The sequence below is a fragment of the Gigantopelta aegis genome, unplaced genomic scaffold (assembly GCF_016097555.1).
Source record: "Gigantopelta aegis isolate Gae_Host unplaced genomic scaffold, Gae_host_genome ctg2771_pilon_pilon:::debris, whole genome shotgun sequence".
Classification (NCBI taxonomy): domain Eukaryota; kingdom Metazoa; phylum Mollusca; class Gastropoda; order Neomphalida; family Peltospiridae; genus Gigantopelta; species Gigantopelta aegis.
In genome coordinates, this window is record NW_024533030.1 from 1 (window position 1) to 61,558 (window position 61,558).

General features: G+C 37.2%; 2 protein-coding genes across 2 annotated transcripts; both read left to right on the plus strand.

The window, feature by feature from the left end:
* The first annotated feature begins 6,700 nt into the window (after positions 1 to 6,700).
* On the plus strand, positions 6,701 to 13,303 carry LOC121391653 (epidermal growth factor-like protein 6). The gene is made up of 3 exons (XM_041523207.1): positions 6,701 to 6,836; positions 12,020 to 12,122; positions 12,415 to 13,303. The coding sequence occupies exons 1-3, from the start codon at positions 6,752 to 6,754 to the stop codon at positions 12,695 to 12,697; spliced, it is 471 nt and encodes a 156-aa protein (XP_041379141.1). The 5' UTR covers positions 6,701 to 6,751; the 3' UTR covers positions 12,698 to 13,303.
* Positions 13,304 to 35,693: 22,390 nt separating this feature from the next.
* Positions 35,694 to 48,050, plus strand: LOC121391652. The gene is made up of 4 exons (XM_041523206.1): positions 35,694 to 35,915; positions 42,904 to 43,104; positions 47,570 to 47,797; positions 48,043 to 48,050. The coding sequence occupies exons 1-4, from the start codon at positions 35,837 to 35,839 to the stop codon at positions 48,048 to 48,050; spliced, it is 516 nt and encodes a 171-aa protein (XP_041379140.1). The 5' UTR covers positions 35,694 to 35,836.
* The last annotated feature ends 13,508 nt before the right edge of the window (positions 48,051 to 61,558 follow it).

Here is a 61,558-nt window from a genome sequence, read left to right on the forward strand (position 1 = left end):
GGACGGGCCCCCCAATTTTCTACTCCTGTCACGGGGATTCTATAATTCCCGTAACTGAATAAAACACGATTATGCAAATATCTCTCCTAACTGTATATCTATTAGATCTCTCTGTAACAGGCGGTTAACCACCCTAGTATGGCTCGTCTCTAGGTATGATCAGAGATACGATCTTATATAAAGTATATATTATTATAGCACGTTTAGCTCACTAGAAACACAACAAAACACAATACACTTTGGAATCTGTATTAATCTACGCTGACAAATGTACAGCCGTAGTAGTTAATTAATAACAACAATAATAACAACCCAGAACTGATCACTTAATTAGTTAATTTCTAGGTGTCTAGTTACACAATATGCGAATCACTTCACCGTTACACCACACCCACACGTGTGATAATTGAGAAACGCTTCCAGGAGAAGTCAATTAATAAAGGAATTACAACACCATTCCTAACTGGTTAATTTTTAATTAACCCTTACTACTCGTTCAGTAACGTGTGATAATTTAGGAACGCTTCCAGGGGAACTTAATTAATAAAGGAATTACAGCTCTATTCCTAACGGGTTAATTTTTAATTACCCCTAACTACTCATTCAGTAACCTTGTAACACAGAATTAATACTGGTACCTATCACAATAAAGACAATAACCTACAGTTTACCTAGGTCCGCTAGGATGACTGGCTAAGCTTTATATTACCAAATACTCGTATAATGTTAGAACAAAAAGTCTACGATTTACTTCGTCAGATGACCGAAGACACTGTCTAAAGAATATTGGTATAATACAGTATTAAAATATTTAAAGTCACATCAATCACATCAAGGTTATACACAGAGCAGAAATGATATTTACCAAAGTCCAAACGGACTAACGTTCCCAGGAAGCTTCCTTTTCCGTTCTCCCCGATATCTCTAAAAACTAGCTATTTATTATAAAATCAGAATTGGCCTGGGGGTACAAGGCGGAACCTCCCCCTATCATCTGATATTCCACCTCTACTAGAGTCGGTATATTTCTCTCTGATCGTCAGACTTACTGACGCCATCGTCGCCAAATCACGGTCGTCGAAACCGCACTCGCAGGGGTATTACGTAACTACTCGCCACATGGCCTCCACAGCTGGACTAAGTGCATATTGGAATGCCCGATCGCGCGAAGTATTACGTAACAAGTTGCCCACCTGGGCTACGGGCAATGAAACTGCACACGGCCCTCTAACACAATTAAAATCGCCACAGGCGAAACAAATTTAAGAGCATGTTCCGTCACACACCCCCACCTCAAAAAGGATATTTCCTCTACTCTAGGAATAGGGAAATATACTACATTAAAACAAAAAGGTGCGTTAACCGACGCATACGGGCATTTATAACACATGTAATAATAAGGTGACTACCAGTAATCACACTGAGTCTCTGAGTCCCTGGTATACAAATAAAATATATATAAACAAAACAGAAATAAAGAATGTCAACACATTATCATAACGTTCAACTTCGGGACAGGGCATCAGCGATTACATTGGATGTGCCCTTGATATGTTCAATGGTAATTGGGTATTCTTGCAGAAGAAGACTCCATCTCAAAACTCTCTGGTTGGAGGCTTTCATTAGGATGGTCCAGTCCGTCTTCGTCTTCTTGGAACAGCACAGCTCCAGCACCCACGTCACTGGCACCCACAGCTAGCTTGAAAGGCACTCGGTAGTCTGGTGCTACCATCACGGGAGACGAGTAGCGCCTCTGCTTGAGACGGTTGAATGACTTCTCGCATTCACCTGACCAATGGAACTTCGTTTCCTTCTTTCTCAGCGTCGCACGTTTTCCAGGTTTTCTCCGATAAGCATGCTGTCGACGCGGTGTAGCGTTGGGTTCCAAGCGCACATCTTTGCTTAAGGTGTTGGTAACCGTTGGAAGGTTCTGACAAATGGAAACATTGTCTTGTTTCGACGTAGTCAACGTTGCTCGCTGGGGGTTCAAGTCTGCTAGAATCTGGCCGTTGGCCAACTTGACCTCTGCAGTCTTGACGTCATCACAGGAAATTGAGTGTCTCTCAATTTGGACCGGTCTCTCTGGAACTATCGGCAGTCTGTCAAAATAACCTTTCAGCAAATTGATGTGACAATACCTACTTTTCCTAACCCTATCAGGAGTGTTTATCACATACCCTGTCTCATTAACCCGTTTGTGCACAACATAGGGCCCGAAATACCTGTTCTGCACAGAACCCCGTTTAATGGGAAGGTACAACAGCACCTTATCCCCTGGTTTAAATTCCCGACTCTTAGCCTTCCTATCAACCACTGATTTTATTTTGCTCTGAGCATGGCTCAGTTGCTTCCTAGCTAGTTCGGTCGCCGGCAACCTCCCATCTCTAACTCTCTTATTTATTAATACTCCCTTGTCCACAGTTAACAAGGTAGTGCGAGCTGCCAACAAATTTGGATCAGTCCCCTGCTCTAGAATTAACTCTTGTCTATTACAAGGTAAATCCCCTCTATCAAAGACAACTGGTTCAATTCCCCTCTGCGGGAGAACAACAGGTTCCACCACATTTAATTTGTCAGTTGACTTATCTACCATTTTACTGATAACCTCATCCGCTCCAATTTCATGGCTCACACACGTATCAGACAAATCACAAATATCCTCTAGGTCCCGTGCTAACCTACTGGCCATAGCCCTAGTCTTTACACACGCAGGATATTTAATCTCATCAACCTCACACTCTTCTATTGGTAACGTGCTGTCTTTAATTAACAGTTGGTCACATTTCGGCTGACAATACTGACTAGTCAAATCATTTCCCAACAAAACTCCTATGTTTTCAACAGGCAAGTCCTTCACAACACCCATAATGACTGGTCCCGTCACAAACTTCGAACACAAGAAAACCTTATGTAACCTGACAACCATATTTTCTCCAGTAACCGAGGTTAAAACCAAACTACGTCCTATGTCTGAATTTTCAATACCAGCTAAACACTCTTGCGTGATCAAACTCTGACTACACCCGGTATCTCTATAGATTGATATAGCCTTAGGACTCAATTCTTGTTTCACATCACAAACCATACCAGTGGATACATACGGGTTTACTTTCTCTGCCATGGGGGACTAACCATTAACTCTCTCGCTAACGGAGCTGACCTCACTAAACCGACCACTTGCGCATTATCGCGTTTCCTTTTAAAACAGTCCCCGATAAGATGGTTATCCTTTTTACAGTAACTGCAATGTGGACGAAAAGTTCGTGCATTGGCTGATAATGCAGACCTATCCTTGCTTTGCCCACCAGGTGCATTCCTTGCCTGACTAGCTGACCAACTAGATGACTCTCCCCGATAGTTACTTTCCCGGGAAAAACCTGGCTGAAATTTCTTCTTATCACCCTGTTGTAAGGAGCTACCCTGTACTGCATGAGCTTTGTGTATTAACACGTAATCATCTGCCACTATGCCTGCCTCCTCTATCTTTTTGACATCACGATCCTCTAAATGAAAACGTAAGCTAACTGGTAATCCATTTTTAATGTCCTGTAAGATCAACAACTCCCGTAACTCGGAATATGACTCTACCTGATGAGACACAACCCATTTATCAAACATCCCTGCCTTCTTAGCCACAAACTCACTATAAGACTGACCCTGCGTTTTTCTCAACTCGCTATACCGTAAACGATAATCCTCAGGTCGTAATTCATAAGCCCTCAACACTGCAGCCTTAACTAGGTCATACTGACTTGCTCGCTCATCACTCATTGAATTATAAGCTATACTAGCCTTCCCCTTAAACTTAGACACGGCTAACAATGTCCACTTAGACTGCGGCCAATTTAGCTGCTTAGCGGCCCGTTCAAAAAGTTGAAAGAACATGTCTACCTCCTGATCGTCAAACACAGGCACTGATCTATAAGCCTCCGACATGTTAAAACCATTTCCTGCCTCACGTCTAACTTCTTCAGTATTCAACTTTAACTCATGTTCCACTTTTAATTTTTCTAACTGGAATTCTCTATCCCTCTCTTCTCTTTTCTCTCTCTCTCTCTATCCCTCTCTCTATCTTCTCTATCCCTATCTTCTTTCTCTCTATCTCTATGTCTATCTTCTCTATCTCTCTCTTCTCTTTCTCTCTCTCTCTCTCTCTCTCTCTCTCTCTCTCTCTCTCTCTCTCTGTCCCTATCTTCTTTTTCTCTATCTCTATCTTCTCTTTCTCTCTCCCTCTCTCTATCCCTCTCTTCTCTCTCTCTCTCTCTCTCTCTCTCTCTCTCTCTCTCTCTCTCTCTCTCTCTCTCTCTCTCTCTCTCTCTCTCTCTCTCTCTCTCTCTCTCTCTAATGCACGTTCTTCTCTTTCGTACTCAAACTTTTTAAAAGCTAACTGTTGTTCCATACTCAAGTCACTTATCTCTATCTCTGGAACAATCTCACTGTCTTCCATAACAGGCCTATCAACAAAAACTTCCTGGATAATAATTGTCTTTATATCAGCTAAGGTTTTAGCTGATGTTAAATCAATTTCTCGCTCACCCGCGATTTCAACTAACTCGGCCTTACGTGCTCGCTTAATCTCCACTACACTGAGCGTAGGCCTATCCAGCAAATTCTTATCCATGTTTAGATATGACGCACTTATTATTAATTAATTTTCTAGTGAACAACGTGCTACTTCGAGTAAATTGTAAAAATTAATTTATAAAGCCCCCATTTACAAACAATACTTTTTTAAATATGCATGTCCCGTTTCAGATCCCGGACGAGCCCCCAATTTTCTACTCCTGTCACGGGGATTCTATAATTCCCGTAACTGAATAAAACACGATTATCAAAATATCTCTCCTAACTGTATATCTATTAGATCTCTCTGTAACAGGCGGTTAAACCCTAGTATGGCTCGTCTCTAGGTATGATCAGAGATACGATCTTATATAAAGTATATATTATTATAGCACGTTTAGCTCACTAGAAACACAACAAAACACAATACACTTTGGAATCTGTATTAATCTACGCTGACAAATGTACAGCCGTAGTAGTTAATTAATAACAACAATAATAACAACCCAGAACTGATCACTTAATTAGTTCATTTCTAGGTGTCTAGTTACACAATATGCGAATCACTTCACCGTTACACCACACCCACACGTGTGATAATTGAGAAACGCTTCCAGGAGAAGTCAATCAATAAAGGAATTACAACACCATTCCTAACTGGTTAATTTTTAATTAACCATTACTACTCGTTCAGTAACGTGTGATAATTTAGGAACGCTTCCAGGGGAACTTAATTAATAAAGGAATTACAGCTCTATTCCTAACGGGTTAATTTTTAATTACCCCTAACTACTCATTCAGTAACCTTGTAACACAGAATTAATACTGGTACCTATCACAATAAAGACAATAACCTACAGTTTACCTAGGTCCGCTAGGATGACTGGCTAAGCTTTATATTACCAAATACTCGTATAATGTTAGAACAAAAAGTCTACGATTTACTTCGTCAGATGACCGAAGACACTGTCTAAAGAATATTGGTATAATACAGTATTAAAATATTTAAAGTCACATCAATCACATCAAGGTTATACACAGAGCAGAAATGATATTTACCAAAGTCCAAACGGACTAACGTTCCCGGGAAGCTTCCTTTTCCGTTCTCCCCGATATCTCTAAAAACTAGCTATTTATTATAAAATCAGAATTGGCCTGGGGGTACAAGGCGGAACCTCCCCCTATCATCTGATATTCCACCTCTACTAGAGTCGGTATATTTCTCTCTGATCGTCAGACTTACTGACGCCATCGTCGCCAAATCACGGTCGTCGAAACCGCACTCGCAGGGGTATTACATAACTACTCGCCACATGGCCTCCACAGCTGGACTAAGTGCATATTGGAATGCCCGATCGCGCGAAGTATTACGTAACAAGTTGCCCACCTGGGCTACGGGCAATAAAACTGCACACGGCCCTCTAACACAATTAAAATCGCCACAGGCGAAACAAATTTAAGAGCATGTTCCGTCACACATTTGTATACGATATGCACACAATACAATGATTATACAAGTTGAAACATTACTAAGAGTGGTATTATATATTTATTTTATTTACACAAGTACCACAACGTAGCAATATACGCGTTTGTTTCGTTTTGCAAAAATAATTACGTACTCTGTGACAATTTGTAGCGTTCTTTCTGTTTCAAAAATAGACTATAATAAAGTGAACTATATTTATGATAGTTAGATTGACGAAAGTCTCTGTTAGTATAGTTTAAAAAAAATAAAAATCTACCACAAAAAAGAGAAAGAAAAAACGCAAAACAGAAACAAACAAAACAATAAACAAACAAACCAAAAACCCCAAAACAACCCTCAACTCTCCCCCCCCCCCCCCACCACCACCACTATGACAACTAAAACATGTAAGCATGATTTGTTTGATATTACATAGTACGTTACTTTCCAGGAACCATTTTAAAACGTCACCACATTAATAGAAACACGCACTAAAAATACTATTTCATGAAATGTGATCATAATATCAATGTTCGATGTGTGAAAAATTAACAAAAACACTATAAGTGCATTCATATATTTTCACCGTCATATGTGACTCTTAAAATATGAAATGTATGCTACTACATGTATACCAAAAACAAGCAGTCCTAATTCCAATAAATTAATTTGCTTTTGCATTTAGATGTAAATGAGTGTACTGAACAGAATCTATGTGATATGAAAGCGAATTGTAGCAACACAGACGGGTCATATATATGCGTTTGTCACAATGGATATTCCGGAGACGGAAAAACATGTACAGGTAACATATGTGTATAACTTAGCGTCGATTTATTTACATTTTAAAAAAGTATTTCATGAATTGTCACATTTACAGATCACTGTGTCCATGTGGGTTAATAATTACATGGGATACAATTTTTATCCTGTAACTTACTCATAATATCTATGTCATCAACACATTTGATATTTCGATGTACTTGTATTGACCCTGTTAGTATTTTGTTTCCATTGTCAGTTGATCATTTGTTTACAAACCAACAAGACATATACACCTGACGTAGCTCGATGCGCGGTCGGTGTGGGATCGATCCCCGTCAGTGGGCCAATTGGGCTATTTCTCGTTCCAGCCAGTGCACCACGACTGGTATATCAAAATCCGTGGTATGTACTACCCTGTCTGTGGGATGGTGCATACAAAAGATCCCTTGCTGCTAATCGAAAAGAGTAGTCCATGAAGTGACCTCAGCGGGTTTCCTCACTCAATATATGTGTACTCCTTAATCATATGTCTGACGCCATATAACCGTAAATACAATGTGTTGAGTGCATCGTTAAATAAAACATTTCTTTGTTTAGATAGGTAGGTAACTAGTTTAACGTGCTCATATACCACTAGTGTTTTGAACACGACGTAGAAAACTTGGTTTGCAAAAGGGGAAAAACGCCTTTAAATGTATAATTTGTAATTACCCACATTTGCTTTTGAACTGGTTTTCTTTCCCTGATAATATAAGTTTTCAATGTTTCTGTGATGGTTATTTATATTTACAAGTTCAGTACGATTTAGAGTATGATTAGCATAGTTACAACTATAGATGTACCGTTTCACTATTTAAACATAGATAATTTAATGAAGTGCCTAAATGTGGACCTCCATGTAGTATAACACAAATTCACGGTAGTAGCTGTTTTGATCTCAAACCAGTTTTTAAAATTTCTCTCTATCCATTTCTCTTCTGAAACTACTTTCCCATTCATTCTTATATACAATTGATACAATAGTCTTGTATAAGCTGATAAATGCATTCTTATTAAAAAAAAGTATTATATATATAATCAAATACATAATAGTCATATTCCAATTGTTATTAATATTTTATTATAAAATTTAATACTGGCTACATAACTATAAGTGTGAGATCTAAATGCGGCGGTAGTGCAGTCGCCCGAGGTGCTTCGGTCGAAGTATCGAACCCCCTCGGTGGACCCATTCTTTGAATGTGTTTCTCTGTCAGGTATATCAAAGGTTGTGGCGTATGCTGTCCTGTCTGGGTGTAGTGCATATAAAAGATTCCATTCTGCTAAATGAAAATGCAGCAGGATTCCTCTGATGATTACGTGTCAGAATATTTGACATCCGATAGCAATGATTAATGAATTACTGTGCTCATTTGGTATCTCTAAACTAAGAAAAGTTTAACTAGCTTACCTATAAATCAGAAAAGAATGTGTTAATATTTTGCTTTTAACTGGCTGTTTATTTAACCTTTCAAATAACTGTTCTGATGGGATTGGTATCAACATTAAAAACAATTGTTATGTCCAACCAGTGCACCACAATTGAATAAAGGCCGTGATATGTAGTTTCCTGTCTGTTGGAAAGTGTATACAAAATATCCATTGCTGCTAATGGAAAAAAAATGTAGTGGGTTTCCTCTGATTACTACGTGTCAGAATTACCAAATGTTTGACATCAAATAGCCGATGATTAATTAATCAATATGCTCTAATGGTGTTGTGTAACAAAACAAACAAACTTTTAGAACCACTCATGACGAATCATCTATGTATGAAAACAAATAGATATGCATACATATAAACACACACGTATTTATATTTACACCTGATATACACACCAACAAGACATAGACAGTTTAATGAAAAGGAATTTGGACAGGGCAGGAAAATGGTTGAGGGGTAGGAAGGATAAAGAGGATGAAAGAATAATTTATTTCCAAATTATCATATGGGTGTGTCAATAATAGAACAAGGTATTTAATGACACACCAGCACGAAACATACATCGGCTATTTGGTGTCAAACTATAGTAAATGCAAACAGTAAGTGATGATAAACATCAATATAAATATGTGGGTGTGGGTGAGAGATAAGAGTACTGATGTTATTTGACGTAGAAGTAAAAGTGGTTTACAAAAAGGGGGAAAACGCCTTTACATTATTAAAGTTTTACATTATCCCATTTGCTTGTAAACTGGTCTTCTTTTCCTGATAATATGATTGTTTCAATGTTTCTGTAACAGTTTATTATATTTACAATTTCAATGCAATTTAGAGTATGATTTGTTTATTTTACAACTATAGATCCACCATTTAACTATTTAAAAATAAATGGCTTAATAAAATACTTAAATGTGGATGATAGTTTTTAAAATTTCCCCATTCCCCATATCTGTTCCTCTTCTGAAATTATTTTCCCATTCATTTTTATGTACAATTGATACAATAGTGTTATATAGGCTGAAGCATGATTAAAAGTATTTTATTCAATCAAATACATAATAGTCATATTCAAGTTGTTATTAACATTTTATTATAAAATTTAATAATGGCTACGTAACCACAAGTGCTCTCGCCGTGGGTGATTTGGTCATAGTATCGAACCCCTCGGTGGACCCATTCTCTGAATGTTTTCCCCCGTCTGGTATATCAAAATGCTTGGTATATGCTGTCCCATCTGGGTGAGGTGCATATAAAGGATTCCATACTGCTAAATGAAAATGCGTACTAATTGTCAGAATTACCAAATGTCTGACATACAATAATGATGATTAATTAATTAATGTGCTCATTTAGTATCTTTAAACTCAGCAAAGTTTAGCTAACTTAACTATAAATCAGAAGAAAAAAAAAACATTTATTAATTTTTATCTTTTAACTGGCTGTTTATTTAACTTTTAAATAACTGTTCTGATGGAATTGGTATCGAAATTAACAAATGTCTTATGTGTGTTATTATTAATGATTTTAAGGCTTTGATTCTGCCTAATAATGTCATACTTTCATAGCATTTTTCTCTTTGTTTGCCTCGAAATTCTTCTTAATCATGTCTTCTAAACTTGAAGAGAAATTAATATCCAAATAAACTATTATTTTGAGGGGCTTTTTCTACCTGTCCATATTGTCTTTGGCTTTGAATAATTTAGCGTCACACCGTATATTTTTGCAAAGAAGCTCTGTGTAAGAACCACCCATATCTAAGAATAACTAGTTTAACTGCTATTGGAAAATATAATAATGCGAAACAAATAGAGAAGCCATTCTACTTGATTAAATTTCTAATTTCTTTTAGACAAAATGTATTTTTACTACATCTGTCATTTTTGTGTGATATTGAATATTTTTTACCTTTCATATGTTGTCACTATATGTGCAGTTTTATAAACATGAATCAAGTATTTCAGAATATCTAAAGTTTAACAAATGAACAATACTATCGTCTAGCTCCATTTTTACCATCAATTTATTGAGGATAATTGAACTGGAAGTTAATGTAATTACTTTTAGTCATTTATTATTTTAATGTTAATAGTAAATAGTTCATATTCGGATATATGATCTAAAACTTAGTTATAGAATATGAAATGGTAATATATCATGTACTTTGTGTGACACGTTCTTTGAATTTCTATAATACGGTATTTACAACATTTTGAAAATACGAATTTGTGTTCATGTTAAAAACATTCTGTATCAAAATGATATGTCAATTCCATGATTCTGTTTAATTTACTAACCTTTTTTTTCGGAGGAGGGGTATAATCAATATCTAAAACCAAATTTATTATTCTTAAATTTGGATGTTTGATGAAAAAGTACATTCATGGAATGCAATATTATTGTATTAATGCACTAAATATAGACACTATTTAAAAGATTACACTATGTTGGATCACATGAAAACAATCATATTATGTTTTCTATTATGTGTAGTATTTATACCATTTAATATTATCCACAAATGTAATTTAAAATAAGTAAATGAAATAATTAAAAGAAATCTACAAACGAAATATATTTTACTAGAAATACATAAAAGTAAATAAAGAAATAAATGAAAACAAAATTGGCATATCGATATATTTGCAAGAAGTTGCTCAATGCATTTAGTTTCGGACACTTTAAAAACGACAATGATTAAAGGTAAAAATATACATAGATTTCATTAAATAGCTTTTGCAGACATGCTTTTATTACAACAAAGTTATACATACATACATCAAACAACCATTTTTGCTTGTTTACTTTGTGCCATACTATAAGGATGCAATTAGTTTCGCATTTATAAGGACCAGTTACATCAGTTAAAATCGGATGTAGGACACAATGTCAACGGTCAAAATGTCAACTATTAAAGTGGTATGCAGGTCAAAAAAAGAAAAAGAAAAAGAAAACTATAATTTTTGTCTGACCAATCAAAACATTGCTTGCATACATTTATCAAAACTAAATTTGAACAGCATAAGTGATGACATTTTGTTTTTATATGCCTATAACGTTTTCTTTATACCAAAGAGAGACTGGCTAATGACGCATAAAACAACAATGGAGCATCCTCTGAAGATTACAAATTTTGTAATGAGTAAGAAACGCGCATTTCCCAACCCTAATACTTAAATACACCCCTCTCTCTCACCCTCTCTCTCTCTCTCTCTCTCTCTCTCTCTCTCTCTCTCTCTCTCTCTCTCTCTCTCTCTCTCTCTCTCTCTCATATAATACTAACACACACACATAGACACACACACACTCTCTCTCTCTCTCTCTCTCTCTCTCTCTCTCTCTCTCTCTCTCTCTCTCTCTCACACACACACACACACACACCCATACGCACACACACAGGTTGACATTTTGACCGAGATACTACATTAATGATACACATTTTGTCCATTGACATTTTGTCTGTTGACATATTGACCATTTACATTTTGTCGAAAAAATATGTGCACGGATTTCACCAAAGCGATCAATATTGTAATAATGCAGAACACTTCTGCCACTTACCTCATAATACATTGTTTTTTAATATTCAGTTTCATTTCCAGCATGTACCTAGCTAATGCCTGCAAACCAACCCACTTAATATATAAATATGCAGTATGTCTTTCTAATGTGGCCAGTATAGGATGCAAACATACTTGCAAATATCCGCTTATATTATAACTCGAATTTAAATGTATTTTGCAGCTCTTCCCCAGGCAGCTGCTGCAGACACTGTTAACATTGCTTGGCCAGTCACCATGGGCTTAATGGTTCTCCTTTTGACAATTTCAGTTATCATCATAGTTAAGTAAGTAATGTGCAAAAACACTAAATTCGTTGAGTAAATGGAAACAAAATCACATTTATTATAATACAATTACAATAGTTGAATTACAGTGAGGACTAAACTTACATGCGCCCAGAACACACGACTATAGTAATACTATATCTTCATTACATTATATTTCCAAACCTTTCTTAAATTATTTCGTGTAACAGCTTTGTTGACTATTGTTAGATATACGTTTAGTGAAGTGTGAACTTAGATTTGAGGCAATTAAAATAAACAAACTTGTAATTTGTGTTCTCTTTTTCTTCAGACTTGTTATGATCGTTAAAAAACAACGTAATTCTGCAGAGTCCAAGGTAACATTTTCCGACATACAACAAAATGAAAACCAAACTACAACACCTGCTTCAGTGTATGAAGATGTGAGGGATGACAACACAGGTGCACAGAAACGACCAGGTCCTCCAGGAGAACATGATTACCAAAACGCACCACGAATGACAAACAATGACCAGCAAGAAACCAGCATGTATGATAGACTGGATATGGACGCCACGGGCGAGCGGTCTCCATATGAAAAGTTAGATGTGTAAAACAAGATCTATTTCTTGTTTGCTGCTATTATCGCTCCCAGACGTATCTTATGGAGTACTGGTGCACTGCAATCAGACGTGCATTCATGCGGTAAATTTACGATGAGTTCAAAAAGATAAATGTACATAGTTACAAAATCAATGTTGATTAATGCATAAACAATATTTCGCATATAACATCATAAATTCATAGATTGTATTATTGTCAAACCACTGCCACACTTCACTGTACATACTATAATATTATCAAAGTTATTAACAACATTAATATAACTACAAACTTTTATGTTATGGCTTGTAAATCTGGCCATACTGAACCTAAAATAACCATGACAGATTGAAAAAATGACACTTTTAAAACTTTTCTTTTATAGTATTTGACGTACTTATATCCAAAAAAGGTTCAATCACACTCTGCTGGAGGCCTGGACTGTCTCTCCAGGATAGACATTTAGACTGAAAATTACTTTTTTATTTATTTTTCGTCTATATAGATCAGGTGTGTTGTTTTGTATTAAAATACGAATATGTTTTTAATTTGACATTTTCAATATATACGTGGAACTGTAAATTAGATGAAGAAGAAATAAATATATTTATAATTCAGACAGTTTTGACATCGTCTGGCCTGACTAGAGAAGCAATAGCAAGGTAAGTATTCTGCATACTGTATAGACTACAGTTATATAACACCGGGGTTTGAGTATAGTGTGTAACCGTATCTCCACTAAAATGTTTCTAAATTTCTTTACTGTAGTGGCGGATCCAGTGAAATCGAGTACGGGTCACGACAAACTTGTGAAGCTGGCGATGGAGAAGGGCGTGGGGGTGGGCGTGGGGCTGATACTTTTGTAAATTTAAAAATATTGTCATAACTGACAGGGACGGATGGGGCATTTTTCAAGGTAGTGGGCGCAACGCTTAAAAGGGTCATCTACGGTATTCAAAAGTAAACTAACATGTATCATCTGTCTAGTAATCATCCACAGAAATATTACGCTGAACATTGTAAACATGTTCCCCTCTAAAAACGAATTAATGCATTAAAGGGACATTCCTGAGTTTGCTGCAATGTTTAAGATGTTATCGACTAACAGATACGTTTTAACGATTGTAATTACATATCAAATATATTTGTCTGGATAAAATATTAGTGGCTGTATATTAAACGTGTTTCTGGTCGTTCTAATATTTGTATTAGGTTAAATTTCATTTTATTTCCTAAAATATAGTTTTTTCGTACGTACGAAATTATTTAAAGACAAAATCCAGTTTGGGTTTCTTACATATATTAAGACGACCAGAAACATATTGAATATACAGACACTGATATTCTAAACAAGAAAATATATTTAATTTGTAAGTTTAATCGTAGAAAGACCTTATTAGTCGGAAACATCTTACAATGCAGCAAACTCAGAAATGTCCCTTTAATTTCAATCTGCTAAACACTGGAGTTTTCGAGACATTTCGAATTTCGGTCGGGGGTGGGTGGATGCCCACCCAACACCCTCCTCTTGGATCCACGCATGCAGTCCTTCAGGAACAGTTGTTATGCTTAAATAGAAGCGACAAACTGAATTGAACTGAAGTGAATTAACCTAGGGAATGGGTATTTGACAATGCCCGCCAATCACACCTCCTTTCCCCCAACATCTTTTATATGTACCTGTCGCCCCATAAGAAGACACATTGACAGTGTGGATTCCTTCTTTCAATATGGGTGCCCCTCCTCAATATAAAATACAGGCTACGCCAATGACTACGCACCCCACCTCCTACTTCATCGGTTCTTATAAAGAAACAATTAAACAAACAAACAATCATTCACGTTCCACCCATCATTGCAGAAACTATTGGAAGAGAACAGCACATTAGTTAGATGTCATCATTAGGTAGTATTAGATCCATACACATATATTTTATATGTATACACATTTAAATCAATATTATTATAAATGTGAAACAGCGATATTTTCACACATTTTCAATAAGCATATTAAAATGACAAGCATTCTTGACGTCACGTCAAAGGAATGTTGACGTTTTTATCGTAACGACTTCGGCAATTTTTGTAACATGTCGAAATACAATTGAAATGCACACCTCGAGCACCCTCCAACTGGTTCCGCGCCTGGATATAAGTAGCGCATGTACAGTAAACATCAATTATTCGTCACCGGTAGGATTGATGGTGCAAACAATAATTACCTAACAATATTCGTGCTCTAAAATAGCACCCAGTTCTTTGTCAGTTTGAAAATGTCGGTTAAAAATATAGTAGTAAATACAATTATTGGTATGTATTTTTGGGGGGATGAGATAGGGGTATTTAACTCAAGGTGAAATCGTTATATTTCACAAGAAAAATTAATTAATATTTTGGTCAGTATGCAGCTCTAGGAGGTGGCACAAAGGCCAGTGGTAAAGTGCTCACTGGATGCGCCCATTGCCATTGGACTATTTATTGTTCCAACCAGTACACCACGACTGCTATATAAAAAAACGTAGTATGTGTTATCCTGTATGTGCTACTAATTGAAAAAATATAGTAGGTTTACGTCAAACCTAGAGTATGTCAAAAATACCAAATATTTCACATCCAGTAGCAGATGATTAATAAATCAGTGTGCTTTAGTTGTGTCGTTAAAGAAAACAAACTTTACTTTGTGCCGCTTTAAGTGTTCAATGCTGCAAACACGGGACATATATATATATGAGTTAACTATTTATAATAGAGCATGCGTTTTGTCTGTATACGTCGGTAAGAGTATATTATTTGTTATGAAATATACAAGAAACAAAAGTAGATTTAGCATAATTTTAAAGGGATTCCTAACTTAGGTAACATACAACTATTTTTTAAATTGAATATAATATCATGTAGCTACTGTGCAACATGAATCAAACTATTTAGGTGTCACAGCAGGGACAGCTTTGACCCCCCCCCCCCCCCCACCACCACCCCCGGATCCGCACCTGAATTGTGTTCATGTATATTTTTACATTCGACGATCCTCAGATGTAGTAAATGCGAAATGTTTAACGCTTGAATTCACCTGAAACCAACCAGGAAGATGTTAGGGTTCTATGAACATGAACAGCTCGTGTGCAGGTGTCTTTTAAGTCAGCTCATTTCACATATTTGAGATGTTAGCTGAAATACTAGTATAGTTGTCTGGTAAACATTGAATATCTAACCAGGGAGATGCCACAAATCAGTAACTGTATATAGATGCACTTCACGTCTTGGTACATTGAAACAAGCATAGTCATTATATTCATATAACCCGTATACATTACACTATCTAGCCGAGAGCTAGGCGCGCGATGGTGGTGGTTTATTTTTACTCAGGATATTCAGTTTAAACCCACAACACGATATTCGTTCTTCAGCCGGAACGCCTCGGCAGATCTCAGCATTGTTTGTTCATGTAGGGGCGAGACGTAGCCCGGTGGTAAAGCGCTCGCTTGATGCGCGGTTCGTTTAGGATCGATCCCCGTCGGTTGGCTTATTGGTTTATTTCTTGCTCCACGAAAGGCAGTGGTATGTCCTATCCTGTCTGTGGGATGGTGCATATAAAATATCCCTTACTGCTAATCGAAAAGAGTAGCCCATTGTCACGGGGATTCTATAATACCCGTAACTGAATAAAACACGATTGTCCAAATATCTCTCCTAACTGTATATCTATTAGATCTCTCTGTAACGGGCGGTTATACCCTAATGTGGCTCGTCTAGGTATGATCAGAGATGAGATCTTATATAAAGTATATATTATTATAGCACGTTTAGTTCACTAGAAAACACAACAAAAACACAATACACTTTGGAATCTGTATTAACCTACGCAGACAAATGTACTGCCGAGTAGTTAATTAATAACAACAATAATAGCCAACCCAGAACTGATCACTTAATTAGTTAATCTCTAGGTGTCTAGTTTACACAATATGCTAATCACTTCACCGTGACACAACACCCACACGTGTGATAATTGAGAAACGCTAACACACACACGTGCGATAAAGGAGAAACACTTCCAGGGGAACTTAATTAATAAAGGAATTACAACACTATTCCTAACTGGTTAATTTTTAATTAACCCTAACTACTCATTCAATAACCTTGTAATACAGAATTAATACTGGTACCTATCACAATAAAGACAATAACCTACAGTTTACCTAGGTCCTCTAGGATGACTGGCTAAGCTTTATATATATATATATATCAGAACGGTGAGCCTACAGAATACTGCGTCAGATGACCGGCAGCACCGTCTAAATAATATTGGTATAATACAGTATTAAAATATTTAAAGTCACATCAATCACATCAAGGTTATACACAGAGCAGAAAATATATATTTACCAAAGTCCCGTCTGAACTAATATAGATCGTTCAGTGGACGGACAGCGATCCCCTGGAGCCTTCCAATATGTTTCTCCTCGATATCTCTAAAACCCTAGCTATTTATTATAAAATCGAATATCGCCTGGGGGTACATCGCGGCACCGAATCTTATCATGTGGATTTCCACCACGACCACGCCGGCATATTTTTCTCTTTGAAGACCAGACTTACTGACGCCGATCGTCGCCAATCACGGTCGTCGAAACCGCACTCGCAGAGGTATTACGTAACTACTGGCCACATGGCCTCCACACCTGCACTAAGTGCATATTGGAATGTACGGTCGCGCGAAGGTATTACGTAACAAAGTGTCCACCTGGGCTTAAGTGCTTATTGGACTGCACACGGCCGTCTAACACAATTAATATCGCCACAGGCGAAAACAAAATTACGAGCATGTTCCGTCACACACCCCCACCTCAAAAAGGATATTTCCTCTACTCTAGGAATAGGGAAATATACTACATTAAAACAAAAGGGTGCGTTAACCGACGCATACGGGCATTTATAACACATGTAATAATAAGGTGACTACCAGTAATCACACTGAGTCTCTGAGTCCCTGGTATACAAAATAAATATATATAAAACAAAACAGAAATCAAGAAGGTCAACACATTATCATAACGTTCAACTTCGGGACAGGGCATCAGCAATTACATTGGATGTGCCCTTGATATGTTCAATGGTAATTGGGTATTCTTGCAGAAGAAGACTCCATCTCAAAACTCTCTGGTTGGTGGCTTTCATTCTGTGAATGAAAGTAAGCGGATTATGATCAGTAAAGACCACCACTTGATGCACTGCCGATTTCACGTAGATCTGAAAATGCTTCAGAGCTTGTACCATGGCCAAAGCTTCCTTCTCTATAGTGGAATAGTTCACCTGGTGTTTGTCAAACGTTTTGGAGAAGAAACTTACAGGATGGTCCAGTCCATTTTCGTCTTCCTGGAACAGCACAGCTCCAGCTCCCACGTCACTGGCATCCACAGCTAGCTTGAACGGTATTCGGTAGTCTGGTGCTGCCATCACGGGAGACGAGTAGCGCATCTGCTTGAGACGGTTGAATGACTTCTCGCATTCACCTGACCACTGGAACTTCGTTTCTTTCTTTTTCAGTGTCGCACGTTTTCCAGGTTTTCTCTGATAGGCATGCTGTCGAATCGGTGTAGCGTTGGGTTCCAAGCGCACATCCTGGCTTAAGGTGTTGGTAATCGTTGGAAGGTTCTGACAAATGGAAACATTGTCTTGTTTCAACGTAGTCAACTTTGCTCGCTGGGGGCTCAAGTCTGCTATAATCTGGCTGTTGGTTAATTTGATCTCTGCAGTCTTGACGTCATCACAGGATATTGAGTGACTCTCAATTTGGACCGGTATCACTGGAACTATCGGCAGTCTGTTAAAATAACCTTTTAGCAAACTGATGTGACAATACCTACTTTTCCTAACCCTATCAGGAGTGTTTATCACATAGCCTGTCTCATTAACCCGTTTGAGCACAACATAGGGCCCGAAATACCTGTTCTGTAATGATCCCCGTTTAATGGGAAGGTACAGCAGCACTTTATCCCCTGGTTTAAATTCCCGACTCTTAGCCTTCCTATCAAACACTGATTTTATTTTGCTCTGAGCATTGCTCAGTTGCTTCCTAGCCTTTCTATCTCTAACTCTCTTATTCATTAATACTCCCTTGTCCACAGTTAACAAGATAGTGCGAGCTGCCAACAAATTTGGATCAGCTCCCTGCTCTAGAACTAACTCTTGCCTATTACAAGGTAAGGCCCCTCTATCAAACACGACTGGTTCATTTACCCTCTGCGGGAGGTCAACAGGTTCCACCACATTTAGTTCGTCAGTTGACTTATCTACCAATTTACTGATAACCTCATCCACTCCAATTTCATGACTCACACACGTATCAGACAAATCACAAATATCCTCTGGGTATCGTGTTACCCTACTGGCCATAGCCCTAGTCTTTACACACTCAGGATATTTAATCTCATCAACCTCACTCTCTCCTACTAGTAAAGGGCTGTCTTTAATTAACAATTGGTCACATTTCGGCTGACAACACTGACTAGTCAAATCATTACCCAACAAAACTCCTATGTTTTCAACAGGCAAGTCCTTCACAACACTCATAACGACTGGTGCCGTCACAAACTTCGAACACAAGAAAACGTTATGTAACCGAACAACCATTGTTTCTCCAGTAACCGAGGTTAAGGCCAAACTACGTCCTGTATCTGAATTCTTAATACCAGCTAAACACTCCGACGTGATCAGCGACTGACTACAGCCTGTGTCTCGATAGAGTGATCTTGCCTTAGGACTCAATTCTTGTTTCACATCACAAACCATACCAGTGGACACATACGGGTTTACTTTCTCTGCCAAGGGACTAACCATTAACTATCTCGCTAACGGAGCTGACCTCACTAACCGACCACTTGTGCATTATCGCGTTTCCTTTTAAAACAGTCCCCGACAAGATGGTTATCCTTTTTACAGTAACTGCAATGTGGACGAAAAGTTCGTGCATTGGCTGATAATGCAGGAGTATCCTTACTTTGCCCACCAGGTGCATTCCTTGCCTGACTAGCTGACCAACTAGATGACTCTCCCCGATAGTTACTTTCCCGGGAAAAACCTGGCTGAAATTTCTTCTTATCACCCTGTTGTATAGAGCTACCCTGTACTGCCTGAGCCTTGTGTATTAACACGTAGTCATCTGCCACTATGCCTGCCTCTATCTTTTTGACATCACGATCCTCTAAATGAATACGTAAGTTAACTGGTAATCCATTTTTAATGTCCTGTAAGATCAACAACTTCCGTAACTCGGTATATGACTCTACCTGATGAGACCCACCCATTTATCAAACATCCCTGCCTTCTTAGCCACAAACTCAATATAAGAATGACCCTGCGTTTTTCTCAACTCGCTATACCGTAAACGATAATCCTCAGGTCGTAATTCATACGCCATCAACACTGCCGCCTTAACTAGGTCGTACTGACTTGCTCGCTCATCACTCATTGAATTATAAGCTACACTAGCCTTCCCCTTAAACTTAGACACGGCCAATTTAGCTGCTTAGCGGCCCGTTCAAAAAGTTGGAAGAACATATCTACCTCCTGGTCATCAAATACAGGCACTGATCTATAAGCCTCCGACATGTTAAACCCATTTCCGGCTTCTCGTCTGACTTCTTCAGTATTCAACTTTAAAGTGCTGTGCCAGATGTATGATGTATTGAGCTATATCAATCAAGATATTATTTAATATGATTAGAAAATTAAAAAAAAAAAAGTGAAAAAATTATATACCGGTATATTTTCCATTTAAAAATATTCCCCTGAAAAACAGAACCAGCTGAATTCGTTTCGGGAATTTCCGTAAGATTTGATCCGTGACGTCACGAAGGGAACTTCTTTCGATAGTCAGCGCCATTGTTCATTGCTTCGTTTGTGTTTATTATGGTTAAACGGCGTGTTGTTGGCGGCTGTAGCAATACAAAAGCCGATAAATTTAGTCTTCACACATTTCCTAGTAATGTTGCTGTGAGAAAGCTGTGTGTGAATTTGATTAAAACAACGTGGAAATACTGGACAGGAAGAAAATGCCGGAGACCGTTGCGACAGCAGACACTTTAGTTTCGATTCGTCCAAACTGGCTTGTCGGCTTTAGCGAGATATGGGAATACCATGTGTTATGGCTTTTAAAAAAGATGCTGTACCAACAATTTTTCTGCGACACAAAACAAATGACAACAAGCCGACGCCATCCACACCGAAACGACCTTGGGGTGCATATCGTCAATGTCCCAAATTGCGTTATGCTTTCAACTCCGGTCAATTTGTTTTCTCATGCACGGTTCGTGCAATCATCGAGATCCGATTTGTTGTTGTTTGCATCTCGTTCATTTGTGAGATTTTTCTTTATAGTTCGAGAACATTAAAACAATAAAGTCAGAGAAGTAAGTATCTATAGCCTAGTCCGTCCCATCCTACAAAAATGTAGGTTTTTTTTTTTTTTTTTTTTTTTTTTTTTTTAAAGAACAAAAAAGAAGCTAATTTTGTATGCATCTTAGAAAACAATCTGCTCAGAAATAAATGACTTGTAAATTCCATAGCATGAAAAAAGGCGTTCCCTGTAAAACAGACTATAAATACATTAAATTAATTTTATTATACCTCCCACAGAGAAAACCTTTTTTCATACTATGGAATGTGCTATAAGTTATTTATTTCTGAGCAGACTGTTTTCACAACTGCACACACAAAAATTGTATTGTTTTGTTATTTCCAAAACACTTTTTTTACGTCAAACTAAACTGAAATTATTCACACAAAAAAGCATCTTCCTAGATGGATGGGACGGGCTAAAAGTCTTTTTTGTTTATTTTTAAAAATTAAAATAAGTTATTTATTTCTGAGCAGACTGTTTTTACAACTGCACACAAAAAATAGTATTGTTTTGTTATTTCCAAAACACTTTTACTTCTTTTTTTTTACGTCAAACTAAACTAAAATTATTCACCAAAAAACCCCATCTTCATGGATGGGACGGACTAAAAGTCGTTTTTGTTTATTTCTTAAAATTACCGATATCGGGTCCACTTGACTCGTAGAATTCAAGTTATTTATCGTCTTTTCTACTACATCACAAGTATTAGAACATACAGTGTAGTAAAATAATTCGCACGAAAAGCTAAAGAACAAAACAAGAATAAAAGTTGTAAATTAGTGGTAAGCTGTCTCCACGACCATTGTCATCTGTCAGGCCGGTGGTTCGTCGGAAGATGTTCCAGGTTCAAACTGATAAGGCATTATTTGTTGTGTTGCACAAATATTAGTCCAGTCGTCATTACTACACTATTCATCATCGAATGAAGAATCGCATGATCAAGCTTGGCAGTCGCTGTCGGTCCCACTTTCGCTTGCGCTGAAAGTCATCTCGTGGTAGGTTTCTGTGAAGCGCGTTCCCTTCGTGACGTCACGGCTATTTACAGGCAAATGTTTTTACCGAGAATTTTACTCGGTCGTTTCCGGCAGTGTTCTACGGCAGTGATGTTTTAATACTTTTATGGGGCATTTTCGTAATTATTGACTTACATATCGGTGTAAAATATTATTGCAATGAATTAAGAAAGCATTTAATTGTTGAATTTGAAATTTTAGTGTATGGTCTGGCACAGCACTTTAACTCATGTTCCACCTACAATTTTGCTAACTGGAATTCTCTATCTCTATCTTCTCTATCCCTCTCTTCTCTTTCTCTCTCTCTCTATCCCTCTCTTCTCTTTCTCTCTCTCTCTCTCTCTCTCTCTCTCTCTCTCTCTCTCTCTCTCTCTCTCTCTCTCTCTCTCTCTCTCTCTCTCTCTCTATCTAATGCACGTTCTTCTCTTTCGTACTCAAGCTTTTTAAAAGCTAACTGTTGTTCCATACTCAAGTCATTTATCTCTATCTCTGGAACAATCTCACTGTCTTCCATAACAGGCCTATCACCAAAAACATCCTGGATAATAATTGTCTTTATATCACCTAAGGTTTTAGCTGATGTTAAATCAATTTCTCGCTCACCCGCGATTTCAACTAATTCGGCCTTACGTGCTCGCTTAATCTCCACTACACTGAGCGTAGGCCTATCCAGCAAATTCTTATCCATGTTTAGATATGACGCACTTATTATTAATTAATTTTCTAGTGAACAACGTTGCTACTTCTAATAAATTTGTAAAAATAATTTATAAAGCCCCCATTTACAAACAATACTTTTTCTACTCCTGTCACGGGGATTCTATAATACCCGTAACTGAATAAAACACGATTGTCCAAATATCTCTCCTAACTGTATATCTATTAGATCTCTCTGTAACGGGCGGTTATACCCTAATGCGGCTCGTCTAGGTATGATCAGAGATGAGATCTTATATAAAGTATATATTATTATAGCACGTTTAGTTCACTAGAAAACACAACAAAAACACAATACACTTTGGAATCTGTATTAACCTACGCAGACAAATGTACTGCCGAGTAGTTAATTAATAACAACAATAATAGCCAACCCAGAACTGATCACTTAATTAGTTAATCTCTAGGTGTCTAGTTTACACAATATGCTAATCACTTCACCGTGACACAACACCCACACGTGTGATAATTGAGAAACGCTAACACACACACGTGCGATAAAGGAGAAACACTTCCAGGGGAACTTAATTAATAAAGGAATTACAACACTATTCCTAACTGGTTAATTTTTAATTAACCCTAACTACTCATTCAATAACCTTGTAATACAGAATTAATACTGGTACCTATCACAATAAAGACAATAACCTACCGTTTACCTAGGTCCTCTAGGATGACTGGCTAAACTTTATATATATATATATATCAGAACGGTGAGCCTACAGAATACTGCGTCAGATGACCGGCAGCACCGTCTAAATAATATTGGTATAATACAGTATTAAAATATTTAAAGTCACATCAATCACATCAAGGTTATACACAGAGCAGAAAATATATATTTACCAAAGTCCCGTCTGAACTAATATAGATCGTTCAGTGGACGGACAGCGATCCCCTGGAGCCTTCCAATATGTTTCTCCTCGATATCTCTAAAACCCTAGCTATTTATTATAAAATCGAATATCGCCTGGGGGTACATCGCGGCACCGAATCTTATCATGTGGATTTCCACCACGACCACGCCGGCATATTTTTCTCTTTGAAGACCAGACTTACTGACGCCGATCGTCGCCAATCACGGTCGTCGAAACCGCACTCGCAGAGGTATTACGTAACTACTGGCCACATGGCCTCCACACCTGCACTAAGTGCATATTGGAATGTACGGTCGCGCGAAGGTATTACGTAACAAAGTGTCCACCTGGGCTTAAGTGCTTATTGGACTGCACACGGCCGTCTAACACAATTAATATCGCCACAGGCGAAAACAAAATTACGAGCCGTGGTATATACTATCCTGTCTGTGGGATGGTGTATAAAAAATATCCCTTGCTGCCAATCGAAAAGAGTAACCAATGAAGTGGCGACATCGGGTTTTCCCCCTCAATATCTGTGTGGTCCTTCAACATATGTCCGACGCCATATAACCGTAATAAATGTGTTGAGTGCGTCGTAAAATAAAACATTTCCTTCTTCCTTGTTTGTTCATATAATAGCATGAGCTTTTTCAAGGAAACTAGGCAAACGTGCTGGGTAGAACGCACACTGCTACTGTGCTATGACGATTGTAGTGTGAAATTATGTTGGAAACATTATACTGCTATACACGCATATACGTTATCATTTTAGGTATTGCTACAACTACATCCTAATATTTCGGTTTCAAATTCAAAAGACACCCACCTATGCTACTGACAGTGACTGACAGTGATCGTTTGTAATATATTCTTGTACATATAGGATAATATACATACTACAGTTGTTAATAACCTAATGTGTACCACAATCTGAAATAATCCAGTTTCGTTCACAAATAAGTATGGACACAAGGACACATTTTTAGAACAGTCTACCACGTATCTATACACATATCTCATATTGATTTTCAGATGTAATTACAACAAAGGCAGGTGGCGGGGACGTAGCCCAATAGTAAACCGCTCGCCTGCTGCGCAGTAGGTCTAGGATCGATCCCCGTCGGTGGGTACATTGGGCTATTACTCATTCCAGCCAATGCACCAATGACTGGTATATCAAAGGCCGTGGTATGTGTTATCATTTCTGTGAAATGTTACATATAAAAGATAATCTGCTGCTAATGGAAAAATGGAACCAGTTTCTTGTGTAAGACTATTTGTCAGAATTACCAAATGTTTGACATCCAAAGCCCATGTTTAATAAATCAATATGCTCCAGTGGTTTTGTTAAACAAAGCAAACTTTAACTTTGTAAAGTCGATGTTTCGAAACTGAAATATTATTTGCTGTGAGTTCCGCAATTATGAGGTTCTGATAAAACAAAAATACTCTTTCCCTGGACAACCAAAACACACCTGACAACCCTGCCAGAAACTTGACAAAATTTTGAGAAGAATACAGACGAAGACGATATGTTTCACGTGAAACTATAAATGGCTATATGTAATACCTGTCTAAATTTCTATACCATGTAATGTCACCAAATGCGTAAAGACAATGGTTTATCAATATCGAAACAGATATATGATTTGCTGTGAGTTCTGCAATTTTGGTGATTGTAAAGAGAATGGTATGGAATAATTTGCGAATTTTGGACAACTTAGTTGAAATGTGACCATTCAGTAAGACTTTTCATATTTTTAGCTAATGCTATAGACATACAGCAATATCTCTGTTATAACATATGAACCAAGATGCAGTATGGAGAGCTACACAAGGCTATTATGATCTATTATGCATATTTCAACCTCATCTGTGTTTTGGTAGATATGGCCACCATCTTGGACTGCATATAACTGCGGGTTATAAACCAATATCGAAAGTCAAACTAAGGACACACAGGACGTATGTCTGATGAGTCAGCTACCAGATATATATTTAGTTTTTTATACAAAGTTCCAACAGCGTTTAATGACATGGAAATGATTGTAATATTATGATGGATATCTTAAAATATTTTTTTCATCAAATATAGAATTTTGAAGTCACACGCTAAAATGCAAAAAAAATAAAGTAATAAAAATTAAACACCGCCAAAATAACGACGCACATATTTTATTTACGATTTCATGGTTTAGAACATATAGTTGAGGCCCAAAGAGATAACGAGAGCGTAAACCGCAACTTTTTTTTATTTATTAGCAGTAATGGATCTTTTATATGCGCTTTCTCATATACAGGACAACACATACCATGATATTTGAGATACTTGTCGTGGAGATACTATTTGAGATGGGAAAACGCCCAGTCAGACAATAAGTACACAGCTGGTATTCCAACCGAGCGAGTGCGTTACCGACTGAGCTGCCCCAAATAAAATAAATTTAAAACAGAACAGCAAACAAAAAAAACAACAAAAAACAAAAAAACAAAAAAACAAACAAACAACAACAACCCAACAACAACATGTGTGTACATATATGATAATAAACACTCATCTTCCTAACGTAATGTATTAAAGGCAGATTTGATTGGTCAATATATTTTGTAAAAGTTGGATCTCGAGACATTAAATTAAACGTAAGCTAGTGACATGGTTTGAGAAGTATGACGTGTATCCAATCCTGCCCAGGGAAATACGAGGACATAACCCAATCTGATGCAATACCCTATTTTGACCATGTACATGCCTTTCCATCTTGTTTTGAGAAAATGTTTCACACTATGGACTGTCTGGCTGTGGGTTGTGCTCATGACGGGTGCGAACGGTGGCGCAGGATATGCTCATCATTTATGAACACCTGGTATCATCACTGTTTTTTTTACAGTGATTCATGAATGCATACCATCGCAGCTGTATACATTCGAATGAGTTCTATCCTGTGTAAGTTTAAGTTTTCTGGGCTGGTCTTCGGGGTCCCAGTCATCTTTGTTTGGAAGGAACTGTTTTATTTAACGACGCACTGAACACATTTTATTTACGGTTATATGGCGTCGGATCCTTGTTTGGATGCTGGACTAACAAGATATGCGCAAACATGAGTCATTTTGCTATTTTCTTAAGATTCCAACTACCCGTAATCAAGACGATATACTAGTACTCGATACAAAACAAACGTTACCCGTTTTTCTTTTTTATTATTAGTCCCCTGCCAGTCCTACCGGAGGCGACTATAGGTTTCGTCTCTCTCCTTCTGCCTATCTGTCCTTCTTTCCCTCATATAGTTTTTCGGAGTTTTTATCACAATGCCTCAAGATATTATCGTGTACTGTTACAGGCGAAGTTTGACTTTCATAGCGATTTACCCATTGTTCACAAAATTATGGTGATACAAAAAAAAAGAAGAAGAAGAAGTTTTTTTATAATTCCTCAAGATAATGAGGTGGAATTTTAGGTATGGATTTATGTTGTACTGTTACAAATCAAGTTTGGCGTTCATGACGATTTACCCATTTTTCACAGAGTTATAGCTCTTCAGAGGTACGAAAAATCGTGCTCGGTAAGGGATATGCATTGCTTAAGCAGTACTCTCACAATGTTTGTTTTAAATATAAATGAACAGCATTATTCTTTGTACTCAACAAAACTAAATTAGGTTGATATTTTATACATATAAATAATTTTAAATACTGTGAGATACGCTTTTGTATTAGATTCATCATAATATGCCAACAATTCCAAAATCAGCTTGTTTGAAAATTACCAAAATCAGCTGTATCCCACTTTTGTTCAAGTACAAACATACTAACCTTATATTATATATTATATTTCTAAAGGAAAACATCACTGAGGTTTTAAACATTAACTTACCGGTGCAAACTCTCCCTGCACAACATGGTACACAAGACCTACTAAAAAAACTTGGTTACTAGTCATTTCGTACCACTGCATTTCGCACCATAGTTTATGGTAATTTCGTACCATAGTCGTTTCGTACCATAGTGCTTTGGTCATTTTGTACCACAGTCATTTCGTACCATAGCCATTTCGTACCTACTTTTTACCATCTCGTACCGTAATGTTTGGTCATTTCGTACCATAGTGGTTTCATACTCTGTATCTTATTTTTTTGGCACGGTATACCACTTCTTATTTTTATTGTTGACGAATAAACGTTGACGTGTAAACATACCTTGTAAAGTGAGCAAAGGTTTAAATGGACATATGTATATTGCCACTGATGATCATTTCATATAATACGAGACTCCCCCCATCTTATATAGGCTTACGTCCTTAGCCCTGAGAGCAGCTTGTCTTAGAAGATCTTGATATGTTATTCTAACACAAAGTGCTCGTTGGTAATTAATATAATGATGAACGGAAACGTTTGAAGATAAAAGTAATAAAAGTAACATATCATCCTTTTCTTGTTATTTGTTTCTTTGTTACTTTCTTTCTTAAGGGTGGGGCTTCAATATAGTTGCATTAACCTAATGTTTATTTTTTTTAATCAGTAATTCGACATTTTACTATCTATCAGTCAACTAAGCTACACAATGATTGAGGTACGAAATGCCCAAACAGACATGGTACGAAATAACCATGGTACTAAATGACTATGGTACGAAATGACCAAATAACTATGGTACGAAATGACTTGGGTACGAAATGGTAAAATTGGGTACGAAATGACTAAGATACGAAATGACTATGGTACGAATTGACTGGTTACCGAATATTTGTATATGCTGTGTACATAAACAAATAAATAAAACCATTTCTAATTAATGAAATAAATAAATAAATAAATAAAATCATTTCTAATTTTAATAAATTAAAATAAAATAAATAAATAAAATAAATGTAAATTTTTTTAAATAAATAATAAATAAACAAACAACAAAATAAAGTAAATGACATCATTGCTATTATATCTATTTCACACATACATTCCTCATTCCTATTTTATCACATATACTTCAGCAAAAACAAAATATCCCGTAAAGCATAAATAACGTTCATGTTCATAATGGAAGTTGCACGTTTGAAACAATTTTAAACGTATTTTCCAACTAAAACGTATTTACACTGCTTGCGCTTGCAATTACTTTATATATTACAGAGCTGTCACAGATTAATGCGAGAGAGGAAACCGTTCATCTCCATACAGATTATCATCAAGGAGTATTGTAGATACATTTTACTCAGACATAGGATAGTACGTGCCATATATTGTACTTAATTTTTTATATACAAATCAAAACATTTTGTTCGCCATGCACGTATTATTTATCTGTTATTATTATTTGGTCTTCTGATACTAAAGTGTGGTCTATACCATGTTGGTGCGTCGTCGGTGACGTTGTAACAGGACACCGTATTGATGAGCAGTCGTGGTCGTAATGTTTGATATCGTAACCGGTTGCGTGCATCTCTTCCACTAATTGACCATAACTGAGGGATGTTTCGGAATGTCACTTATCGTTTTCAAATACTTGTCTAGCTGTTCTAGTCCGATATAGGCATTTTGCAAACGTGACGTCATACGTAGGCTTCCTAAATTAAAGAAGATTTTTATTATTGCAAACAATTGGTAATATCTCCGCAGCCATTCTGTTGTGTTCTGATGAACATCAATATACACCACAACGTCTAGCAACACTGTTTTGTGCCATTCCAACTTGAAGCATATCAATCGCTCGAAGACGTTCAGTTTCTGAGAGGCGTGACATCACGTTGTCGACAATCAGATACCAACAAAAGTAGTTTTCAGAGTGTCGAGAAGCAATATAATCGTTTTACGTTCCAGTGATAAGAAGGAACACGTAACCCAAAATGCGCATAAGGCAACGTGGGCGCATGAAGTGTGAATAACACGTGCAAATGACACAACACCTCTGGAATATTGAAGGAAATGGTGACACAATTCTGAAATTGTCATGACCAGATTCCAACTAAAAGCACTGTAATTATGCACATTTGGTTGTCGTTATCTACAAACACCTAACCGCTAAAGCCTGAATAACTGGAGCCAGAAGTATACCATTTTCCACTATGGCTTAAAGGCATACTGTCACGGATTTATGGACCGTATTTCTCTAAAAATGGATAATAAATAAAAATTACATTAATTGTTGGAAACCAAATCTAGCTATCACATCACCTTAACTGAACCATGATGGAGTGAAATCCATGCCAACCCTCTCGGCAATTTTAATTTTCGAATTATGGACCATTGCCATAATTCAATTATTTTTACAAAATATTAATAAATGGAGTATGGTGGTTATGAAGATGGTTGAATAAAGTGCATTTAGGGACAACTCGAATTATTTTTATTCAGGTAATACTTTGTTAGGCCATTAAATAGGTCAGTGGTCTGTGACAATATGCCTTTAAATTAAACTCTGGGATGTGGAGTTCATGAACATATAAGATGACATTTTCTAAAGTTGGTGCGAACAAGATGGCCGCCAGTTTATCATCAAAACTGTATATTTTATTATGGTATGAAAATCTACAAATATTTGTAACATGATTAAAAAAAACTAATTTTACGTCAAATGTTAGTTTTAGATTATTGATAAGTTTAGTTAGCATGTTTTCAAAATTATTAAAATAAAATTAACTGCAAATTATAAATAATTGTAAAAAGTAATACATCAAGATACCCACATGTCATACTATTGATCAAATGGTTCCCCAGTAAAAAAGCTTTGTTGTCATTATACAGCTATCAGCATCCACAAACACCTAACTACTAATCCAACTGGTACATGAAAGGCCGTGGTATGTGCTATCCTGTCTGTGGGTTGGTGCATATAAAAGATCACTTGCTGCTAATCGAAAAGAGTAGCCCATGAAGTGGTGATAGCGGGTTTCCTCCCTCTATATCTGTGTGGTCCTTAACCATATATCTTACGCCATATAACCGTAAATAAAATGTGTTTAGTGCGTCGTTAAATAAAACATTTCCTTCCTTCATAACTACAAAAGCCTAACTAAATAAACCAATGGATGCATTTGTGAGTGAGTGAGTTTATGAATGAATAAATGATTGAATGAAAGAATGTTTGAAATTCCAGCACAAAAAAACGGGGCGGGACGTAGCCCAGTGGTAAAGTACTCGCCTGATGTGCGATCGGTTTGGGATCGATCCCCGTCAGTGTCCTCATTGGGCTATTTCTCGTCCCAGCCAGTGCACCACAACTGGTATATCAAAAACCGTGGTATGTGCTATCATGTCTGTGGGATCGTTACTAACGGAAAAAATGCAGCGGGTTTCCTCTCCAAAATTATTTGTCAAAATTACCAAATGTTTGACATCCAAAAGCCGATGATTTATAAATAAATGTACTGCAGTGGTTTTGTTAAACAAAACAAATTTTAACTCAACTGACTTGAACTGACATAACTTGTGTTGGTGGATCTACACACATGCAGCACAATCATCTGTTGCATCCCTTAGATACATTTGCATGATGCTGTGCAATGTTGTCCAATGTCAAGACATGAGCATTGTGAAGTATATGCAAAGGGTCTACTGATGCACACCAGGATGTTCAGCAATCAGTATAAATAGAATCTGTATCATCAGTTTTGGCAAACGCTACTCACTAAGCGTTTTGTCAAATTCATTCATGGTTCGGTTTTGTGGTTGTGGTAACATGTGAGTGCTAATAGCTGTATAATGACAACACTGCTTACTGAATTAGCAACTATTTGATCAATGGTATAGCATATGTACCTTCATCTTAATTTATCATTTTAGATTTTAAATTTTGTTTTAGTATTCTTTAAAACATGTCAACTAAACTTATCAGCCATCAACATTTAATACTATTATCCTGTTCAATTATTTAGACCCAAAGTCTTTTTGCAAATGTTACGTTTATTTCCTATTCGATATTTGTTTAGCGTGTGACTTAATTCCACTTTTTAAAAATCTCTGTGTCTTTTGAATGCACGTTATTTCTCCTATAAATAACTAAGATCATTTGCATATCAAAAGCATCATTCTATAGTGCGTTTCAAACTAATGTTCGGTTCTATCGTCCTATCCGCACAAATCGTAGTATGAAAATATCTGTAAACATGAAGCAGGCGCGGATTCAGGTGGGGAGTTCAAGTGACAAAACCTCAGTTTGAAAAAAAAAAATGTATCAAATATTATAATTATATTGAGGAATACACAAGCGCGCGCGCTGAAGGGAGAGAGAGAGAGAGAGAGAGAGAGAGAGAGAGAGAGAGAGAGAGAGAGAGAGAGAGAGAGAGAGAGAGAGAGAGAGAGACGTTATTTATGTAATGACGCACTCAACATATTTTAATCTATGGTTATATGGTTATAGGGAGAGAGAGAGAAGAATATGGTATGCATGCGATTGGTGGAGGTGTGACCCTCTGCACAACCCCAACCCCACTTAAGGCTTCTTTTGTATATGGAGCGGGACGTAGCTCAGAGGTAAAGCGGTCGCTCATGGTAGGTCGACTGATCGATCCCACATGGTGGACCCATTGGGTTGTGTCTAGTTCCAGCCTGTGCACCACAACTGATGTATAAAGGCTGTGGTATGTGCTATCCTGTCTATGGGATGGTGCATATAAAACGTCCCTTATTGCTTATCAAAATTGCTTATCGGAAACAGTGGCCCATGTGGCGGTAGCGAGTTTCTTTCTCACTGTCATAATGCTCCTTAACCGTTTTGTCTGACGCCACATAAACGTATATCAAATGCGTTGAGTGTGTCGTTAAATAAACATTTCTCTCGTATGTATGTGTAGTCTATATGCATTTCTAGTCGATTAGTTTATAGGTTGTTAGGTTGTTTGATAGTGAATGATATGGAAATAAATTGTTTTTGGTGTTAAAGAGTTCATGCATACATTAAAGTAATACTCCTGATGGGTATGGAGAAATAACTTAATCAGTCGACGAACTCATTTCTTCATCACAGGGGGTATTTTTTTTTCTTATAAAACTATTTTGTTTTCTAAAATCTTCTTCGATCTTTATTACATGTTTAACTGCGTCAGAGAAGTGTGTAGGTGTGACAGAGTTCAATGCATGTGCAAGTTCTCTCCGCACCGTGGTAATTTTACCATCATTATGACAAGCTATGTGCCCTTTGACTCGACTCGATATGGCGTTCAGCAATATCATCAGTAACAAATTGCTTTGCACATTTGTTACTTTTCACAAGTTCATAAAGAACTGGCTTTGTCATGTTACTCTCAAAAGGTATATTTTTGTTTCGTAGCCACGACTGAATTTCTTCCTTTTTAGCGTTTAGTGCAGGACATCGTGTAATCTCAGTTAATTTGTTGTGGTAGCTTGCGTTATCCATGACGATAACAGAAGGTTCTGGTAGAGAAGGCATAAGTTGTTCTTCAAACCATTTGATGAAATTTTCATGATTCATCTCACCATGATAGTCTCCGTCTGGGTTTTTTTAGCCTCAAAGATCAATTCACAGCCATCTATCAATCCATATTTATCACAGCCAGCATGACAAATAATAAGTCTTTTTCCCTTCCCAGTCACCGAACAGAGTTTAGGAACTCGATCAGCAGCGTCTGATTTCGGCAGGTGATTGGCGGTACTTGTGCCCGGGTGGATATCTGTCCAGTGGTGGGATGTTGTGTGGTTGACATTCACCCAGGTCTCATCTTGATACACTATTAAATACCCCTGTTCTCGTAAACTGGATATTTCATGGAGATAGGACAGTCTCCTGTCTGATATATTGGCGTCATCAAAAATCACTTTTCCGGTTGTAGACATATGTTGGTATTTAAAATCGAGGTCATGGAGTGTTCTTCGTAAAGTTGATATGGATATGTTGATTCCACATTCCTCCCTTAAAGCCACGCTAATCTTATGTAATGTAGGTAATTCGCCCTCTCTATAAAATCTGTATACTCGTCGTCTAATAACATCTTTATCAAATAAATCGATGAGTTTTCGGTCGCGTTTTTTAACAGTGATTTCTGTGCTTGGATTCGTAGAGCTTAGATTTTTCACAGTTCTTTTCACTGTTGAAACCGAAACTTTAAGTGCAGCGGCAACTCGATCGACAATTCGATAAGAAGCATACCTAGGTCTACCGCGCTGATATTCATCTTCAACATAATCGAAAACGTTCTTAATACACGATTTTACATCAACTGAAGTGTTTTTCGATTTACCCATATTTTTCTTCAAATAACAATAACAAGAATGTCGACTAATACATTTTCAATGAATTTATATACCCTACCTAACTTGTATTTTACGTGGTTTACACATTGCTACAATAGCACGTGCAGTCATAGATCGAAATAATGATGTTATTGACCAAGCAATGCTATCGTATTTTGAACAGGGCTGTGTCTGCGGGATGAAAAAGTGGTTGAACCCATACGAGTCCGAAAAATAGCCCTTTGGTTTTTCGCATTACAAATGTAACACCCAACCCCCAAACCCCAGCCCCTAGCACCACCCTAAATACTATATATATATATATATATATATATATATATATATATATATATATATATATATATATATATATATATATATATATATATGAGTTCCCAATTTAGAGGCAAATTAAATAAAAAAATTATTATTATTTGATGTTGGTGGCCTTTGACATTTTATGCCCCCCTACCTGGTCTTCTGGGTCCGGCCCTGCATTAAATTTATTTATAAATTTGGAAAGCACATTCCTGCGGTGTGTGAGGTGATTTGTGTTTATTACTGTGCTACACCTCAGTTGTGTTAGGTTAGGTATGGTATGCTAATATATAATTGATATAATAAAATAAAAATACATAATACATTAGCTAAATTTATTAAATATAATGCACCTACAAGAAAGGGTTACATGTTCTGTTTGTTTACATCTATGTTTAACGGAAAGATTAGACAATGCTGTTACACACTGCAAAACAATAATAACCTTGATTTAGTGAAACAAGCTATAATGGCCTTCACGTAGCCTCAGATCCCAATGTTTTGATATGCAAATACATTAGTTATTTATAGGAGAAATAACGTGCATTCAAAAGACACAGAGATTTTTAAAAAGTGGAATTAAGTCAACTTCGTGCATTTTATATGATGATTTGTATATAAAACCTGTCGGGGTTTGGGCTTGTTTTCATGAAAATATAAAGAAAACAAATATCGAATAGGAAATAAACGTAACATTTGCAAAAAACTTTGGGTCTTAATAATTGAACAGGATAATACTATTTAACATAAAAGGTGTCTTTCAACACATATTATTAGATTTCCACGTTAAAAGCACCGCCATTTTCGTCAGCCATATTAACTGTTTGACAACCAATTATCTGACTGTATAACAAACAGTTTGACTCTATAAACAGCAGTTTTGCCATAAAGATCAGATTTCTAAGTGTCGTAGCTCTAAAGATATACAATTTTATTTATTGATAGGCGGCCATTTTCTAAAATGGCCGCCATCTTGTTCGCAACAACTTTTAAAAATGAGATCTTATATTTTCATGAACTCTGCACCTCAGAGATTAATTTCCACCATAGTGACAAATGTTATATTTCCGGCCCCAGTACACTTCACTTTTGGGGTCCTCTGCTGTCGACTTGGTGGATTACTGGTTGGAACGGGATATAACCCACTGAACGCAACGAGTAAGATCAACGAAATCTCACCCGAAACACTTAGCGACTGACCTATACACTGATCTTCAAACCCAGGTATTCAGACACCTTCCTTATATTGTAGTCAGCAGGTCATACGAGCTGCTTCTTTTAAAGACGGCAATTGACTCCACACATTTGAAGTGAGCGTTTTTTTTTATCAAATACCCTGTCAGTATAACCTGTGTATTCGTATCCAAATGGATGTAATAGTAGTGGTGGATTAGATGCAGCACGAATAGGGATCGATGTTTTAAAACCTTTTTATGGATGTGGCGTGCACGGGATGGGTTGGGGGTTCAGATCACACATGTTAACGTATGTAAGGCTCATTTACTGCCCTAACAAAACAACAGTAGGCTACACGCACACGGTTTACACATATCGAATAACGTACACTGTTTAATCGTGTGCAGTCAATAGAACGAACGTCTTGTTTAAATTGAGGCCAAATTCTTACTTCCTGGTTGATCAACATTCTTAGAAGACGCACGACATGGCTGGAGTCAGGATACATCATCTTATTCTAGTATGTTTCTTTAGTCTACAATTCGAGCCTCTATTCGCTGCTTTTGGTAAGTTTTATTGTCTTCGCAAATTGTTTTAGTAGCCTACCTTATTATATTACTAAAGCCCAGTTAATTATTTTTGCAACAGTGTGACGGTACATGCTCTTAAATTTGTTTCGCCTGTGGCGATTTTAATTGTGTTAGAGGGCCGTGTGCAGTTTCATTTCCCGTAGCCCAGGTGGGCAACTTGTTACGTAATACTTCGCGCGATCGGACATTCCAATATGCACTTAGTCCAGCTGTGGAGGCCATGTGGCGAGTAGTTACGTAATACCTCTGCGAGTGCGGTTTCGACGACCGTGATTTGGCGACGATGGCGTCAGTAAGTCTGACGATCAGAGAGAAATATACCGACTCTAGTAGAGGTGAAATATCAGATGATAGGGGGAGGTACCGCCTTGTACCCCCAGGCGAATTCTGATTTTATAATAAATAGCTAGTTTTTTAGAGTTAGGAGGAGAAACGAAAAGGAAGCTTCCGGGAACGTTAGTCCGTTTGGACTTTGGTAAATATCATTTCTGCTCTAGGTATAACCTTGATGTGATTGATGTGACTTTAAATATTTTAATACTGTATTATACCAATGTTCTTTAGACAGTGTCTTCGGTCATCTGACGAAGTAAATCGTAGACTTTTTGTTCTAACATTATACGAGTATTTGGTAATATAAAGCTTAGCCAGTCATCCTAGACGACCTAGGTAAACTGTAGGTTATTGTCTTTATTGTGATAGGTACCAGTATTAATTCTGTGTTACAAGGTTACTGAATGAGTAGTTAGGGTTAATTAAAAATTAACCCGTTAGGAATAGAGCTGTAATTCCTTTATTAATTAAGTTCCCCTGGAAGCGTTCCTAAATTATCACACGTTACTGAACGAGTAGTAAGGGTTAATTAAAAATTAACCAGTTAGGAATAGAGTGGTAATTCCTTTATTAATTAACTTCTCCTAGAAGCGTTTCTCAATTATCACACGCGTGGGTGTGGTGTAACGGTGAAGTGATTCGCATATTGTGTAACTAGACACCTAGAGATTAACTAATTAAGTGATCAGTTCTGGGTTGTTATTATTGCTGTTATTAATTAACTACTACGGCTGTACATTTGTCGGCGTAGGATAATACAGATTCCAAAGTGTATTGTGTTTTGTTGTGTTTCTAGTGAGCTAAACGTGCTATAAATATATATACTTTATATAAGATCGTATCTCTGATCATACCTAGAGACGAGCCATACTAGGGTTTAACCGCCTGTTACAGAGAGATCTAATAGATATACAGTTAGGAGAGATATTTTGATAATCATGTTTTATTCAGTTACGGGAATTATAGAATCCCCGTGACAGGAGTAGAAAATTGGGGCGCTCGTCCCGGATCTGGAACGGGACACGCATATTTTAAAAAAAAGTATTGTTTGTAAATGGGGGCTTTATAAATTAATTTTACAAATTTATCAGAAGTAGCACGTTGTTCACTAGAAAATTAATTAATATTAAGTGCGTCATATCTAAACATGGATAAGAATTTGCTGGATAGGCCTACGCTCAGTGTAGTGGAGATTAAGCGAGCACGTAAGGCCGAGTTAGTTGAAATCGCGGGTGAGCGAGAAATTGATTTAACATCAGCTAAAACCTTAGGAAATATAAGGACAATTATTATCCAGGAAGTTTTTGGTGATAGTCCTGTTATGGAAGAAAGTGAGATTGTTCCAGAGATAGAGATAAGTGACTTGAGTATGGAACAACAGTTAGCTTTTAAAAAGCTTGAGTACGAAAGAGAAGAACGTGCATTAGATAGAGAGAGAGAGAGAGAGAGAGAGAAAGAGAAGAGAGGGATAGAGAGAGGGAGAGAGAAAGAGAAGATAGAGATAGAGAAAAAGAAGATAGGGATAGAGAGAGAGAGAAAGAGAAGAGAGAGATAGAGAAGATAGACATAGAGATAGAGAGAAAGAAGATAGGGATAGAGAAGATAGAGAGAGGGATAGAGAGAGAGAGAGAGAAAGAGAAGAGAGGGATAGAGAATTCCAGTTAGAAAAATTAAAAGTGGAACATGAGTTAAAGTTGAATACTGAAGAAGTTAGATGTGAGGCAGGAAATGGTTTTAACATGTCGGAGGCTTATAGATCAGTGCCTGTATTTGACGATCAGGAGGTAGACATGTTCTTTCAACTTTTTGAACGGGCCGCTAAGCAGCTAAATTGGCCGCAGTCTAAGTGGACATTGTTAGCCGTGTCTAAGTTTAAGGGGAAGGCTAGTATAGCTTATAATTCAATGAGTGATGAGCGAGCAAGTCAGTACGACCTAGTTAAGGCTGCAGTGTTGAGGGCTTATGAATTACGACCTGAGGATTATCGTTTACGGTATAGCGAGTTGAGAAAAACGCAGGGTCAGTCTTATAGTGAGTTTGTGGCTAAGAAGGCAGGGATGTTTGATAAATGGGTGGGTCTCATCAGGTAGAGTCATATACCGAGTTACGGGAGTTGTTGATCTTACAGGACATTAAAAATGGATTACCAGTTAGCTTACGTATTCATTTAGAGGATCGTGATGTCAAAAAGATAGAGGAGGCAGGCATAGTGGCAGATGATTACGTGTTAATACACAAAGCTCAGGCAGTACCGGGTACCTCTTTATAACAGGGTGATAAGAAGAAATTTCAGCCAGGTTTTTCCCGGGAAAGTAACTATCGGGGAGAGTCATCTAGTTGGTCAGCTAGTCAGGCAAGGAATGCACCTGGTGGGCAAAGTAAGGATAGACCTGCATTATCAGCCAATGCACTAACTTTTCGTCCACATTGCAGTTACTGTAAAAAGGATAACCATCTTATCGGAGATTGTTTTAAAAGGAAACGCGATAATGCGCAAGTGGTCGGTTTAGTGAGGTCAGCTCCGTTAGCGAGAGAGTTAATGGTTAGTCCCATGGCAGAGAAAGTAAACCCGTATGTGTCCACTGGTATGGTTTGTGATGTGAAACAAGAATTGAGCCCTAAGGCTATATCAATCTATAGAGATACCGGGTGTAGTCAGAGTTTGATCACGCAAGAGTGTTTAGCTGGTATTGAAAATTCAGACATAGGACGTAGTTTGGCCTTAACCTCGGTTACTGGAGAAAAAATGGTTGTTCGGTTACATAACGTTTTCTTGTGTTCAAAGTTTGTGACGGGACCAGTCATTATGGGGGTTGTGAAGGACTTGCCCGTTGAAAACATAGGAGTTTTGTTGGGAAATGACTTGACTAGTCAGTGTTGTCAGCCGAAATGTGACCAACTGTTAATTAAAGACAGCACGTTACCAATAGAAGAGTGTGAGGTTGATGAGATTAATTATCCTGCGTGTGTAAAGACTAGGGCTATGGCCAGTAGGTTAGCACGGGATCTAGAGGATATTTGTGATTTGTCTGATACGTGTGTGAGCCATGAAATTGGAGTGGATGAGGTTATCAGTAAAATGGTAGATAAGTCAACTGACAAATTAAATGTGGTGGAACCTGTTGATCTCCCGCAGAGGGGAATTGAACCAGTTGTCTTTGATAGAGGGGATTTACCTTGTAATAGACAAGAGATAATTCTAGAGCAGGGGGCTGATCCAAATTTGTTGGCAGCTCGCACTACCTTGTTAACTGTGGACAAGGGAGTATTAATAAATAAGAGAGTTAGAGATGGGAGGTTGCCGGCGACCGAACTAGCTAGGAAGCAACTGAGCCATGCTCAGAGCAAAATAAAATCAGTGTTTGATAGGAAGGCTAAGAGTCGGGAATTTAAACCAGGGGATAAGGTGCTGCTGTACCTTCCCATTAAACGGGGTTCTGTGCAGAACAGGTATTTCGGGCCCTATGCTGTGCACAAACGGGTTAATGAGACAGGGTATATGATAAACACTCCTGATAGGGTTAGGAAAAGTAGGTATTGTCACATCAATTTGCTAAAAGGTTATTTTGACAGACTGCCGATAGTTCCAGAGAGACCGGTCCAAATTGAGAGACACTCAATTTCCTGTGATGACGTCAAGACTGCGGAGATCAAGTTGGCCAACAGCCAGATTCTAGCAGACTTGAACCCCCAGCGAGCAAAGCTGACTACATTGATACAAGACAATGTTTCCATTTGTCGGGACCTTCCAACGGTTACCAATGCCTTAAGCCAAGATGTGCGCTTGGAACCCAACGCTACACCGCGTCGACAGCATGCCTATCGGAGAAAACCTGGAAAACGTGCGACGCTGAGAAAGAAGGAAACGAAGTTCCATTGGTCAGGTGAATGCGAGAAGTCATTCAACCGTCTCAAGCAGAGGCGCTACTCGTCTCCCGTGATGGCAGCACCAGACTACCGAATGCCGTTCAAGCTAGCTGTGGGTGCCAGTGACGTGGGTGCTGGAGCTGTGCTGTTCCAAGAAGACGAAGACGGACTGGACCATCCTAATGAAAGCCTCCAACCAGAGAGTTTTGAGGTGGAGTCTTCTTCTGCAAGAATACCCAATTACCATTGGACATATCAAGGGCACATCCAATGTAACCGCTGATGCCCTGTCCCGAAGTTGAACGTTATGATAATGTGTTGACATTTCTGATTTCTGTTTTGTTTTGATATATTTTATTTGTATACCAGGGACTCAGAGACTCAGTGTGATTACTGGTAGTCACCTTATTATTACATGTGTTATAAATGCCCGTATGCGTCGGTTAACGCACCTTTTTGTTTTAATGTAGTATATTTCCCTATTCCTAGAGTAGAGGAAATATCCTTTTTGAGGTGGGGGTGTGTGACGGTACATGCTCTTAAATTTGTTTCGCCTGTGGCGATTTTAATTGTGTTAGAGGGCCGTGTGCAGTTTCATTTCCCGTAGCCCAGGTGGGCAACTTGTTACGTAATACTTCGCGCGATCGGACATTCCAATATGCACTTAGTCCAGCTGTGGAGGCCATGTGGCGAGTAGTTACGTAATACCTCTGCGAGTGCGGTTTCGACGACCGTGATTTGGCGACGATGGCGTCAGTAAATCTGACGATCAGAGAGAAATATACCGACTCTAGTAGAGGTGAAATATCAGATGATAGGGGGAGTTACCGCCTTGTACCCCCAGGCGAATTCTGATTTTATAATAAATAGCTAGTTTTTTAGAGTTAGGGGGATAAACGAAAAGGAAGCTTCCCGGGAACGTTAGTCCGTTTGGACTTTGGTAAATATCATTTCTGCTCTGTGTATAACCTTGATGTGATTGATGTGACTTTAAATATTTTAATACTGTATTATACCAATGTTCTTTAGACAGTGTCTACGGTCATCTGACGAAGTAAATCGTAGACTTTTTGTTCTAACATTATATGAGTATTTGGTCATATAAAGCTTAGCCAGTCATCCTAGACGACCTAGGTAAACTGAAGGTTATTGTCTTTATTGTGATAGGTACCAGTATTAATTCTGTGTTACAAGGTTACTGAATGAGTAGTTAGGGTTAATTAAAAATTAACCCGTTAGGAATAGAGTGGTAATTCCTTTATTAATTAACTTCTCCTAGAAGCGTTTCTCAATTATCACACGCGTGGGTGTGGTGTAACGGTGAAGTGATTCGCATATTGTGTAACTAGACACCTAGAGATTAACTAATTAAGTGATCAGTTCTGGGTTGTTATTATTGCTGTTATTAATTAACTACTACGGCTGTACATTTGTCGGCGTAGGATAATACAGATTCCAAAGTGTATTGTGTTTTGTTGTGTTTCTAGTGAGCTAAACGTGCTATAAATATATATACTTTATATAAGATCGTATCTCTGATCATACCTAGAGACGAGCCATACTAGGGTTTAACCGCCTGTTACAGAGAGATCTAATAGATATACAGTTAGGAGAGATATTTTGATAATCGTGTTTTATTCAGTTACGGGAATTATAGAATCCCCGTGACAAACAGTCTCATGATAAAGAAAATTACTCGAAGAATATTTGTTTAACAATACCTCAGCATATTTTAAACTACGGTTATCTGGTGTCTAATTAAAATATTATATCGATACTTGGACTAGAGAGAAGGAAGGAACATTGTTTTATTTAACGACACACTTAACACATTATAATTACGGTTATCTGGCGTGGGACATATTATTAAGGACCACACAGATATTCAGATGGAAAACCCACTGCCGCTCGGAATGGGCTACTCTTTCCGATTAGCAGCAAGGGATCTTTTATTTATAGTATCCCACAGACAGGATAGTATACATAGACTACTTACACGGAACAGCAGGAATGGCTAGTTTGTATGCATTTTATCATAGACAGGATAACACATACCTCGACCTTTGATGTACCTGTCATTGTGCACTGGTTGAGATTGGGAATATACAACAGGTCCTACGACTAACCGCAGCGCAGGCGATCAACTTTACTACTGACCTACATTACATCCCCGTATAGACTAGTGTTCGGTGTTCGCCCTGAAAATGGTATTCTAATATTCGATGGTTATCGACAAAGAGAGGAAAACAAGAGAAAACTGTATATTTTAAAAATAAATATTTATGTACTGTCAGGTTTGGGGCCCTAAGGTCATTACCTTACACATTACATAGCAAACAGACATTACATAATCGTAATCTGAAAATATAACAAAAATATTTATTTAACGACGCTCTCCCACACACATGCTATTATATTTACGTGTTTTAGAGAGTAAAAAGAGAAAACTGGTCTGGTTGATTACCAACAAGTGGAGTTTGGTATGCACGGTAAAACACTGGCTGACACAGATGGAATACAATGACGACGGTTTTGTAAATCACATCATCACGGCGGTTTGTAGAATAAGCATGCATCTTGATATTATTAATAAATAAAAAATCGTTGTGAATTCTCGAGTATGCGGCAATTGATGTAACCGATCACTCATGATAATACTATAGTTCTTAATTTTCTTAGCTTCAGTTATTACTGTATCATATATATTCATTTACAAATGGATATAATTTTGTTTTTGTTGTACCCGTTGTGTTTTGACAAACAGATAATGTAGCCGTTGGGAAGACTGCATATCAGAGTTCACACATTGACAATACACCTGCAGGAAACGCTGTGGATGACAACACCTCTCAAAGTTTTAAGTTTTGTATTATTACCAACGTTAACCAGCCATACACCTGGTGGGAGGTGGATCTGGGTCAAGAATATTTCATTCATCAAGTCGTCATCTACTTCAGGACAGACTGTGAGTATAAAATAATTTCTGAGAACATCTGACTCGGTTGATATTTTCCATATTAAAAAATACTCGTGACGAATCCTCTATATGCCTATATGTATGTATATATGTATGTATTGATGCAGTTTGTTTTGTTTGGTCCTATTCCCTTTTGAAAGCAGCATGTGCATGACGGTTTTTCAATCTGTATTTATTTATTTTTTTCTAATTTGTTATGGTTTACTTTTTGTTTTATTATTAGAGGCTTGGCAGGGTAAACCGCTGGTTTTTATTTCATTTGCTTTCTTTGCAAAACTAACTCACAACACACATATCTAATATTTTACACACACACACACACACACACACACACACACACACACACACACACACACACATTTATTTATTATTCACATATTATTGGTGGTGTCGTGGTAGCTATCGAGCATAAGGCTAGTAGGTACTGGGTTCGCAACCCGGTACTGGCTCCCACCTAGGGCGAGATTTAACGACTCAGTGGGTAGGTGTAAGATCACTACACCCTCTTCTCTCTCACTAACCACTAATAACTAACAACTAATCCACTGCCCTGGACTGACAGCCCAGATAGCTGAGGTGTGTGTGCCCAAGACAGCATGCATGATTGGATATGAGCACGAAAATAAATTGAAATGAAATGATTTGTGACCAAGGATGTAGGGCTAGCTCTATCACTCGTCAAATACGTCAACTTTTAATTTTCAAACATTTGCTGAATTTTATTTCAATTTGGCGAAATAATTTCTTTTAATAATAGATATTTTTATTGGAAAATGCAAATTGTAACTTTAACATACATACACACACACATACATACATACATACATCAATGCATGCGTACATACATACAAACATACATACTTGCAGCAGTTGGGACATTTTGGGCCGACTTGGTACATGCTTGTTATAATTGTGGCATCTTGGGCTGAGCACTGGCCCAAGATGTTTCAGTTGTCTTGTGAGTTCCTGAAATATATAAAAACAAATATTTATAACAGTTTGTAACTTATCCGTGTGAAGATATATAAATTATAACTACACATTACATACCATTTTCTTAATTACAATGAGTTTAATTTCATTTCAGGCAAATACAATATTAACAGGAAACAAAATATACTCTGTTAAAAATAAAATCGCATAGGTGATAGGGAAAGAAGGAAAGCGTTTGATTTTACAAAATATCGTTTTTTTTATACAATGTTGCTGAATGTTAATGTTTGTTAATGTTCCTGGAATGAGACAGCATGCCCAAATGCACCCTAAAACAAATTTAACGCACGTTGTGGCACGTTGTGCGACAATTGCAGGAAATCGGACTGCAATGGTCAGATTTTGGCGATTGCACGTGAAACTCGGGGAAATGATTGGGGGTAGTGATGGGTATTTAAAGCTGCAATGCTCGCAATAATGCCTCATTTCTATTTCGACGTAGACGAGTTACAAGATGCCAAGACTAAGCCTGCCGAATTGAAACAATACAATAGGCCGCCTCCAGTTAGGTGAATCGCAGTCAGCAGTCGCACGCCACATGAACGTCCATCAGAGCACAATTTCACGTCTCTGGGACAGGTACCAGGAGTTTTAATCAGCTGAAGACCGGCCCAGAAGTGGAATACCTCGCATAACAACTGCAGCACAAGATAGCTACATCCGGGTTCTGCATTTGCGTCACCAAACTGCCACAGCAACGAACACTGCAGGACGCATACCTGGTTTGAGAAGGGTGTCTGCACAAACCATTCGGAACCGACTTCGAGAAGCTGGTTTACGAGCTAGGAGACCGTATGTTGGCCCCGTCCTGCGACGTCAACATCGACATTTACGTGTTTGATGATGCACGAATGTACAGGGGCGGAACTTGGGAAACTGGCGGCGAGTATGGTTCAGCGACGAGTCACGTTTCCTTCTACAGCGACGTGATGGATGACAACGTGTTTACAGACGCCACAATGAACGTTTCGCCAACAACTGCGTCGCCCAAGTTGACAAATTCGGTGGAGGGAGTATCATGATGTGGGGAGCCATCTCATACACCGGCAGAAGTGAACATGTGTTCGTTTAAGGCAACCTGGCAGGTATACGCTACCGGGAAGAAATTCTTCGCCGTCACATGCTTCCCATTTTGGATCGAGCAGGACAATGCCAGGCCGCATACGGCACGTGTAACAGTGGATTTCCTACAGAATGAGAACATTAATACGCTGCCATGGCCATCAAGATCGCCAGATCTCAACCCCATTGAACATTTATGAGACGAACTGGACAGACGTGTACGCCAGCGTGACCCGGAGCCTTAGACGCTTCCGCAACTGCTACATGCACTGCAAGAAGAATGGGCTAGGATTCCACGTGCCCGGATTCAGAGACTCATTCAGTCTATGCCAAGGAGATTTCGCGCAGTGATTGCTGCTGCTGGTGGCCACACAAGGTACTGATTTCAGCGCCCTCGTGCGACGCTGTTTGGTGACGAAAACGCCTCCACTGCCGTCAGTCCATAGCAAGCACATTGTCACATACTCATGTCAAATTTGACTGTGATACGATCATAAATAAATAGCGTTTCGTTTTTGACAGAGTATAATTTGGAACATTATAAATATAGCAGTACATTAAGAAGACTAGTAAACAATGTATTTAAAGGGACATTCCTGAGTTTGCTGCATTGTAAGATGTTTCCGACTAATAAAATATTTCTACGATTAAACTTACAGAATATGAGTGTCTGTATATTCAATGTGTTTCTGGTCGTCTTAATATTTGTAAGAAGCCCAAACTGGATTCTGTCATCAAATAATTTCGTACGTACGAAAAAAAATATTTTAGGAAATAAAATGAACTTTAACCTTATACAAATATTAGAAGGATCAGAAACACGTTTAATAAACAGCCACTAACGTTTTATGCAGAAACATATATTTGATATGTAATTACAATCGTTAGTTAGAAACAGTCTGTTAGTCGATAACATCTTAAAAATTGTAGCAAACTCAGGAATTTCCCTTTAACTGGAAATGTTATTTGATTTTTATTAAAAAGTTGCAAAAAGTAAATATCTTACCAGTATTGTTTTAATATAGCTTATAGTAACATTTTGTTGTTGTAATTGAGGGAGGAGGGATGCTTGTGAATGCAAAATCATCTAAGTTAAAGATTGTTTTGTTTAACAACACCACAGAGCACATTGATTTAGTAGTCAAACATTTGGTAATTTTGATATGTATAGTCTACGGTGCAGACACGTTACATTTTTCAGTTAATAGCAAGGGATCGTCTATATGCACAGGATAGCACATACCACAACCTTTGATATACCAATCGTGGTGCACTGGCTGAAGACAAGAAAGAGCCCAAATTAACTCAACGATGGGGAGAGCTTTACCACTATGCTATGTCCCACCCCGCAAAACTAGCTAGTCTGTCAATAATTACATTTGTTTGTATAATTCTGTGACATTACTCAAGTGAAAATCAATTACATCCAAATGAAGATTAAAACTGTTTCAAGCAAAACGAAAAATGTAATACGAAAAATATGTTAAATTATTATTAGTACTTCTGAAAGGTTAGTTTTCATTCATAACTCAAATGAAAATTAAAAAGTGTAAATGTTAAATTAGATTTTATACCCAAAGAAATTTAAATAATTATTTTAGTTATTATTTTTTAAAAGTAAATGTATGATTGATGTACAAACAAACTTTGTTCATATTTTCTATTTTCTTTGAATTTGATAATTTGTAAAATTTCAGGCAAGACTTCCTTATTACCCTAGACCTCACAATCGGTTGATGCAGACAGTGATTTAAACTAATGTTAATGCTAACCTTATAAAAGCGTTACACACCGACAAAATTATGCTGTTTAACTTAATGGCGTCCAAGAAACGTTGTAGCCGTAGTCCATGACCCGCAAAATATTATTAGTCCAGAGTGGCGGTCAATCACGCTGTACGGAGGAGTCAATTTTCATTGCTACATACACCCCAAATGCCCTTTAGTTAAAACTCTCCTATTAGACATTTTAAGTGTCTGAAATTGCTTCATATGGAGTGAACAACTCTATAAAGACGATAGCGCAAGTTTTATGACGGTGAGCTGGAATATATTGAATTAGTAAATGAAGAAATAAAAGGCAAACTTACCGGATGAAGACGTCTATCAACTACACTAAACTAGGACGTCCACCATTTGTACAAGAAATCCAAATAACCCTGTAACGGCATGTGTTCTGACCCCGTCCTCCACGTTCCCGCCGACCACAGCCAGTCGTACACTTCATAGAGCTTCGCTTCATTGTAACGTTTATCATCATAATCATATTAATTGAAGGAATTTTTAAAACTGAAGCATATGATGTTTTGAAAAGCCATCTATCCAGCGTATCAGCATGTCGTTTCAACCAATGTGTAATTGATTAATTCTACAATTATTTGACTGATTTCGTTTGATAGGGGAGTGGAGACGAAAAGGAATCCAGGTATACACATCTACGTCAGCACAGCAGGGTAATGGAGGGCAATCTTGTGGTTTACAAATCGCAGGTAGAGATGACGGATCTGACATTGACGATATAACCACTAGAACATGTGATGTCACAGGAAGGTACGTGACGCTCTACCAAGACTACAACAATCCTAAAGGCTCAACATGTATGGATTTCTGTGAAGTTGTTGTAAAGGGTAAGCGCAATAAATGCTACAGTCTAGAGTATAACGTTTAAGTATTTAGAAAATATATTGGGGTCATATTTTGCTTCCCCGTGACCATTTTTCAGGGACCAAAGATTGAAGGTGGATTTCAAGTCCTTGGGACATTAAAACAAAATTAGCCTCCAGCTGTCTTGCGAACGTTTTTGGCTAACTCCACCAGATGGCCAATTGTAAAATACCTGTAGGGAAAGAACCATTTTGATTGCTGATTACAGGTGGTTGATTCTACGATGTACCACCTCTAAAAGTCAATGCACCACGGTTAGCTTGTTTACGTCACATCCATGTATTAATACGCGGTGAAGTGTTTATAAACAATTATGGATGACATAGTGGACGTCGTATTGTTTAATGTATGTGAAGTGAAGGAACTATTTAAGTCCGAAAACGACTTTGACGAATACACGACGGGCAAAATGGAAACCGACAAACAAAAACGCAAACATTCACACATTCTGTAACAAATTCATGAAAAATATTTATCCCTTACATGCACCTAGTAGCGAAAAATCATCCATCAAGCCAGAAATTGGAAAAGGGACAAGTGACCCCCGATTACTACTTCATGGTCTCTCAAACTTATCAAACACTCGTGCAAAACACGAACATTACAACAAACACAGCTCCTACAGACAGGGAAATTACTCATGTGAAAAGTTCGTTTTTGTTTAACGACACCACTAGAACACATTGATTAATTAATAATCGGCTATTGGATGTCAAATATTTGGCAACTCTGACATAGAGTCTTATAGAGGAAACCCGCTACATTTTTCCATTAGTAGCAATTGATCTTTTAAATGCACAATACCACATACATGATAACATATACGACAGCCATTGATATACCAGTCGTGGTGCACTGGCTGGAACGAGACATAGCCCAATATGCCCACCGACGGGTATCGATCCTAAACCAACTGCGCATCAGGCGAGCGCTTTACCACTGGACTAAGTCCCGCCCCATGATATCAGAAAGACTGGTTTAAATTTGGATGTAATAAGGGGCTTCCAAGAGGTAGCAAACCATGGCTTCGGAAGATAATATTATAAGAATGTGTAGCATTTCCTGCCAGCAACAAGCAGACAATTAATATCTGCTGTTATTGTAAATGTTGTACTTTTACACATGGTTAGACTATCATAAACGTTTGCCTGTTTTCAATTTACAATGACTCGGTAACTAAGGTAACGTATAAACATACTATTAAAATATTTCAGCATGTCCACTTCGCAAGTATGGTTCTGACTGTGACAAGTTGTGTGCGGATCGTAAATGTGCTAGGAGTGATTCATCCTGCATTATGTGGACAGGTGAATGTAACGGAGGATGTCTAACTGGCTGGAAAAACGATGACTGCACCATAGGTATGGTTTATATGATATAAATCATGTAAAGCAGACATTGTCTAGAAGACTGTCGACTGCAAACTATAGCTTGCACATTGTATTTGATATGATCGTATTACAAATACAAGACAGTACACTGAAATAAACTTGAACAAAATAACTCAGTAAATATTTCAATGCTTAAAGGTAAGCCAGCAGGACAAATACATTGGGTAATGCTAAAGGTAAAGTTATTTGTGATTTCAGCAGTTGTAGGTCGTCCAATCAACCTAAACTCGACAAGGTATGTTACTGAAATCATAACTCAATGTGTTCAAGAAACCGAGCCAAAATACGTATTGAAGGTTCAGGCGTCTTTTGCTGACGTAGAATGTCTACTAGTGCTTGGAACCAAATCACATTAAGTAAACGTCTTGACAGATTTCTAAAATCCCCAAAGAACAGGTGTGTTTTTGAAAGGACAGCTTTGCAGCTTTCTGTTGTGTTCCTGATATGAAATCGTGTAAAATCTGTCATTATACAAAATAAAATCGGCTGAAGAAACGTTGTCAGCAGCGGCATGTTGGTTAATTGTAGTAAGATGAACTGAACTATATATGCATTATCTCATGTCATTGAATGGTGGGGGAGTAGGGGGAGGGACCTGTTATACTGATTTTACTTACTTTTCACATGCCACTTTGGGCACTCCCACTAGTAGGAGAATAATTCCCCCTTTTACCTCATACATACAATATAATTGTGACACATCGTTCTGTCACAATGAAACTGGCCACGTCGAGTATACGTCAGTCTGTTACAGCATGTATTTTGTGTTCACACATCGCAAAGTGTTGGACATGCAAAGTATATACGTGGAGCATATACAAATAAAAATACAAAGTGCATGTTTCTAGGATTCGATACTGCTGCACCAACTAGTACGACTTTTGTCAACGGCAACATCGACATTATAAACACTGTTTGAAAGAGTATAGGGGTAGTTTAAAAGTAATTTATGTCAGCTTAGCCAATCAGCAGGGACTGCAGCTTGTTTGCTGACATTAAGTATATGTTAACAATAAATAAGTAACAACGGGACTGTTGTTGTAAAGGTCATTTGTTAACGACAACGCTTAATTTGTAATGCCGCCAGGTAAGAACATATTCATATGTACAGAAGTTTGCATTGTGTTGCAGCAGCTATGAGGTACAGATACTGGAAATACTAATTACATTGGAAACATATGCAACAGCAAACACAATAACCTTGTAATAAAATACAACAGAGTGGCCAAGGGTAGGTTAAAGATACCGTTTCAAAGAAGGAAACGTTTTCAATTGTTTTCTACCTGCTGCAGTCTCAGGACGGAAATGGAATGGAACGCGTGATGCAAAACAATTGTTCACAGCGTGACATTGGTCGAGTAACACCGATAATTAAAATAATGACCAATCGATCATTTTGTGGTACTGATATCTACGACATTATATATTTTCGGGAACATTACGTCACTATTCATTTTACACTAAATTAGCCACATGTCCTTGATGTTGTGTTATAACATACCAATAAAATCCACAAAATACCATATAGAGTAATTTTATCTGGTTATATAGATAATAATACATGAGTGGCCGTTAGATACCATGTATCTCACAACGAGTTGTTTTAAAATGTATATAACGCGCGAAATCGAGTTTGATACGTTTTTAAACAACGAGTTGTGAGATAAATGGTATCTAAATAAAACGAATGTATTATTCTATTTCTTACATATCCTCAAAAACCAGGTTTTCAGCACATTTTAACATATTTATTGACTAAAGGATATTTACAACCTTTGCACTTGTAAACATACTCGTCACAGACACATGATGCAAGGATTAAAAACACAAACGTTAACAGTGTAATGGTAAAAACACCTGTTATATTTTTATCGACGTATTGCAAATAATTCAGGTCATATCTAGGAGCAGCCATCGTATGTCTTCAAAGAAAACCGTCACACATTAAGTGTTCTAAACCACTGTGTGTTCCTCTTTATAACACATGGTGTTGTCACCAACGGGTATGTAAGAATATTACTTTATTGTCTCTGCCTTCATAAGTATATATATGTCACAATAAAAATCATTTGTCCTCTTGCACACTGCATGATATATCTTTTAAAAGTCAAAGGGGAGATCTGTTCACGAGAACATTATTCTGTTATTTAATCAATTCTAATTCAACACATTTGCAAGAACGTCTGATTAAATCTTTATCTAAACATTTCAGGAAAGTAAAATGACCGATATACCGGTTGAGTATATTTTCTGGCAGAAATATCATAATATTAAGCAAAGAACCTGGTTGTTTTGCCATATGACGTCATAAAGATAATTGTCTGTAGCATTCATAATTACTGGGGAAAGTCTGTTAAATAATGAAACGTTTTAATGTCAGAAATGAACATATATGCATTTCCATATATCGTTATCTATTCAGAACTAAACTGATTTAAATAATTCAAAAACACATCTATGAGCCGCTAACTGTCGGACCACCCATCGTCTATTGATTAAACGTGCTAAATTATTGTCACCAGCTGGTGACGTTTATAAACTTATTCTTACTAACAAAATGTGACAATTTCCTATTTAACATCAACCAGTTTATTAGAAAGGGATAGGGAATTAATTAGAATATGGCGTCGCCAATAATACTAAATTTGCGACAGTAAAACCACCGATATACGTCCGCAAATCGGAAAACACAGTAGGGTTATGAAATATACATTAATCATTACTCACAAACGAAAATTTTAGATATTACGTTTTAGCATCGAAGTTCAAATTTTAAAACAAATCACTGAATATTTCTAGGCCTAATTGGTCAGCTTTTACTATCTTGACGAGTACAGATAACTAAAATTGTTAACTTCAAATACTGGGCAGTTTAAAATAGCCTATTTTAGTATAGTGAACAAAATAATTATACCATAGATGAGTATACATTGTCCAATAAACACATTACATAGGGTAACATGGATGAGTTACACAACAATAGCATATAGGAATCAATCCTTGTAGCTATGGCGACCAAAAGTCTGTGCCAGAGAGGCATGACGCGGAATTAGGACACAGTTGAAATAACACCGATACACATCGATTACATGGCAAATATGTTTCATTAGAAACATCTGATAAAATCAGATTAATCATATGTGCACATGTTGTACAGAATATAATGTATATTGTTAAAGTCCTGATGTAATAACAATAATGAAATACATTCACCTTTTTGTTTTGGTTACTACTGATCTCAGATATAAACGAGTGTGAGAATTCAACGTATCCATGTGACACCAATGCAGTTTGTGGAAATACAGTTGGGTCTTATACATGTACTTGCAAAGTTGGATTTTTCAGAGAACGACACACCTGTACAGGTAACTACAATTGTGAATCTGCAAGTATGGAAACTGTAAACCATGAGCGGACGCATTTGTTCAATACAGTTATTAACCAAAATACAGAGCAGAATTGGCTCTTGTAATCTGAAGAACAAAGCCGATATTAACAATCAAGAACGTATCTCCGCACAATGTGGAGTCCAGTGGGTATTTGAGATTGATTTCAGGGGCGGGATTTAGCTCAGTCAGTTGAGTGCTCGATTGAGGTGCTTGCGTCGTAGGCTCGAACCACCTCAGTAGATCAATTCAGCTGATTAGGTTTGTTCTCGTTAACACCCATCGTGTGTAAACCAATGTGGATCAAAATATAACATATGTGATCTTCCTGTCTGTATGTAAGAAAATATATACAAAGATTGTAGCTGCCTTAGCTGCCTTAGGAACAATGTAGCAGGTTTCCTCTAAAGATTACGAGTCATAATTACCAAATGTTTGACATCCAAAAGCAGATGATTAATTAATCAGTGTGCTCTAGTGGTGTCGTTGAACACAACAAACTATTTGGTGTCAAACTATGGTAAGTGCAAAACATTAAATGATGAACCACATCAATATAAAAATTCAATAGTCAAATAAAAACACAGTGTAAAAAAATACAAATATCACAGATAGGCAATATTAAAATTTAGAATAAAAGTCAGTATCACGAAGAAATTGTAATAAAAGTTCTGGATGGAATCGAAGTGATTCCATCACATTTCTCTGAAAAAAATTATCTTTTCTTTCAAATACTTACACTCCACCAAAATGTGGCGCACCGTCAGAATACACTGACAGTGCACACACTGAGGTGGAGGATCTTTCTTCGGGATAAATGAATGGGTCAAGTAAGTATGACCGATGCGAGCACGACACCAGACTATTTCATCCTTCCTGCACTGTCTGTAGAAGGACTGCCACTCTCCCAAGACTGGCTTGATGGCATGAAGCTTGTTCGCAATCGCACCGTTCCAACCATGTTGCCAAGTCGAATAGATAAAGTGGTTGATGCCATGTTTAAAATCAGTATACGGTACACCCACCTTGGTATGAGGCAAGTCCAAAGCAGACTTGGCAGCAGAATCTGCCTTTCCATTACCCCTGATGCCAACATGGCTGGGCACCTAACAAACCTTGATAGTGGAGTTATTATTTAAATTACGTCAGATGTCTTAAATGTTGTCGAAAATATGATGCCAATAACTATTACTCTGCTAGTTATTGTGATGCTTCATAGCATTTATAAAATATTATCATTGAGTTTTCAAATTAGTGAACATTCATATTAGATCTCAAACGTCGCACGAGACTACACCTAGGGGATAGTTGATTTACAAAAAATAACATTTCGACGTTAAAAGCCTTATATTTCATTCAAACATAATATCTTCATTTTAATAAGCTCAATAAAAATACGTCACTCATGTCACAAGAAATAACGAATATCAGTGTAATAAAGATTTCTTAATTTCTATTGATCTCAGATGTAAACGAGTGTCAGATTGGAACATTTTCATGTGACACTAATGCAGATTGCAGAAATACAGTTGGATCTTATACATGTGCTTGCCGAGGTGGATATTCCGGAAATGGAAAAACTTGTAACGGTAACTAAAACTTATTTTAACTCCAAACACTGGACAGTTTAAAATAGCCTTCTTTTACTATAGTGCACACAATAATTATACCATAGATAGTATGTACTGTGCAAATAACGTATTTGAATAGGGTAACATGGATGAGTTACACCACAAAACCATATAGGAATCAATCCTGGTTAAAATTTCGATGTAACAGTCTGTGCCAGAGTGGCATGACGCGAAATTAGGACACTGTTGAAATAACACCCAATATACAGTCGATTAATGCATTATATGTTTCATTGATTGGTTGATTCATTCATTAATTTTAGTGGTTTTATAATGTGGTACTGATTAAATAAATCATATACGCACTAATGTAGAAAAGAATATAATTCATATTATATAAAGTCCAGATGTACTAATAATGATTACTAATACATTCACCTTTTTGTTTGATTACTACTGATCTCAGATATAAACGAGTGTAAGACTGGAACGTATCCATGTGTCTCCAATGCAGCTTGTGGAAATACAGTTGGATCTTATACATGTACTTGCAAAGTTGGATTTTCCGGAGATGGACACACCTGTACAGGTAACTAAAATTGTGAATCTGCAAGTATAAAAACTGTAATTCATGAGCGGACGCATTTGTTCAATACAGTTATTAACCAAAATACAGAGCAGAATTGGCTCTAGTAATCTGAACAACAAAACCGATATCCACAATCAAAACCATATCTCCGCACAATACAGAGTCGATTAGGGATTTGAGATTAATTTCATGAATCTATATCCAGTGCCTCGTCTATAGGAGGATAGCCACTCCCGAATAGTTTCTTTACTCGACGATACATCCTTCTTGCACCACCAAAAATAGGACTGCCATTCTCTAGTTGACCAAATCAAACTTGCACTGGACAGTTAAAGGTTGTTTTGTATAACGACACCACTAGAGCAGTTATTTATTAATAATCGACTCCTGATGTCAAACATTTGGTAATTTTGAAATATAGACATAAAGAGGAAACCCGCTATATTTATTCATTAGTAGCAAAGGTTCTTTTATATGCACCACCCCACAGACATGAAGCACTGAAAAGACTTCATTGGAATAAATATAGCTGTGATGACATGCACACATGAATCACTGTCAAAACTGTGATGATATCAGGTCTTCGCGAAAAGCGAGCATATCCTTCGACCTAGTATTTACTAATGCCTGTAAACCAACCCACTTAATTTATAGCTATGCAGTAGGTCTTTCTACGATAGTTGTGGTTAATCTTGGTGATGCGTTGCACGTGCGAGCCTACCAGCACCTAAAATATTCCGTTAAAACACATCGGCTATTGGCTGTAAAACCAAGGTAAAAATACATCAATGATGTGAGGTAAATTAAAAAAACAGTGTAAAGAGCTGTGCAAAAAATACAAATATCTGTTAAAGGCGCAGACCCTAGTTTCAACTCGTAAAAATGGACACTAAGTTTAGTTAATCTACAAACCCATAACACACTTGGATAAAGTTAAAACAGAGTGAAACAAGAGTCTGTGACGTTAAAACCGGAAAACATCCTTAAAAATAGACGAAAAATTCCAATCAATAACTGCTACTTCTCAGACGCACGTGCGTTTCTAAGATATCAATACTGCATCTGGTAATATCAGAAACAACAGGATGACCAGAAACACTTCGGTTCTACAGAAATGGATAATCTGTACAATAAAATATAAGTAATGTTTGATTTCAGTCATCATACACGACTCTTAATAGTGAAAAATATTCTGTAGTGTTTAAAAACTAGTGTCTGTCCCTTTAAAATGTCTCCTACCAATTATCTTTTCTCGTTTGCTTGAAAGACGTAATAGTGGCAAAGAAATAAACAAAAATATAGTTTAAAAATAATATAAAAAGTTTAAAAAATATATGAAGAGCTTAACTTAATAATTATAATAATAATAATAATAATAATAATAATAATAATAATAAAAATTATTATAATAATAATTATAGTAGTAATAGTAGTAGCAGTAATAATAATATAATTGTAATAATGACGATAATGCTGTTGTTGTTGCAGCATGTGAGTCTGACGTCAAGTATGGTTCTAACTGCATCAAGTCTTGTTCAGATCGGAACTGCGCCACCACTAGTTCGACATGTGATGCAAAAACTGGAGCTTGTGATGGAGGATGTAAACAGGGATGGCGAGAAGTGGACTGTACTCAAGGTATAACATGAACATTACCATGACTTGGACATTAATATCAGATAAAAAATATTTACATTTATTTTTAAAACCATAAGTAGGCGTCCAGTGAATACTAAACAATGTTCCTACTAACTTTAACTCAGATTGTTATATAACAAAGAATGTTAGTTTTAAAGCTTCTTAACAGGTCCAAGCCAGTTTTATTATCAAGAAAGTCAGTTGTAATCAACCACAATCAACACACATTTTATTCCAAGTTATGCAGAGTAGGGTAAATATTCCGTTTTTTAATTTGTAGAAATGTTTTTTTAACAACGCTACCTGTGTTTGTGTATGTGTTTGCATATGTATTAGTATGTGTATGTATGCTTATATGTACATGCACATGTGTATGTATGCATTGCTCCGAATCGCCCGCAAATTCCAAGACCAACCACGATGCGCTCTGAGCTATCGAAGCATCCATAAAAAGGATGTTCTTTAACTCAACCACATGCATGGGGCCTACAATCTTCGCGGTCGATCCCGCTTACATGTATGAAAAAGTGGGCAGACCTGGCACTGGCTAGTATGTATTGATGTATGAATATCTATATATTGTATGTATGTCGAGCTTGACTGTTACATACATAGATATTGACGCAATGGCGCAGGGGGTAATTAAATCCTCTTTGGCCTCACAAATTGTCCCATGCCGTTGCTGGGACTCGAACCTGTGGCACCGAATGTATGTATGTATGTATGTACGAATATCTATATGCAGGGTTTAACTAGGACATACATGGGATGTAGCCCAATGGTAAAAAGCTCGCCCGAGGCGCAGTCGGTCTAGGATCGATCCCCGTCGGTGGGCCTGTTTGACTGTTTCTCGTTCCATCAAGTGCACCAACACTGGCATATCAAAGTACATTGAATGTGATATCCTGTCTTTGGGATGGTGCATATAAAATATTCCTTGCTTCTTGTAGCGGGTTTCCTCTCAAATACTATAAATTATAATTACAAAATGTTTAACATCCAATAGCCAATGATTAATAAATCAATGTGCACTAGTGATGTCGTTGAACAAAACCGCTTTAACTTGTTTTAAAACATACATACACATTAACGCACGGACACGGATGCGGTAATTAAAGTCCTTTTTGGCCTCATAAATTGTCTCTTTTTGCTGTGACTCGAACCAGCCACTGAGACATTCTGACTTGTTTCTCAATTAACCGATGATATACGTGGTCGGCCCTTAAGGTACATGAACTTGTGGGAAACCTTATACTGGCAAGTATGTGTAGATGTATCAGTATCTATAATTTGTTTTGTATGCATGCATGTATGTATGTATGTATGTATGTATGTCTGTCTGTCTGTCTGTCTGTCTGTCTGTCTGTCTGTCTGTATGTATGTATGTCTGTATGTATGTTTGTTTGTCTGTCTGTCTGTCTGTCTGTCTGTCTGTCTGTATGCATGCATGCATGCATCCATGCATGCATTTATTGTATATATGTATGTATGTTTGTATGTTTGTTTGTATGTATGTATGAAGGTATTTACATGCGTATGTGTTTGTATATATAAGTGTACGTGTATGTGTATATGCATACTTACATATACACGCACGTGTACTGTACATGTATATGTGTATATTCATGTACACATGTTGCAATACAATTCACAGGTATCAGGTACATCTTGGTAAAACCATTGACGTTAAGGTTGACAGGTGTTGGGTTTCCATCCTTGTACCTGACTCACTCCATGCGCGAACTTGTGTAAGATGACGACACTCACTACCAAATAACCATTAATCCCCTGTCATGGACAAACAACCCAGATAGATGAATAGTGTGCACAAGACATTTCTTATCTCGTCAAAATAGTTTGGAAAGACACAAATATAACGATGAGTTGTCAAGTGCTATCAATAACCAAACAATTTACCATTACCTTCAGATATCGACGAATGTGAACAGAATCCATGTGGTCTAAATGCGAACTGCACCAACACAGCTGGATCATATACCTGTGCTTGTCGAACTGGATATTCTAGAGATGAACACAGGTGTACAGGTAATGAAACCACGTTAGCTTAAAATATAGCGGTGTTACGTACTAGTGTTACATCAAAGACATTTGTTATCTTAATACTCGTCAAAATAATTTGAAGAGACATACATTTAACGATGATCTGTCAAGTGCTATCAATGACCAAACAATTTATCGTTACCTTCAGATATCAACGAGTGCCTCAATCAAAAGTCATGTGATATTAATGCCAACTGCACCAACACAGATGGTTCATACACATGCACTTGCCAAACTGGATATTCTAGAGATGGAAAAAACTGTACAGGTAATTAATATTGATTAAAATAGAGGTATTTAGAAATAAATACATCCATAATTACCTGCTTGTAATAAACATCATAAATAAGTACGCTGTTATTGACGACCATTCCATTTTAGTTTGTTGAGGATACCACAACATGATAATACTTTTGTTACTTTGGACATTGCACATAGACATCTCTGGCATCTACAATAGCTGTTGTTGTATATATGTATGCTATGTTGAGTACGACGGTTAATATATAATACGTTCGCTCTTTTTGCACCTTTTGTTTAGTTTAAAAAATTAGTTCACTGTTTGAGAGAGAAAACAATTTCCTTTGGTTGAAAGACACTATATTGTATGCTTGAACGTTATATTATAATGCCTACTTTTGATCTTAGTTAAATCCTAACATGCCTATGATAAATTTAATTAAAGATGTGGATGAGTGTCTTGAACAGAAACCATGTGATACGAATGCTTCCTGCAGCAACACAGACGGATCATATACATGCGCTTGCCGTAGTGGATTTTCTGGAGATGGAAAAACTTGTACAGGTAATTGAAAACTTTAACATTGTCGTCTTAGCTTGAAGTGTTCTATATTTAATATTTAACTTAACTATTGATGCCGTTTGTAAGTAAGAAAACAGTACGTTTATGGCTAGAATAGTCCGATTTATATATACATCGAGTAATCGTTAAACCATAGAGTATTGCACGTTACTTAACATAATAACGATGTGCTATATGACCGTTCTGTCATATGCCGCCATAACTGTAATTTTTAATGACACAATTTGAACAGCAAATTCATTGCCATAATAAAAATCGAATATATTCGCACAAAGCAGAGTCAAAGGGGTATTTTGATAAGGTCTTGAAGCACTGTAATGTATTGTCTATTTGTAGACCAACCATCTACAGGAAAACAAAAATACATGTGCAAAACGATGAAGTCATTGTAATCCGGCTTTATAATATATTTATACAATACCACGTATCCAACATAGCCGAAGATCGTAATCTCTCTCTCTCTCTCTCTCTCTCTCTCTCTCTCTCTCTCTCTCTCTCTCTCTCTCTCTCTCTCTCTCTCTCTCTCTCTCTCTGTGTCTCTCTGTCTCTGTCTCTGTCTCTGTCTCTGTCTCTCTCTGTCTCTGTCTCTGTCTCGTGCGGAGTAGTAGTTATCAGTTATCACGAACATTAAAGACGCAATAGTAAAAGAACAAGAATTTTGCCAAATTAAATGTCTTGCCTACTATAACATTATATGATGTCACCCATAGATGTTTATGTCAATGTTTGTTAATAATAATGTTTTGAAGGGTTTGTTTTTAAGAATGTTTTGACATGTATTGAGAAGAACATTCATAGATACATCTACAACCCATGTTTCATTGATCTAGATCCTGTAATTTGTTAGAAATGGACCTTAACGTGAAGAATTAATTAGTCTTACGTATTTTCATTAAAAACGTTCAAAATAAACACTGTCACCTCCACCGTTGGAAAAAGTAATACCTATACCTCGTCTTTTGAGATAAGAAACAAACCAGTCACACCCGTTATGTTCTGTCATTAACACGCTACAAACTAGTACACCTATTTTCATGTGGGGGTTAATTCTGAAATAAATTGTATTGTGTTTATTGTTGATCAATAGAGATTGTGTGCATTTTATTATAACTATCAATCCCAAGCGAAATAAATTAAACCAGACAATATCATTTATTAAAGCCTCACAAAACTCCCTCTCTACAGCTACAAGTTTAATAATCCCCTGCGTATTCTGTATTGTCATAACTACCTTGACACAGTTGTGATGTAGGACAATACACATTTGTTTAGAGGTCAAGGTCAGATCCAGGTCAAAGGTCACATTGGGACAATATCCAGAAAAGCTGTTTCAAATAATACTTTAGTTACATTAGGCATATATTTAGGTTTAAAATGCGACTCCCCCAATTTAAATATCACGGTCAAAGGTCAAATTAAAATTGTATTCAAGAAATGCAGAAAACAACACTAAATGTCGCACAATTGTACCAGTAAAGTGGGTTTTTTGTCTGTTTTTTTCCGTTTTGGTTGCATCTTTGGAAGGTACTAATTGTAGGATTAGGAGAATACAAACTTGGCGTCAATTACCAATTTGAAATATTCAAGATGGCGTCGATGATTTTTGTCAAAACAGAACTGGCAATATTTTATCACCCATGACAAACTGTTGATGTCTATGACTGGCTTTTAGGGGGAAAATAAATTAATTTGGAATTACTCTCAACTATGCAAGACATTGCAACAGCCTTTATGTTGAGCTTCTTCACCTTCATCCTCATAACACAGTATACGACTGATTATTACTGCTGAACACAACTACAGAAAACTACACGGTATCTGAACTGTTAACATCCATACTTTGTATTCAGAAAGGAATTTTGTTGTTGTTGAAAAGCGACGATCAATTAGTTGCATGATTTCAGAGAACTGCAATGAACAATGGGTTACAACAAAGGAAATTAAACGAGTGCATCTCATTTTCTGACTTGTGTTCGTTCAGGATGTGATATTGCTGCTATGATATTAAGGGTCTCAAAAGCAATAATTATAAAAATTGTGACAAAATAATTTAAAGTTGTTAACTTTTTAAATTTAAATACTGGTGTGGATAAATCACCCGACAAAATAACGAATTTGTTGCCTCATGCAGATGGTACAGACTCTGGGTTATGGCACTCTCTGAAATCATACAACTGATTCGATGCAGACGTAACCAAACTACGTTAACATTGTGCGTGTTCAAAGTGACGTTTTTTAAAAATCTGTGTACATTGCTAGGCCACT

Bases quoted from the DNA above. Each gene is read 5' to 3' on its own strand.
- LOC121391652 (XM_041523206.1), top strand. From the start codon at position 35,837: ATGGCTGGAGTCAGGATACATCATCTTATTCTAGTATGTTTCTTTAGT. The intron at 35,916-42,903 runs GTAAGTTTTATT...TTTGACAAACAG, and splicing joins GCCTCTATTCGCTGCTTTTG to ATAATGTAGCCGTTGGGAAG. The intron at 43,105-47,569 runs GTGAGTATAAAA...TTCGTTTGATAG, and splicing joins CATCTACTTCAGGACAGACT to GGGAGTGGAGACGAAAAGGA.
- LOC121391653 (XM_041523207.1), top strand. From the start codon at position 6,752: ATGAAAGCGAATTGTAGCAACACAGACGGGTCATATATATGCGTTTGT. The intron at 6,837-12,019 runs GTAACATATGTG...TGTATTTTGCAG, and splicing joins AGACGGAAAAACATGTACAG to CTCTTCCCCAGGCAGCTGCT. The intron at 12,123-12,414 runs GTAAGTAATGTG...CTTTTTCTTCAG, and splicing joins TCAGTTATCATCATAGTTAA to ACTTGTTATGATCGTTAAAA.